Genomic DNA, 72,089 nt, shown 5'->3' on the forward strand with positions numbered 1-72,089 from the left:
CTGACCGTTGATGGTAAAGGGTTATTGTTTCTCGGTTGTTTGATGTTACTGCCTTTTGATGAATTTGATGTAATTTTGGGAATAAATTGGCTAACTAAGCATGATGCAATGGTAAATTGTAAACAGAAATAAATTGTGTTAAAATGTCAGAATGGTGAATTACTTCGTGTTGCATCTGATAAACTAGATGGATTATCTAATGTAAACTCAGCTATATTAGCACAGAAATATGTCAGAAAATGGTATGATGCTTATATTGCATATGTGTTAGACACTAAAGTATTCGAATCAAACATTAAGTTAGTGCCAGTTGTTTATGAGTTTTCTGATGTGTTTCTGGAAGAATTACCAGGATTACCTCCAGTCAGAGAGGTGGAATTTTCTATAGATCTTATTCCAGGAACAACTCCAATATTTATAACACCTTATCGAATGGCCCCAATGGAATTAAAAGAGTTGAAAGCACAATTGCAAGAATTGACAGATAGGGGTTTTGCTTGACCTAGTCATTCACCTTGGGGTGCAGCGGTTCTACTTGTAAAGAAGAAATATGGATCATTGAGGATGTGCATTGATTACAAGTAGCTCAACTAGGTTACAATCAAGAACAAGTATCCATTGCCTCGAATTGATGACCTATTTGATCAGTTGAAAGGTGCCACTATGTTCTCCAAAATAGATACCCATTCTAGATATTATCAGTTGCGAGTAAATGACTCAGATGTACCAAAAACAACTTTCAGTACCAGGTATGGACATTATGAGTTCCTTGTGATGTTGTTTGGTTTGACAAATGCACCTGCGGTATTTATGGATTTGATGAATAGAAATTTTAGACGATATTTAGACAGATTTGTGGTGGTGTTTATTGATGATATTCTAGTATACTTTCGAGATGAAAATGAACATGCTGATCATTTGAGAATTGTGTTGCAAACTCTGCGTGAGAAACAACTGTATGCCAAATTTAGTAAATGTGAATTTTGGCTTCGGGAAGTTGGCTTTCTTGGACATATAGTATCTGCAGAAGGCATTAGAGTTTACCCGAATAAAATATCAGCAATTGTTAATTGGAAGCCACCGAAACATGTGTCTGAAGTCAGAAGTTTTCTGGGATTAGCCGATTATTATTGAAGGTTTGTTAAAGGGTTTTCAATGATAGCTTCATCGATGACTCGATTGTTGCAAAAAGATTTGAAATTTGAGTGGTCTGATAAATGTTAGCATAGTTTTGATAGATTGAAAATTTTGTTGATTAAAGCACCAGTGTTAGTTCAACCTGAATTGGGTAAAGAATTTGAAATTTATAATGATACATCGTTGAATGGTTTAGGCTGTGTTTTGATGTAAGAAAGCAAAGTAATAGCTTATGCCTCTAAACAGCTAAACCATATGAAAGAAATTACCCAATACATGATTTAGAGTTAGAAGCTATTGTATTTGCATTGAAAATTTCGCGGCATTACTTGTTTGGTGAAAAATGTCATATATTTATGGATCACAGGAGTTTGAAGTATCTGATGACGTAGAAAGATTTGAATCTGAGGCAGTGCAGGTGGCTTGAACTGTTAAAAGATTATGATTTGGTTATTAATTATCATCTGGGAAAGGTCAATGTGGTTGTAGATGCTATGAGTAAAAAATCCTTGTTTACTTTGCGAGCAATGAATACCCAGTTATCTTTGTTTGATGATGGTTCATTTATACTTGAGTTAAAAACTAAACCAATATTCCCGCAACAGATTTGTGAAGCTCAGAAGAGTGATGATAAATTACAAGCTAAATAGGTACAATGTAAGTCAAATTGTGATTCATAATTTTAGATTGGGTCTGATGACTGCTTATTATTCAGAGGCAGAATATGTATACCAAAGAATTCATAACTTATACAAAGGATTTTGTATGAAGCTCACAATGGTACAATGTCTATTAATTCTAGTAGTAACAAGATGTATAATGATTTGAAAAAGGCGTATTGGTGGCCGAGAGTGAAACAAGATATTTCTAAATTTGTACCCAAATGTTTGATATGTCAGCAAGTAAAAGCTAAACATCAGGTGCCTTCGGGATTATTACAGCTAGTTACAATACCAGAATGGAAATGGGAAAGAGTTACCATGGATTTTGTATCTGGATTACCCTTATATCTAAAAAAGAAATATGCTATTTGGGTAATCGTTGACCATCTAACAAAGTTTGCACATTTTATTCTGGTACTTATGGATTTCTCCTTGGATAGATTGGCTGAATTATATGTTTCTGATATTGTTAGACTACAATGAGTGCCAATTTCCATTATTTCAGATAGAGATCACCGGTTTACATCTCAATTCTGGACCAAATTGCAAGAAGCTCTAGGTACGCAGTTACATTTCAGTACTGCATTTCATCCTTAGACTGATGGTCAATCTGAACGTGTAATATAGATTTTAGAGGATATGCTCCAGTGTTGTGTTTTGGAATTCGAAGGTAACTGGGAAAAATACCTACCTTTGGTTGAATTTGCATATAATAATAGTTATCAGTCGAGCATTAAAATGGTACCGTACGAGGCTCTATATGGTCGTAAATGTAGAACTCCATTGTATTGGATAGAACTTAGAAGAAAAAGATACACGGAGTTGACTTAGTCCGTGAAATAGAAGAAAAGGCAAAGGTGATTCAGGATAGTTTAAAAGCAGCCTCTGATCGTCAAAACTCTTATGCGGATCTTAAATGAAAAGATATAGAATTTCAGGTCGATAACAAGGTATTCTTAAAAGTATCACCTTGGAAAAAAGTCTCCAGTTTGGTGTAAAGGAAAACTGAGTCCATAGTTCATCGGAACATATGAGATTATTGAAAGAATCGGATATGTTACTTATCGGTTGGCATTACCACAGGACCTTGACAGAATTCATAATGTTTTTCATGTGTCCATGTTACGACGGTATCAATCAGATCGTTCACATATAATTTCTCCAACAGAAGTTGAAATTCAGCATGATATGACTTACAGTGAGGAACTAATCAAAATCCTGGCACGTGAAACAAAAGAGTTAAGAAATAAAAAGGTAGCTTTAGTAAAAGTTCTTTGGCAACGACATGAGATTGAAGAAGCTACCGGGAACTAGAGTATACCATGAGAAAGTAATATCCAAACCTTTTTACTGCTAAGATTTTCGATGACGAAAATTTTTAAGGGGGAGAGTTGTAATAGCCCATTTTCAATGAAATCAGAATAGTGGTTTCGAGACCAAAAATCCGAGTTAGAAAGAAAATTTATTTTAATATTCACATGATTTTCATTATGATAAGAAAGGCATATGAAAATTTTGATAAGAAAATTTTATCGATTTCATGTTTAATTATGGAAAGGACCAAATTGCATAAAATGCAAAAGATGAATTCTAGTAGCTATAAGTTTCAAATAGCTATGGATTTCAAAACTTGGGGTCCTTATATGGTAATTAGACCATTAAGGAATTTTATGATGAATCATCCATGGAAAATTAGAAAAAGAAAAGGACTAAATTAGAAAGTGGAAAATTAATGATTGATAAATAAATTAAATAGAAATATCATCATTTTATAGCATCTTCATCCCCAGATTTTATGGAAACCCTAGGAAAGATAAAGCAAGCTTTCTTGACTTAATTGGGTAAGCATTCTTGTCCCGTTTTTAGTAATTTTTAGTTTCTGAGATCAGAATAGTTTAATCTATCTATTTTTTGGATTAATTTGTAAAGATATCAAAGTATAGAAATTTTTCCATGGATGTAAATGCTGAAATTTTGAAATTTATGGTAGAAAATGAAAGGTTGTTGTTAGATAAACAACTTTTACAAAGAGAATTGTCATGAAATTATGATTTATGGACTAAACTGAAAAGTTGTAAAACCCATGGAAAAATTCTAATTTTTTTGAAATTCATGGGTTGTTATTGTGATATATAAATTTTGGTTAGGCTTGAAATAAGGATTAAATTGCATGAATTTCAATTACTGAGTCTAGGGATAAAATTTTCATTTATGAAAAATATAGGGGCAAAATGGTAATTTTTCCTAGGAAGTGAAATAAGTACAATTGAATATGAAATGGATTAAATTGATGTTAAATTCATTTATATATATATCTAGAAACAAAAATACGAAGTTAGATCGAGGAAAAGAAAAAGTGTCGGATTAGTAGATTTCTGTATACGAATAAGTGACGAGGTAAGTTCGTGTAACCTATTTAAGTATATTAATATGTTTGAATCAAATGTTGTATTTGTGTGAATTGCATAAGTGTTTAATGTGTGAAATTAATTACATGTTTTATATGGTTCGATAAATGGTAAGTCCTGTTTGAATAATGAAATGTGATGGACACAGTATTCTCCCGTATTGATTATAATCCTGCATATGTTGCTGACATTATAGTTCGGATGAGCATCCTATTAAAATTCTTCTCGAGCATTCCTATTATATATGAGCATCCTGATCGGTAGTGATCCTACATGTGTTGCACACTATCGCAGCTCTTTGTGAGCGTCCTGTGACATGATTCGATCAGTTGAGATCCAGCATTTATTGCGAACACAAACACATCTCTTTGTTAGCGTCCTGATATGGGCTGTTATGAGCTTCCTGACATTGCTTGCTTGAACATCCTGTTATATGGATATCTGGATCTCCCTGATAATAACTATTTCGAGTTACATGTTAAGCTCAATGAGCTTCCTGTTATAGACTCTTATGAATTTCCTAATTTAGACCAGATAAGCTTCCTATTACATGGCTCACATGAACATCCTGTTATGTGGCTCAAGAGAGTGCTTCCTAATTATGTGTGCTAATTGGGTACTCCTGGATATGAATTGACGCATTTCAGTTTTGTACACTAAAGTGTACTACATGAGTGTATCCAACGATATTTCAAATAAATTCAAAGGGTAAATTTCTGACATGGCTAAACTGAACTTGAAATGATTTGTCATGGAAATGTACATGTAATATGGAATAATGATATGGAAAGTATATGTATATGAAGGTCATTAAATGATAAGCTCATTCATGTTCTTTGTAAATTACTTGACTAACATGATTGGTGAAGTTATGTTTAGGGCTATTAGCCAACCTGCTTGGATGCATATTTGTATGTTTATTTTAAATGCAAATATATGGTAAGTTAAATTCCTTTTATACGAACTTACTAAGCATTCGAAATGCTTACTCTGTTTTATTTTCCTTTTTTTATAGTGCTCGAAAGCTCGTAAAGGTTGGAGATCGATTGGAGAATCATCACACTATCCTCCAGCTCATTTTGGTATAAATAGAAAACTTATTTTGGTATAATGGCATGTATAGTCTAATTTGGCCAATGATGGCATATAATAGTTGTTTGTAATCTAGCCATTGGAATGGCTAATGATATTATGTTTAGTGAATATATATATATGAGGTTATACTATGGTTAATACATGTATGCTTGGTATGATTTTATTGAATTATGGAAAGCATATATGTATTACAAAGGTAAGTTTGAATACATGTGATGATATATCTTATATAAGGTTAATATTGGTCTGGTTTTAATGTCTTGAATTAGTTGATAAATATATGTATGTATTGGTGTAGGTTGAAGGCAAATTTGGGCGAGAAATAAGGCTAGGAAATGGCCTTATTCTGTCTACACGGGCATATATCTCAATCGTGTGTGACACACAAACATGCACACGAGCGTGTGGTTTAGACGTGTGTCCCCTACATCTTAAAAATTGAGAAACAGAATGCTCATAATCGAGCACACAGGCGGAGACATGAGCATGTGCCTCAGCCATGTGAGACACACGGCCCAGCACATGGTCGTGTGTCCTAGCCGTGTAACCTTTGCATCTAATTTTTGAAAAAAATTAAATTATCCACACGGTCTAGCACAGGGCATGTGGCTGGCCGTGTGACCTAATTTAGAGAGTTACACAGGTAAGGACATGGGTTAAGACATGGCCGTGTACCTCACATCGAATGCCCACACAGTCTGGGCCACGGGTTCACATGACCTTACCACACAGGCATGTGTTCCCTACACCTAAAATTTTTTTCTATGATCTTAGTTTAGTCCCAAATCGATTCTAATATGTATTTTGGTCCTCGAGTACCCATATGAGGTACATTATAATTGGTTGCGATTGATTTTTTAGAAATAAATAGTAAATAACATCAATTAACTGTAATTGAACTGTAAACTCTGGTAATGCTCCATAACCCTGTTTTAGCGACGGATACAGGTTAAGTGTGTTACACCACAAGCTAGTGTCATGTCACCCATTTCTCAATGTCATGACATTGACCCTTTTTATCCTGTTTTGCCCAAATAAGCCCCGAATGGTCCTCATTTGTAACCAAATTTTAAAGGAAACTTAGAAGTGACTTGAATAGCTTCAAATGAGTCTATTTATGTTAAAGAAAGGTCATGTAATTGATGTTCGAGTTAAATAGTCTTACAGTCAAAATGTGACATCCCTTGCTCATGATCTATTAGTTCATTCCAGGTGAGCGGTGTTACAATTTTGAAAAAACTTAACCCCAATCAAGCCTATAGCAGCAAAGGCAACTTTCAATCCATATCTTGTGTTATATCAACCCCAGCAAAATAGGTAGAACACATGGAAACAAAAATCGAACATAGAACCAGTAACACACCACAAAAACAATCAACCACCATACATCGATGACAGTTTAAAAGGATACAATAATTAAAAAAACTAATAAAAATGGTTGAGTTCTGTCGATTCTAGTTTTTTCTGATTTTTTTTGCCTTCACATTTGCCTATCGAGAGATCTGGGAGATTTACCAGGAGGAATCAAAGTCGAGAAAGAACTAATGATTTCCAACATCAAGGTTGGGGTTGTATTAGGTAGCTGCACCCACTTAACAACATTTGAGTAGTTCGATTCCTCCATCAACTTATGGGACTGAAACCACAATCAAGCTTTAAAAATGCATAAAGCCTCATTGACAACGAGTAACTCTACAATCGCAAGCTTAGTTTCACCAATGTTCTTAGAAAAAAGAATAAGAATTTTGCTACTTAAGTCGCACAATAAACCTCCAATTCCACCAATCCTTAAAAGCTCATTTACACCAAATTAATCAATATCTTGGTGTAATTATTTTAAAAAATATAATTGTTAATTTAATTTTTTTAATTATAAATTTAAATTTAAATTTAAATTTTACGATTTTAATTATAAATTATGTTATACATTATTAATTATTTTATGTATTATGTTATTACTTGGTTATAATAATAATATGTTATACATAACTTGAAATTAATTATAACTTAACATATTAATAATTTTTTTAATCTAAAGCATGAAATTTAATGAATAAACATATTAAATATTATATCAAAAACCTTAAAGCATAATTCCACTTTGATATATAAAAAGTAGAAACAATAAGGTATAACATAGAAATTCCATTCTAATATATATATACACGATGCTATGTTCAAGGCTCGAAGACATCTCCGATGAAACAGTTGGTGGGCTTTGTCTTTCTAAAGGTCAAATGACTCTAGTGTCTCTATACGGTTGATCTAAGTGGATAATTTGTAACTCTAGGCCTATCTATTTGGTTTAAGTATGCTTTAAAGGTAAACTATGAAGTATTGATACCTCTATACGAGCTACTGATACTAGATTGCTATTCGGTATTGATACTCAATTGTTGGATATCACTACCAAGATCTCCTATTTTTCTATTTTCACTTTTGTGTTTGTATCTACCAATACTGTAACACCCCTCACCCGTATTTAATGCCAGAATAGGGTTATGGAGCATTACCAGAGTTACGAAACAATTAAACAACCATTTAGCATACAAACCAGCATTTCATACATTTATCACTCAAACTCAATTAATTTGTCCCTTATACGAGCCTACAAGGCCCTAAACATACTTTGGGAATGGTTCGGGACTAAACCGATGACTTATGAAACTTTTACTAAACTTAGAAATTTTTCTTTAAAACAAGGGACACACGCCTATGTAGCCAGGCCGTGTGTCTTACACGGCCACTAGACACGCCCGTGTCACAAGCTTTTTTTATATTCGAAATGGAAGCACATGGCCTTGTCCCAGCCAGTGTCCGAACCCATGTAACTCTTTGAAATGGGTCACATGGCCAACACACACGCCCATTTGCCCTAAAAATGGCCACACAAGCCCGTGTGCTATGTCGTGCCAAACCTATAGGATACTGACTTATGCTACACGGCCAAGTTACACGTCCGTGTGTGAGGCCGTGTGGAGCATATTGACTTGATTTCTAAAGCCACACCAGGGGACACACGGCCTTGTAACATGACCGTGTGTCACACACAGCTGAGGCACATGCCCGTCTCTCTACCCGTGTGGACAAAAATAGGCTATTTACCAAGCCATTTAGCCACCCCAATTTGAACACACCTTTGCCTACACATATGGCACCAGAAAAAAACATAATATGCAACCCAAAACAACCAAATCAAACATATTATATACCATTTCATCTAAGCATTTCTTAGCCTAAACCACAATCACAAACATCGTCAATTCATCAACCATTTCCATCAAACATTAATCACTTTCCAAAATGACATTAGCACACCTATAAACATACATCACCAACCAAACCAAATAACCAAAATAAGCCATCACACATGGCTATATATATACATGCCAAAACACAAACATTTACAATGCCAAATCTTATGGCCAATATCATAACCAAAACATAACCAAAATGACTCAAAGTCCCTATACATGCCATACAACGCAAAACATAATTTCAAAGGTACTAAAGTGTCAGCGGATAGTGTGATGAAGTCTCTGACAATCCTCATATCCGAGCCAGCTTTAAAATCACTATAAAACAGAGAAAACAAAAAAGTAAGCTATAAAGTTTAGTAAGCTCGTATGAGATAATGTTATGGCAATCACATGAACATAAATCCATAATTTGAATAAATCAATGGGTAACATTCATTAACTATCAAATCTTTCAAGTACTCATTCACAAAACTTTATACTTTCATCATCATTTCTTCTATTCAAAGCTAAAATGATTTATACACATACCTGTACCATCTTATACTAATTTCATATACATTCTCGTTTTTCATTTACCCATTGAACCATTCGGAATAGAAATCGGATACTCAAGGGTCTCACACGATAAGTACCTATACCATGGCCCGAAGCCAAATCAGCTTATTTCGCACCCGAAGTGCTATATCATGGCCCGAAGCCAACTCAAAGTATACCTAATGACATGTCACTAGCATCCTAAACTATTCTTAAGGTTCAACCGGGATTCGAACTGTTGAATCATCTTCGAATCATTTTCGAACTTGTCCATAATCACATAATCACAATTCAAGCTATATCAAAGCATATCAAATACATTTGAAACGAAATTAAAACATACGAACTTACCTTGGATGTTAAAATGGCAAATAGAGTCGATTAGTCGATAACTTTATCTTTTCCCCGATCTAAATTCGTATATCTCCTTTCTTGATCTAAATATATTTAAAATTAACTTATTTAATCATCTATTCATTCCATTTAGTCCAAAACACACTTTAAAAAACATTTACACTTTTGCCCCACATATTTCACATTTTTTACAATTTAGTCTTTATTTCATAAAATCACAAATTAATAAAATTCACAATAAACCCATGCTATCCAAATTACCATAATGCCCCTAGTAGCCCATATTTTTCATTTATTTCACATTTTAACCACTAATTTTACACATTTCTCAATTTGATCTCTATTTTTCATTTTCACTAAAAATAACTTAACAAAACTTGTTTAACTATCAACAACTATTCAAAATCTATCATCAAACTTCATAAATCATACATATTCATCAATGGCATCATTCAAAATCTTTAACATTTTTGCAAAATAGTCCCTGGGCTAGCTAGTACTAGATGCAACGATCATAAAAACATGGAAATCATTAAAAATCGAATCAAAATCACTTACCAATTTAATCATGCAATTGACGAACCCTAAATAGCATCTATGAATGTTTTTCTTCTTGTCAAAATCGACTAGAAGAGATCAATGAAGAAGAAATTGTTTTGTTTTATTTAAATTATCATTTTGATTATCAATTACCATATTAACCTTTAATATTAATCAATTAAAACACTTATTATAAGCCCATATTTGTCCACCCACCATTATAATGGTATAATTACAACATAAGGACCTTCACTTTAATAAACCATAGCTATTAGACGCCTTTAGCTATTAGAACTCAAGTTTTACGTTTTATGTGATTTAGTCCTTTTTATCAAATTAACTACTAAAACAATAAAAATTATTCACGAAACTTTCACACATACATACTATCATGCTGTAAGCACTTACAATAATATTAAAATAACTTTACAATCTCAGATTTGTGGTTCCGAAACACTTTTCTGATTTGACTAAAAATGGGCTGTTACAAATACATGAGCCAACAATATCATTACATGAGTCTCAAGTAGTGGTACTTAGGAGGCAAGTATCAATACCATACTTGTAAAGCCCCAAGTTTGACCGGGACGGTCTGACCCGAATTTTAAACATCACATTAGCCACCGAGATGACTCTCCTTTTAAAGCTTTACAAACCACACCAACCAACCATATACACCACACAATTGCAAAATATTTCATATAGGAAACTAGACCTAAGTGCATGATTTTCTAAATTAATCATTTTATTCACGCAATCAGAAGATATAAGGCATACCTTAATACTCGACAATCTCCCTTAGCTACAAAATTTTGTTAGTTTATTTAATTATCATCACATTAAGAAAGTAATTAAAACCACCTTAACTAGCAATCAAGCAAGCTAATATACCGTTCAAAAATCCCAAAAAAAAAACAGTCTATAATGTCCATTAACAACACGTTGAAAATTTTATTTAAAAGTTCAAGTCTAATTATAGTACTAAACCCTTGGAACGACCCATATTGTCTTCACTTGGGAGCTTAAAAGCTCAACACACATACTCAAAGAAAATTCCTTGCAATGGACCATCGCTTCCACCCTTCTCGTTAACCCGGGAACTATTTATCTACAAGGTAAAGTAAAGGGGTGAGCTTGGGAAAGCTCAATAAGTACACATGAATGCAAGACAAATATATACATATCTGACATGTTAAGATTTAAACATATTTGAACAATTCCCATATAACACAATTTTCATACTCAACATAGTGATATATTGGAAATTCATGAATATGAAACATAGTCAAATTATATATTCATTGTTTAAACGAATCTCCAAAACACACCACATGACTCATAAAGTCATACGCTATCTCTATGTAAGTGTAGCATATATGCTCACACTATCCAAACACACCATGCTATCTATAGTGAATGGAGCTATGCTTGACATTCCCTTATCTCTCCAATGTTATCTCCGGGCCACAAAGCCCAACACATAATAAAAATGGTGAGTGCTCACATTCTTATGGCATACCAATGATATCTAACGGTTTCAAGTGTTCACATTGCCAAAATATCTATTTAATCACATTTTATTTCACAATATAATTGGTTTGTATTACTATTGAGCTCGCACTTAGCATTTCACAATAATATAATTTTGCACTAATCAAAACTCACAATATCATAAATCTCATAATTCACTTACAGGTTCGTTCATGCATAGATATGCATTAATGATAAATTTTACATGTTATAAGAATCCACATTATATTATTTATTCTTATATTCGTTCGTGAATATTAAAAAATTATATACGAATATATATTATATGTACATATTTATTTAGTGACCTTTTATCACTTCAAATTTTAAACATATATTAAAAGTCCCATAAATTTATATTATATAAAACAATACTCATAGTTATATATATTGTATACAATAGAACCATGCATATATATTATATTATATATATAATACTAAAAACCATATATATATTATATAATAATAATAAAGCCCATGCATGTAAATATATTTTACATACAATAAAGCCCACGCACATAATATTAACCACCCATGCCTATATATATCACATACAACACAACCCCTATACGTATATATATCATATGAAACAAAACCCCTCAAAACTTATATATAATCATAAACGCATATATATATAAAAGACATTTAATTATTTCATATATACATACCTATTTAGAAACTCCCCTATCACCACAACTTTGCTTATATATACATATATTATTTAACAAAACCCTATAAACGCATAAATATATATATTATATAATAAAATTCACACATATTTATGTATAACACAAAATCCACGCGTATATTTATAATGTTTATAAGATGACCATGCATACATACCATAAGTGGGGTTCGCAAGCCTCACTTTGACTCTTTACATCTCACAATTCATACTAAAACACAACAAACATGAAGCAGGCCTAATTCGTCCGGCCCGCAATAAAACCAGAGAAATAAATTAAAAATAATAAATAATAAAATCAAATTAAACCAATGTCCATTTACAAAACTCTGGGCCCCTAAAAGAACCCAAAACCAAAATAAATAAAAATACAAAATACCAATACAATAAAATTCCATCGGTCTAAAATAGCCCATGACCCAATTAACCTAAATAATATCCGACCCAAACAACTGAGTCCAAATCCTAGCCCAAATAAACTAAACTCCCACTTGAAACCCGACCCAATTACAATACAGGCCCAAATGACCCAAATGTTGATTCAGAAATTGGAACCCTAGCAAGGGCCTTGCGCAGCTGACCACGAGTGGTTCCCACGCACGGCCTCTTCCTCCGTACTGGTTTGCATCCATAGAACCTGTAAAAGAACACATGAGAAGAAAGCAGGCTAACAGAATACAGCAAATGATAGTAGAAAAATGTAATTTTATTTTTTTATTTATTTACTCATGTAAATCCAGCTATAAAAAGTCGTCGGGTGTACACTGTAAAGACTTACGCACATTAAATACGCATACAAATCAGATAGAGAGGGATCAGCCAAAATTTTAAGGTGATTTCTGATTTAAATTTTTCTAGTTTTTTTCTTCTTTTCTTTCGATTTACTTTCTTGAATACTTCATTGTTGCATTTGTTTTTTTTTTTAAAGGGAACAAAGGAAAGGAAAACCTTACCATACGAATATGCCGTGGATCTTCTCTTTACTTCATTGAAATCGAACTCGAAGGAAGACCTCGAGGCTGACAGGTCGTTCTTCCAAGCCTGAGAGCACCTATCGCAACGGTGAATCGATGTTTGAAAGGGGGGATTAGGGTTCGGCTGAAAGGGATAAAGTGAATAGGGTAGGGCATTATTAGTTCGGCTGAATGAAGGCCTTAGTTAGCCTTTATAAAGAAGCAAAAACGACATCGTTTAAACCAACTTCAATGGTTTAAAAACGACGTCGTCTGGAAGCCATGCCCGATGACCCGCTCCAGTGCCCACAGGATCCGCGCGTTTGCTGCGGTAAAGGGAAATTTGTGCATTTAGTCCCTTCCTTTCGCGCTGGTGTTTGATTAAGCTTATTCCAGATCTCTTTGTTTTTAATTATCCCTAGAATTTGCGTAATATTTCAATTTAACCCGCGCCTCAACACAACGTTTTAGGATCTGGAATATTTCTAGATTTGGTCCCTGAGCATTTGCCTGTGTGGCGCGCTGGTCCTTTTTTTTTATTTTTTTAATGGCTTATTTTATTTATAAATTATCTCTTTTATTTTAGTTCAATTTTAATTTAGTTTTCTATTTGTATAACTTACTATTTTAAAATACATTTAATATTTGTATATGTATTGATCCATTTTAATATTTGTACAATATTTCTTTAAATATTCTATATATATTTGTACATGTATTATTTTGATTGAAGTTTTAATTTATAATGCTTATTATTTTAAAATTCATTTAATATTTTTATATATGTGTTGATCTATTTTAATTTTTTTCTGTGTTTTTTATTTGTAATTAGGTTGAAGTTCTTTTTTATATCATATAATTTTAACATTTTGCAGAGTATTTAATTCAAATCTTTTTATATACTTGTACCTATATTATTTTAATCGAGTCCTCTATTCATTATTATGAAAATCCATTTAGCTTTTTTTATATATATGTGTTAAATCATTTTGATAACTTTACTTTATTTTATATAATCATTATTTTGAAGTTTATTTTATATCGTATTATTTTAACCATTTATATAAAAAAAATTTAAATATTTTTGTGTATATTTGTACATATATTATTTTAATGGAGTTTTCTATTTAAAATACCTATTGTTTTAAAATTTACTTAATATTTTTATGTATATATGAAGCTATTTTAAAAACTTCATTTCTGTGTTTATAAAATTATTATTTCGGAATTTTTCTTTATATTATATTATTTTAAAATTTTATATAGTATCACATTTAAATGCTTTGATATATATTTGCACATATATAATTTATAGCAAAATTAATTTAATCTTATATGCATTATTATTTCCATGTTATTTTGACATATAATTGCTTCTAAATTCATTTATATATATATGTCTTTTAAATCTATTGTGTACATAATTTGCTTCCTAATATCATATTTTATTATGTATTTTTACTATCCTTTCATATTTTATGTATTATTTAAATTCTTTTTAATTGTGTGTATATTCTCAATTTTTTATAAATATATTTTTTTAACGTTTGGCATATTATTTGATTTAAATATCTTCTTTTTGCAACATATTTAAAAAAAAATTATATATATATATTCTTAGTTTTTTTTTAAAAATTCAAGTTTTAACATGTGATATGTTCTCATCAATGCATCATTTTTTTGAAATTGTTTTGTATCGTATTAGTTTTATGTTATTTGGAACCTCATGTGTTAATTGTTTTTATATTATTTCACGTATATTAGTTACACCACACTTGTTCGTTTTTTATGTATTATTAAATCAATTGTTGTTCACCCATGCTTGTGAATTTGGTTATTAGTTATATTTAATTGTTTGTTTTATTAGTAGGTTAAATAATGTTATGTTATCTTCATTCATAAGTATTGTATTTTATGTGTGCATACTATCCCATATTTATTATTTTTCTTTTGGTTTACAAATGTCGCTTTATAATTTCCAACACTTTAAAAACAACTATTCCATTGTATTTCAAATAAAATTAATATGTTTTGAGTTTGTAAATCTTTTTAAAATAAGGCAATGTTCAGTATTTAGAAATTCGAGAAATTGTGCCCTACCGTGCTGAGTTTCGATTTTTCGTTGGACTAAATATTTGGACACCCTTTTGTAATTTTCGACCTAAGAGCTTTTGGAAGTCAAAACTCAATCGTGTTCTCAAAAGTATAAAGGATCATGTCCTATCATGCTGGATGTGATGCTTTATACCTTTGAAAAGAGAAAGTTTTGACGACCAGCTTAAACCACTCAAACATTTTAAAAGGAACCATATTTCAATTTTTTTGAAAAAACCCTAGACATAAGGACAACAATTAATCAATCTGGTACCAGTTTTTGGGCGTAGTGAAGGTGCTAACCCTTCCTCATACGTAACTGGCTCCCGAACCCATTTTAAAATTTACGTGGACCAAAATTGATTTAAACAAAATAAAATATTTTATTAGGTGATCCAATCACACCTAAACAAAAAGATTGGTGGCGACTCCACATTAGGTTTTAAAAGTCGATCCCTATTTTTTTTCAAATAAAAAACTGGTTTCGACAGCTTGGCGACTCCACTGGGGATTGAACAAGAGAGTCAGGCCATAAAATTGATTATTTTTTGTCCTTTTGTTTAAATTTGAAATTTAATTTGAAAATCATGATTCTTTGTTGCATTTGTTTGCATGATTGTTGTGGTCCAAGTCTTGTAGAATAATATTGCATTGCATTGCATAACCGTTGTGGTTATACCTTTAAGTGGGAGTCAGAAGCTATGCCTTTGTGAGGTTTTCACCTCCGTATGGGCTAGCGAATTGCTTCCTGGATACATCCGTACCTATGATTTCGTGAGATTTTAATCTCTGCATGGTCATAGGGAAATGTATTCCCCTGAACTGAACTTGATCCATATGAGCCTATAATGGGTGAGGATTGAGGAATCTGCTGGTTCAGGTACCTTTACTTTAGAACCAAACCACATATAGTAAACCCTAAGAGCCTTCTTTAGGTGGAGCTAGGTTAAAATTTAGTAGTTGCCCATATATGTGCTTTGATTATCTTTGTTTTGCTTGTATTTTATTACTTATATTTGATACTGACTTGTGGTGTTTTGTTTTGATTGTGTTTTGCATAACATTACATATTAAAGGAGGTGTCGGTTCGTGTTCAATTACTAAGTTAGAAGATTTAACATGGAGAATGAATTTCTTGATAAAGTTGAGGATAACGCGGTCGTCCGTGCATGGTCAGAGAAGTTACAATCAGAGAAAGGGGATAGCCTGGCAGAATGATATACTTCAGAGTTGCAGAACTTTACTCGTATCAATGTGACACAAAATAAGTTGCAAGAGTTGAGAGATATATGGGCTCGTTGGGATGAGGGAACAAAATAGTTGTTCTATCAGAACTATGGTGATATACCTTACTTGCTCGACATTAAGGTAGATAAGCATCTGTTCCAAGTTATGGCTCAATTTGGGAATTCTTTCTACAATTGTTTCACTTTTGGAGAGGTAGATTTGGTGTCTACCATGGAGGAATATACTACTTTGTTGAGATGCCCGAAATTTCAAGTCAAAAAAGCTTATGCTAAGGTTTTTAATGGCCCAACTTTTGCAAAGAAATTGATGAATATTTCAAGGATGAACGAGCCTTGGGTCACTGCTCGAATTCAACAAAAAGAGGATAGTAAATGTATTCTTTGGAAGAATTTGAGAGATTTGGTTTTAACACATCCGGATGAAAGGAAAAGATTAGATATCTTCGCCTTAAGCATCTATGGATTGGTGATTTTTCCTAAGACTTTAAGGCATGTGGATGAGGCAGTCACTGACTTATTCGATCGTCTGGAGAAGGGAATCACACCTGTACCTGCAATACTGGCTGAGACATTCAGATCCTTGAGCATGTGTCAGAAGGCAGGCGAGGAGAGATTTATTGGATGTGCACAGCTATTGATGGTATGGTTTCATGGGCATTTTTGGAAAGTAAATAGGGTTTCTTACTAGGTCTTCTCTGAAAGCTATTCCCCATTAAAGGAGGAGGCAGTTATGCAAAGGAAAGATGATATTTTTGAGGAGAAATGGATGGAAATTCTTCAAAATCTCAAGGAGGAAGATATAGAGTGGAGAAATTTTTGGATGGTTCTTGATGAGATCCTGTATCGATGTGGGAACTTTGATTGGGTACCATTGTCAGGAATTTGGGGAGCCACTGGGTATGCTCCATTGCTTGCATTTAGGAAGTATAAATCGAGGCAGCTTGTTCCCATAATTTACGGGCTGGCTCAGTGTGAATTCCCATATAAAGGTGACCACTATAAGAAGAAAGTTCAGGAACTATCTGATGCTTGGAAGCAAACTTGCTGGATAAAGAGGTTGGCTGTCAGTTCCATGGTGAAAACTGAATACAATGGATGGTTTAGAAAAAGGGTCAATGATAATATTCCTAGACCAAGTGTAGAAGGTACCCGACCAATGGAGGAACAATTACAAGTCGCCCCGTTAGAGTTGGAAATTATAAAAAAGGACTTTGAGAAGAAGAGTTCTGAGCTTGGGAAAAGGATCGAGTAGTTGGAGGAAGAAAAAATACACCTGAAATTAGATGTAGAGGTTCAGAAGTTAGAGGCAGAAAAGTTACGAAAAAGGAAGAATGAGGCATTGGAGAAAAGTCTGTCAGAGAGTAAAAGTGAACAAGACAAATTAAAGGCTAGAGTAGCAGAACTTGAGAGATCTCTATGTCTATACCGGAATCGCAATTCTATGATGGAGTTGAGAGCAAGCTTAAGCAAGATCGAGGAGATGAAAGGGAAAATAGAAGAATTAGAGACGGCATTGCAGAGTTGTGAAATGAGGATCGAGTTCTTGGAAGCAAACGAAGAACAATGGAAGGGACAACTTCATCACTCTCAAAACCAAGTTAGAAGCAGGGATTACATTATGGGAGAAGCCATGACGCAAATTCGGGAGGTAGCTGATTACTTGCAGACTTTAGCAGTATAGGCAGACATATTAAGTGTGAAGTATGAATTGGAATCAAATAAGGGGTAGGAGCTAGCCTCGTTGCTTAGGAAAATTAAGGCTCTGAGCATTAGGGCGAAGTCTTATTTGTAACTTAGTTTTATGTAAAGAATTTTATTTTCTAGTAAAGTTTTATAAATGAAATTGAATCAGAATTGATGCCTCCATTGCATTCATGCATTTGTATTACATTACATCATATGCATTAAAGGCCATAAAAAGATTCTAATTAATTAAAAATTATTTTAGTAATCTGGAAACCAACAAAAACACACCAAATACACATCTTTACGGTAAAAGGAAAAAGACCAAGTCAATAGACAAAAGGCTTGAAAAGTTAGAACAAATGCAAAGAGATATGCAAGAATAAATGCAGTCACAGATGCAAGAGCAGTTAGCTAAGATTTAGCAAGAGATGAAGGAACAAAAGATGGAGTCCTAAAGAGATATGATGAACTAATTGTCCCAATTGCTAGTGGGAAGGATGGATAGGGGAAAAAGTCTTACGGATAATGTTGGGGAAAATAATGAAGACCCTCAGCTTCCTCTTGGCTTCACTCCTACACATGTGCAGACACAACCTGAGATTAATTTGTAGAAACCATCTGTTACGATTAGGCCTCAGCAGTTTCAGGCTGGAGTTTCAGTACCAATGAATTTTCAAGCTGGCTCAGGTTTTAATCCTGGTAATAACTCGAATAATCCAATAGTGCCTGATTTGGATGAAGTTACGAAAGAGGAAAGGGCAAGGATAAAATCACAGAAACAGTTAGAGGTGCGGTGTAAATGGCTGGAGGAAAAGGTCAGAGCAATGGAAAGTGTTGATAGACATCCCGGAATTGATGCAAAAGATCTGAGTTTGGTCCCAGACTTAGTACTTCCATACAAGTTCAAGATGTCAGAATTTGAGAAATACAATGGAACGAGTTGTCCTAAAGCTCATATCACTATGTTTTGCAGAAGAATGACTGTGTATGTTAATAACAATCAACTGTTGATTCATTGCTTCCAAGATAGTTTGGTGGGGGTAGCAGCTAAATGGTACAATCAGTTGAATCGAAACAGAATTAGTTCATGGAGAGATCTGGCACAAGCATTCATGAAGCAGTATAGCCATGTGACAGATATGACTCTTGACAGAATTACTCTTTAGAAAATGGAAAAGAAACCAAACAAAAGTTTTAAGTAGTATGCATAGAGATGAAGGGAAGTGGCCATTTAGGTTCAGCCACCACTCTTGGAGAAGAAAACTACAATGCTCTTTATTAATACCTTAAAAGCTCCGTTCATAACTCATTTAGAAAGTGCCACAAGGAGTTTTACAGAGGTGGCCATAACAGGAGAAATGATTGAGAATGCCATAAGAAATGGAAGGATAGAGGCAGGAGAAAGTGCTAAAAGGTCTGCTCTACGAAAAAAGGAAAATGAGGTGAACAATGGAAACATGGGGTATTCAAAGCCTGTTATTGTAAGTCAGCTAAAGGCGATGACTGCTGGTCAGGGCTCATCAAGGTAGGAATTTGGAGCAAAGAAAAATAATGAGAAGCTTCAATTTACTCTAAAGCCATGTGGTGGCACCTTTTTATCTAAAGCCATTACAGCCTTCGTTCCCTAAATGGTACAATGCCAATAGTCAATGTGAGTATCATGCAGGGATCGTAGGGCATTCGATAGAAAATTGCACTACTTTCAAGAAGTTGGTTGAGAGGTTTATTCAGATGGGCATTGTGAAATTCGATAATGCGCCCAGTACAGAAAATCTGCTACCTAATCATACTGATAGTGGGATAAATGCAATAGATGGAGGTATAGGAAAAAGAATCAAGGCGGATGTTACAGAAGTAAAAACTCCTTTGAAATGGGTCTGAAAGGAGATGGCAAGAAGGGGGTTAGTTATGTCGAATTCAGAAAGAAGTGATAATGAGATAAAGAATTATTGTGAGTTCCATCATGAAGAGGAACACAAAATTCAAGAATGTGAAGAGTTCAGAGCTATTATTTATGGCCTGATGGACAACAAGGAAATAAAATTTTATGAAGGGGTTAAGGAGGAGGAGTATATGTGCGCGTCAGAATCCACGTCGAGTGTCCCGAAAGTCAGTTATCCTTTGGTTATTATTTCACGTCCTACGAATGAAACAGGAGTTCAGATAACACCAAAGATTATAATTCAGAAGCCAGCGGTTTTCTCTTACAAGGATAGTAAAAGGGTCTTCTGGAAATATATTGTACTGTGACAATCCAGAGAAAAGAGAGTTCAGTCAGCCCATTAAAAGAGGATTAAAATATAGGTTCTCACACACGCAGTGAAAGACGATATGATTTGACAAATGCCCGAACAGAACCTGCAAAAGGAAGAGATGTGATGGTCGAACAAAAGAAGGGAAAAGCGATCGAACATGGGGTACCTGTTAATGAACCAGTGAAAGAAGAAGAAGCTAGAGAGTTCCTAAAATTTTTGAAACATAGTGAGTACAGTGTGGTGGAATAGTTGCATAAACAACCAGCCCGCATATCTATATTAGCTTTGCTCCTAAGCTCAGTGGTACACCAAAATGCATTAATGAAAGTGCTGAACGAGACGTACGTGACCAATGATATTTCTGTCAATAAGTTGGATCGGTTGGTTAATAACATAAGTGCAGATAGTTTCATCTTTTTCAATGATGATGAGATACCACTAGGAGGTATGGGATCTACCAAAGCTTTGCTTATAACCACCAGATGTAAAGGATACACATTGTTAGGGGTTCTGGTTGAAATGGGTTGGCATTGGATGTGTTGCCCTTGTCCACATTAAACAGGTTACTTGTGGATAGCTCACATATGAAGGGATGTTAGAATATTGTGCGAGCATTTGATGGCACAGAAATGAGAGTTATGAGGAGAATAGAAATACCTTTGTTGATTGGCCCAACTACATATGAGGTAGATTTCTTAGTGATGGATATTAAGCCCTCTTACAACTGCCTGTTAGGGAGACCTTGGATACATTCGGCAGGGGCAGTGCCTTCATCATTAGATCAGAAGTTAAAGCTAGTATCAGAAGGACGGTTGGTGACGATAAATGCTGAAGAGGACATTATTGTAGCTGTAAGCAGTGATGCACCATATTTAGAGACATATGATGAAGATATTTAGTGTTCTTTTCGATCTTTGGAGTTTGTGAATGCAACATTCGTTGCTAAGGGAAGTAGAATTCTGGAATCGAAAATGTCTAAAACTATGATGATGGGTCTACAGCTGATGGTAGGACATGGAGCTTCACCAGAAAAGGGACTTGAGAGATGTCTCCAGGGAAGATTTGAAGTTCTGATGCTAAAAGAAAAGCATGATCGTTTTGATTTGGGGTTCAGGCCAAATGCAAGACAAAGGAAAAGGGAATTGGAAAAAAGGCGAGAAAGAAGAAGAGCACATGTGAATGGTGGAGAAATTCAGTGGGAGCCCATGATAATCCCTCACATCTCTAGGAATTTTGTATCAGGAGGGATTATTTATCCTAAATGAGGGATGCCGGAGAAAGAAAACATGGAAGGAGTATTGGGAAATGTGCACATCAATGCCATATTTGAAGAGACAATTGAATATGGGATTTCGTCAGATATTCGTCCATATGAGCCTGGGAGTGTTCTAGACAATTGGACTGTAGAAGACATTCCTGTAGTTTTTAAAGCTCACTCAGAGTAATGTTTAAAACAAACTTGTTGTTTTAAGCCTAGAGGCAACAAGGATTTCTTTGTGAAATAGGCTCATGTTCAAACATCATTATTTCAATGAAATACATTTTTGCTATCATTTTGAGTAAACATTTTTTATTCTTTCCACAAGTAATTGTGTTATTCTTTCCATTTAAATAATTATCCTGATTCTTTTTTGGACTTTCTTCAATCATTCTTTTATTTCATTCATAAACATACCATACAGACAATAATTATCAAATTCATTCATTCATTGTATATTTTTTGTACCTATAATAGGTCCCTGGATATTAATATCACGAGTGACGTTGTTACTGACTCAGAATCACTATTTGAGCAAGACATGTGTTTAGAGGGATCTTAGGACTTTGAAGATGACAGAGACTGTGATTTATCTCCAGACTTGTTAAGGATAGAAGAATAGGAGGAAAAGTAAATTTCACCTCATAAAGAAGTAGTGGACATGGTGACTCTAGAAGAGGGGAAAGTTGTAAAAATTGGAACATGTATAACTGAAGAAACAAAGCGAGACCTTGTTGGGTTGCTTCAGGAATTCAAAGGTGTTTTTGCATGGTCATACCGAGATATGCCTGGCTTAAGCACTGATATTGTGGTACATCGCCTTCCCATAAGAGAAGATTGCAAGCCAGTACAGCAGAAACTCCGAAGAATGAGGCCAGATATTGTTTTAAAAATAAATGAGGAAGTTAAGAAGTAATTTCATGCAGGATTCCTTCAGGTGATCAAGTATTTAGAATGGGTAGCCAACGTTGTGTCTGTTCCCAAAAAGGACGGCAAGGTGGGAATGTGTGTGGATTATAGAGATCTACATAAGGCAAAACCAAAGGAAAATTTTCCCTTGCCTCACATTGATACGCTGGACAATACAGCTGGTTACTCGTTGTTGTCCTTCATGGATGGTTTCTAGGGGTATAATCAGATCAAGATGCATCCTGAGGACATGGGAAAGACTACCTTCATAACCTTGTAGGGCACATTTTGTTACAAGGTGATGCCATTTGGATTAAATAATGTTGGAGCAACATATCAAAGGGCCATGGTGACCTTATTTCATGATATGATGCACAATGAGATTAAAGTCTATGTTGATGATATGATAGCCAAATCCCGAACCAAAAAGGAACACATCCAAGTGTTGAGAAAGTTGTTCATGAGATTGAGAAAATTTCAGTTAAAGCTTAATCCAACCAAGTGTACCTTTGGGGCTAGATCCGGAAAGCTATTGGGCTTTATAGTCAGTGAGAGTGGAATTGAGATTGATTCAAACAAAGTCTGAGTTATACAAGAGTTGTCTCCACCACGTACTTAAAAAGGGGTTCAAGGTTTCCTGGGAAGACTAAAATACATTACTCGGTTTATTTCTCAATTAACGGAGAAATGTGACCCTATATTTCGTCTTCTTAAAAAGCATAACCCAGGAGAATGGGATGATGAATCCAGAGAGCTTTTGATAAAGCTAAAAAATATTTGTCGAGTCCTCCAGTGTTATCATCTCCAAGCTCAGACAGGCCGTTAATACTGTATTTAACCGTGTTTGGTAATTCTATGGGATGTGTGCTTGGTCAACATGATGAATCAAGAGGAAAAGAAAGGGCGATATATTACCTCAGTAAAAAATTCACTGAGTATGAATTGAGATATTTGCCAATTTAAAAATTGTGTTGTGCTTTGGTTTGGACAGCTCGGAGGTTGAGGTAATATATGTTGTACCATACGACTTGGTTAATTTCAAAGTTGGATCCTCTAAAGTATATGATGGAGTCAAATGCCTTGAATGGAAGAATGGTTAGGTGGCAAATTCTGCTTTCTGAATTTGACATAATCTACGTGAGTCAAAAAGCCGTAAAAGGGAGTGTAATAGCAGATTTTCTAGCCAGTCGAGCTTTAAAAGATTATGAGCCCTTTAATTTTGATTTTCCTAATGAAGAGATAGTGTATGTGACAGCTACTGAAGAGGACACTGCAAAAGATTAATCTTGGAAATTGAATTTTGATGAAGCCTCGAGCGCTATAGGTAATGAGATTGGAGCGGTCTTGGTGTCTCCGGATGGAGATCGTTATCCATTCACATGTAAATTGGATTTTGATTGCATGAATAGTATGGCAGAGTATGAAGCATGTATCATGGGGCTCCAAGCAGCTATAGAGCGCAAGATTAAGTCACTGGAAGTATATGGAGATTCTGCGCTGGTAATTTACCAACTTCAAGGTGAATGGGAGATAAGAGATTCCAAATTAATCAATTACAGAAGGTTGGTGTTGGGGTTAGTCGAAGAATTTGATGATATTACCTTCAATTATCTCTCGCGCGATGAAAACCAGATGGCAGATGCTTTGGTTACTTTCACTTCCATGATCAAAATAAGCAGACAAGAAGATGTGAAGCCCATTCAGATGAGTATTTGTAAGGCCCCGTCTTATTGTTATAATATAGAGGAAGAAGTGAGAGATGATCATCCTTGGTATCAGGATATATTGCGATATGTGAGAAATCGTGAATATTCAGATCAAGCCACGGAGAATGAAAAAAGGGCGTTGAGAAGACTTGCCTGTGATTATGTTTTAGATGGGGAGATCCTATACAAAAGAAGAAAGGATCAGGTACTTTTGAGATGTGTGGATACTGTGGAGTCCAAGAAAATCTTGGAAGAAGTTCACGAAGGGGTTTGTGGAATGCACGCCAATGGGTTCACAATGGCTAGACAAATTATAAGGTTCAGATATTATTGATCAACCATGGAAGGAGACTACATCAATTATGCCAAGTGATGTCACAAATGTCAAATTTATGGTGATAAGATTCATGTACCTCCCTCACCTTTGCATGTTACGACTTCCCTATGGCCGTTTTCTATGTGGGGCATGGATGTCATAGGTCTAATCTCACTGAAGGCTTCAAATGGGCATCGTTTCATCTTTGTGGTTATTGACTATTTTACCAAGTGGGTGGAGGCTACTTCATATGCTCATGTAACTAAATCGGCAGTCAGCAGATTTTTAAAGAAGGAAATCATATGTCGATATGGGATGCCTCAAAAGATCATATCTAATAATGCATTAAATTTGAACAATAACACAATAGCAGAGGTCTACAGTCAGTTTAAAATTAGACACCATAATTCATCACCATATCGCCCAAAAATGAATGGGGCAGTGGAAGCAACCAATAAAAATATCAAGAAGATTGTGGGAAAAATGACCAAAACTTATAGAGATTGGCATGAGAAGTTGTCATTCGCTCTCTACGCTTATTGAACATCTGTTAGAACTTCTACTGGGGCAACGCCTTTCTCATTGGTTTATGGAATAGAAGCAGTTCTACCCATTGAGGTGGAGATACCTTCTCTCCGGGTTTTGTCAGAATTGAAGTTAGATGAAGCAGAATGGATACAGTCTCGATATGATCAGTTGAATTTAATTGAGGAAAAGAGGCTAAGGGCTATCTAGCATGGTCAGATGTATCAAAAAAGAATGATGTGGGCTTAAGACAAAAAGGTTCACCCAAGAGAATTTCATGAGGGAGATTTGGTTTTGAAAAAGATTCTTCCTATACAAAAAGATTTCAGAGGAAAATGGATACCAAATTGGGAGGGGCCTTATGTGGTAAAGAAAGCTTTCTCCAGAGGAGCATTAATCCTAGATGAAATGGATGGAAAAGACTTGTCTAATCTAGTAAACTCGGATTTAGTCAAAAAGTACTACACCTAGTGAGGGAAAGAAGCCAAAGTGAAAACCCGCAAAGGGCACTTTGTGACTTTCTTAAAAAAAAGGGGGGGGCCAAAGTGAAAACCCGCAAAGGGCGCTTTGAGACTCAATAGAAATGAAAAAGAAAAAGGAGAGGCCAAGGTGAAAACCCGCAAAGGGCGCCTTGAGACCAAAGGGGATTTAAGTTGAAAACCCAAAAAGGGCGGCTCAAATGACGATCTAAAGTGGGAAGGCGATGATCTTGCTATACTTGAATTAACCAGGAAGGGGGTATGTTGCATCTTGGGGCATTGACAAAGTACTTCTGATCTCCTAAACACATGTCAAGCTTGAATTTGTCTTCAAAAAGTTCATACGGAGAAGCTCAGTTTCCGATATCAAGAGTACCTAGTCTTCATTTTATTTATAGTAAATTGGCTATTTTTGAATTAGTCTTTCTTTTTCAGGATGTACATTCTCGAATCAATGGCCATTTTTTTCCTTTGATGATTTATTCACTTTGAGCTTAAATTCAATGTCATTCTTATCCATTTTTACGATTTGATTTCAAGCATGTTACATTGAAATAATGATGAATGACCTAGTAATGTTTCACAATAGAAGTTTTGCATATTACTCTAGGAGTTTCTAGATAATGCAAGAATCTGAAATGGACAATTGTTTAGAATGCACCAAAGTTCAAGGATATAATTGAATAAATCGCCTCTTTGGGTTTCTATCCAAATGATTGAACAAAAAGGACAAGATATGGCATTGATGATACAATTTGGAAAAATTATCAATATAAAAAGGAATTGTTCTTAAGAAAAGGGAAATGATATTTTGTATCCTTGTAAATATCAAACACGCACATCTGGCTATGACACCGGAGGAGTGAGGTAGCAGATCGAACATATGAAAATTCAATTATGAGTTGTAATGTTTTGTCTCAAAAAGAAAAGTAGAAGGGACATTGGAATTATAGCGAGGCAAGCTTGTTGAGCAGAATATGGTTGTTTCTTTGGGATACTCTATCAAAATGCTGATTGAGAGAGATGAATGTGTAATACGGTAGGGACAACATACTGATGAACAACGAGTGATGATACCTTAAAATTTAAATGGAATCATTCTCATTTCTGCATATATCATTCATACCATATTTAGTTAGGAGCATTGGATTCATTTCAATCATAACATCTTAATTATTTGGCATAAACATGCGCATATAAAATGGAGTCTACAAGACATGTTCCTTAGATGACAGTGTAGCGACATTGGTGAAGATGGAAGATCTTATCTCCTTGAAGTTGCAGTGGAGTAGATCGAAGATGGCTAATCTTATCTCCATCTATCAGCAATGAAGCAGATTTGAGCCACCAGCCTTATCTCTCTAAGGTTGCAAGAGAGCGGGTTGAAGAATGAGTCTTATCTTTCTAAGACAGCAAGAAAGTAGACTGAAGATTGAAGATCTTATCTCCCTAAGCAGTAGTGGAGCAGATCGAAAGAGGCGATCTTATCTCCATGTATCGGTAATGAAGCAGATTTATGCCTCGAGCCTTATCTCCCTGAAGTTGTAGAGGAGCGAGTTCGAGATATGAGTCTTATCTTCCTGAGGTAGCAAGGAAGCAGACTGAAGATTGAAGATCTTATCTCCCTAAGTAGTAGTGGAGCAGATCGAAGGATGGCGAATCTTATCTCCATGTATCGGCACTAGAGCAGATTTTAGCCACTAACCTAACCTCCCTAAAGGTGCAGTGGAGCAGGCTTTATATACAAGTCTTATCCTCCTGAGGTAGCAAGGAAACAGACTGAGGATTGAAGATCTTATCCCCCTAAGCAGTAGTGGAGTAGATCAAATATGGTGAATCTTATCTCCATGTATCGGCAATGGAGCAGATTTTCGCCACTAGCCTTATCTCTCTAAGGTAGCAAGAGAACATGTTGAGGATATTGGTCTTATCTTCCTGATGTAGCAAGGAAGCAGACTAAAGATTGAGGATCTTGTTTCCCTTAAGCAGCTGTGGAGCAGGTCAAAGACAACAAATCTTATCTCTATGTATCGACAATGGAATAGATTTAAGTTACCAGCCTTGTATACCTGAAGTTGTAGTGGAAAAGGTTGAAATTACCAAAAAGTTCCAACGGTGAATTGGAACGAGGCAACGTGAAGAAAAGAAGGGCCAAAAAGTCAAAGATGCAGTAAGACCCGGGCAAAATTGGTCCTTTTAAGGTCTTTGCTTCATCCTTGTTACACGACAATGAGCAAAGAGGGGCAGCTGTAGCAGGCCCAATTTGCCCGGCCCGCAATAAAACCAGAGAAATAAATTAAAAATAATAAAATAATAAAATCAAAATAAACCAATGTCCATTTATAAAACTCTGGACCCCTAAAAGAACCAAAAACCAAAATAAAACAAATAAATAAAAAAACCAATACAATAAAAGTCCATCGGCCTAAAATAGCCCATGACTCAATTGACCCAAATAATATCCGACCCAAACAATTGAGTCTAAATCCTAGCCCAAATAAACTAACTCCCAGTTGAAACCCGACCCAATTACAATACAGGCCCAAATGACCCAAATGTTGATTCAGAAATTGGAACCCCAGCAAGGGCCTTGCGCAGCTGCCCACGAGTGGTTCCCATGCACGGCCTCTACGGCCTCTTCCTCCGTACAGCTTTGCATCCATAGAACCTGCAAAAGAAGACACGAAAAGAAAGCAGGCTAACAGAATACAGCAAATGACAGTAGAAAAATGTAATTTTATTTTTTTATTTATTTACTCACGTAAATTCGACTATAAAAAGCCGTCGGGTGTACATTGTAAAGACTTACGCACACTAAATACGCATACAAATCGAATAGAGAGGGATCAGTCAAAATTTTTAGGTGATTTCTGATTTAAATTTTTCTAGTTTTGTTCTTCTTTTCTTTTGATTTACTTTCTTGAATACTTCATTGGTGCATTTGTTTTTTTCTTCAAAAAAAAAGGAAACAAAGGAAAAGAAAACCTTACCATACGAATATGCCGTGGATCTTCTCTTTGCTTCGTTGAAATCGAAGTCGAAGGAAGACCTCAAGGCTAAAAGGTCATTCTTCCAAGCCTGAGAGCACCTATCATAGCAGTGAATCGATGTTTGAAAGAGGGGATTAGGTTCGGCTGAAGGTGATAAAGTGAAAAGGCTAGGGCATTGTTAGTTCGGCTGAATGAAGGCCTTAGTTAGCCTTTATAAAGAAGCAAAAACGGCGCCGTTTAAACCAACTTCAATGGTTTAAAAATGACATCGTCTGGAAGCCATGCCCGATGACCCGTTCCAGTGCCCTCAGGATCGGCGCGTTTGCTGCGGTAAAGGGCAATTTGTGCATTTAGTCCCTTCCTTTTGCGCTGCTGTTTGATTAAGCTTATTCCAGATCTCTTTGTTTTTAATTATCCCTAGAATTTGCTTAATATTTCAATTTAACCCGTGCCTCAACGCAGCATTTTAGGACCTAGAATATTTCCAGATTTGGTCCCTGAGCATTTGCCTGTGAGGCGCGCTGGTCCTTTTTTTATTTTTTTTAATGGCTTATTTTATTTATAAATTATCCCTTTTATTTTAGTTCAATTTTAATTTAGTTTTCTATTTGTATAACTTACTATTTTAAAATACATTTAATATTTGTATATGTGTTGATCCATTTTAATATTTGTACAATATTTCTTTAAATATTCTATATATATTTGTACATGTATTATTTTGATTGAGGTTTTAGTTTATAATGCTTATTATTTTAAAATTCATTTAATATTTTTATATATGTGTTGATCTATTTTAATATTTTTTTTCTGTGTTTTTATTTGTAATTAGGTTGAAGTTCTTTTTTATATCATATAATTTTAACATTTTGCATAGTATTTAATTCAAATCTTTTTATATACTTGTACCTATATTATTTTAATCGAGTCTTCTATTCATTATGATTTTGAAAATCCATTTATTATATATATATATATGTGTGTTAAATCATTTTGATAACTTTACTTTATTTTATATAATCATTATTTTGAAGTTTATTTTATATCATATTATTTTAACCATTTATATAAAATTTTATTTAAATATTTTTGTGTATATTTGTATATATATTATTTTAATGGAGTTTTCTATTTAAAATACCTATTGTTTTAAAATTTACTTCATATTTTTATATATATATGAATCTATTTTAAAAACTTCATTTATGTGTTTATAAAATTATTATTTCGGAATTTTTCTTTATATTATTTTATTTTAAAATTTTATATAGTATCACATTTAAATGCTTTGATATATATTTGCACATATATAATTTATAGCAAAATTAATTTACTCTTATATGCATTATTATTTCCATGTTATTTTTACATATAATTGCTTCTAAATTCATTTATATATATGTATATGTCTTTTAAATCTATTGTGTACATAATTTGTTTCCTAAGATCATATTTTATTATGTATTTTTACTATCCTCTCATATTTTATGTATTATTTAAATTCTCATTAATTGTGTGTATATTGTCAATTTTTTATAAATATATTTTTTAACGTTTGGCATATTATTTGATTTAAATATCTTCTTTTTGCAACATCTATTTTTAAAAAAAATTATATATATATTCTTAGTTTTTTTAAAAAAAATTCAAGTTTTAACATGTGTTATGTTCTCATCAATGCATCATTTTTTTTGAAATTGTTTTGTATCGTATTAGTTTTATGTTATTTGGAACCTCATGTGTTTAATGTTTTTTATTATTTCATGTATATTAGTTACACCACACTTGTTCGTTTTTTATGTATTATTAAATCAATTATTGGTCACCCATGCTTGTGAATTTGGTTATTAGTTATATTTAATTGTTTGTTTTATTAGTAGGTTAAATAAGGTTATATTATCTTCATTCATAAGTATTGTATTTTATGTGTGCATACTATCCCATATTTATTATTTTTCTTTTGGTTTACAAATGTCGCTGTATAATTTCCAACACTTTAAAATCAACTATTCCATTGTATTTCAAATAAAATTAATATGTTTTGAGTTTACAAATCTTTTTAAAAATCCTAAAATAAGGCAATGTTCAGTATTTAGAAATTCGAGAAATCGTGCCCTACCGTGCTGGGTTTCGATTTTTCGTTGGACTAAATATTTGAACACCCTTTTGTAATTTTTGACCTAAGAGCTTTTGGAAGTCAAAACTCAATCGTGTTCTCAAAAGTATACAGGATCATGTCTTATCGTGCTGGATGTGATGCTTTATACCTTTGAAACGAGAAAGTTTTGACGACCCGATTAAACCACTCAAATGTTTTAAAAGGAACCATATTTCAAATTTTTTGAAAAACCCTAGACATAAGGACAGTAATTAATCAATCTGGTACCAGTTTTTGGGCGTAGTGATTGTAACACCCCAAACCCGGCCCAGACGTTATGACTGGGTCCGACATGCCACATCGAAGCGTTCAAAATATTTTATATTGTTGATCCAGAAAAACTTACTTAGTGTTTTAAAAGATAATTTCATTATAGGTTAAAGTGAATGGAAGATGTGCACCAGGTAAGAAACCGGAAAAGAGGTGGTGAGTCCATCGGACTGCTTAAGTACCAAGCTCCCTTCGGATCCAATCCTAGACATGCATATCGCCATTGCCACACCTTAACGTCATGGATATTTCTAGGAAACCGATTTGATTAAGTTATTTTTAGGAAAAGTGATTAATTTTGGAAAATACTTTCATTGCAGAAGCTTTGCTTGTTGTCGTGTTATTTTGAAATCAATTGTTGTTTTTGAAAACCGCCCTAAAGCTATCCAATTTCAACAGTTAAAATAAGTAATACCTATCTTAGTAATACATATTAAAACCATCAAAAATAATTAAGCAGCCTTATTACATTTAAAAACCCAAAACTTCAAACGTAAATAAAAGGATGTCCAGTTCACCAGAAGAAAATCAAACTTTCATAACGGGTGGCCACTCTGAATTCCCTCACAGCTCCAAGCCCACTATGGTTGGGGATTTCCTCCATGGATGAAAATAAAAGGGGTGAGTTTGGGGAAACTTAGTGTGTAAGGAAAACCCATTCAAAGCCCAAGTCAGCTCAAGCCTATTGGGCCTAAGCCCATTCAGGTAACAGTGGTACTGGACCAGAGCCCTTTTCAGATTACAATAAACTGGGCCTTAGCCCCTTATTCAGATAACAGTATGGCCCACAGGCCCATTTCAAAATACATGCAACATCAATAACATATGCAAGCCCATTTGGGGAGACTACTCAACCCACCAACCACTACACTCCACCCGTACTAGCCATACACTCCATGTGGGGATAGCTCAACCCACCCAGCCCAACACTCCACAGTTGCAGCATTGCTGCTCAGTTAACAGTAAATTGAGGCAAAGCCTCTAGTACGTGGACAAGCCACTTTCAGTACTTCCTCCGTCAATATCCCAATCCCATGCATCAGATAATAACAACATGGCATACAGTACATAACAACAGTCCAACATGCATTTAAGTCAATTTAACCCTAGGGGTATTTCGGTAATTTATCTCCTAGGGGTAAAACTCTAAATTTTCCACTTTTAAAGGTATTTTAGTAATTTATCTATTTTAGAGTTTTTCATGCATATTCCTACCTTTCACGTACTACAGAATCACGTACCGAGCGTTCTTACCGAATTGGGCCCGTTGGCCCATCATTCCAAGTTTGGCGCATTAAGCCCAAAAATATCGAGGGCACAGAAATCATGCACTTTGCAGTCCAAACATTGCAGCTTACCAAAAACATTAATCGATTTACCTCACGAGCACTCGCACACTCGCAAATCTACAAAATACCGGTTTTTGGCATTTCGGATTTTCGACTTTTGCCGATCTAGACTAAGAAAGAGGGTGTTAGTTACACACCTGTTTGCGACGATATGCTGACGAGATCCACACACGAACCGCCTACAATTGGATTACTAACACGTTAATCTAACTATTCAAATACAAACTACGTATTAACCCCTTACAATATTCGGCCAACCACACCTACAGATCATAGTAAACTTATAAGAAATCAATAAGCAACTCATTAACAAATTTTTGTCAATGTTTACCACATAATCATAATTTCACTGCAAGCTGTCTTCCTGAGCAACAGTCACTAAATCATTTATAACTGGAGCTACGGAACTCCAAATCAAGTGCCGTTAATTTTCCCTGAAAATAGACTCATATATCTTATATCCATAAAATTTTCAGAATTTTTGGTTTTGCCAATCAATACCAGATTTTTCTCAAAGTTTCGCATGTTTCACTATTTGACTAATCTGACCACTCTTCATTACAAATCAAATTTCTCATTGTAAAGAATTCAAAATATGTTCTCGTTTATTCCATTTGAAACTAGACTAATTAAGCTTTAATTACATAATTTATGCAGCTTCTAACTCATCTCCCACAATTTATGGTGATTTTCTAAAGTCACGTTACTGCTGCTGTCCCAAGCAGATTTATTACCAAATCACTCTTTCACACATAACTTGCATGCATATTTGTTTGGCTCAACTTCACATATCTTCCATTTTTCATCAAAATAACATGAAACAAAAACCATTTCCTTCATTTTAATTCATTACCAAATGCTCATAACACAACCAAAAACCAAAATATGCTGCAAGAGTTAAGGTAGAATCAAGAAGAACTCATGAACATCAAGATAGAAGCAAACTACCATGAACTTACCTTCAATTTTCTTCCCCAAGTGACCGAACATTCAAGAGCTTTCTCCTCTCCTTTCTCTTCTCTAACTTTAGGCTATGATGAACAAAGATGGACAAAACTTTGTTCTTTTCACCCCTTTTTCTTTTAATAAATTTCATATTTCATCCATTTAATTCTTTAATACAAAAGACATAAAATTCCAATCATGGAACATTTACCTAACCCATTATCATGGAATATTTACCTAACCCATTATCATGGAACATTTACCTAACCCATTATCAATTTGTATCAATTTGTACCATAAATTATGGATATCAAGTGCACATTTTGTCTACAACAACATGATGGCTGGCCACTTCATGTAAAATAGGAGGTTTGTCATGCAAATCCTCCTATTTTGCACTCCTATTTATTTGGCCACTTCAATTTAGGCTATAGCATTTTCAAACATTTTCACATAGGTCCTATTTCAAAATTTCACTCACAAATGACAAAATTAAAGCATGAAATTTTGCCAACATTCACAGAATTCCCGAAAATTGGGGCGTTACAGTGATGGTGCTAACCCTCCCTCATACGTAATCGGCTCCCGAACCCATTTTTAAATTTACGTGGACCAAAATTGATTTAAATGAAACAAAATGTTTTGTTAGGTGATCCAATCACACCTAAACAAAAAGATTGGTGGCGACTCCACATTTGGTTTTAAAAGTCGATCCCCATTTTTTTTCAAATAAAAAACTGGTTTCGACAATACAAATGCACTCTCTTGTAGTTCAGTACGACTCGTCGAACTAGACAACTTTTCGCTTGCCTTTATCCCTGTTTGTTGAGGCTCCACCAACGTTTTTAGCTTCAGACTAAAATGTACATATTACTAAGTATTCAAAACCAATCTAGCTTACTCTCTTTGTACTCATAAAACAGCTCTCCACTCACACATACTTATTCGACTTATTTCGTACAATCTATTTCACTCAATTTCTTCTTTTTAAGTTAATTAAATCCTTAATTTCTACCTCCTAACCCCCTAACTTGTGCCTAATTGTAGATCTAGATCTCTAACTTTTCTCAATTTCTTTAATTAATATTTTTTTGGTAAACATTGTTCGTTTTTCATCTCAAAAGAGAACCATTTAATTCAAGAAATTACTTAAATATTTTGAGAAATTGAATTTGTAAACCTCTTAATCTTGTCAAAATATACTACAAATCATTTTAAAAACATCTCTTAGCTCTTTATTATGAGATTCAACATTTTTATGCAAAACATAGCTTTAAAACCATGGATCTTTAATTTTCTTGCTTAGATCTATGAAAATTCAAATTAGAAACACCTAATAAAAATTTAATACATAAGGAAATAATATATTTACCTTTAACTCAAAAACCTCCACGAATTTGTACCAATTGAGCAAAAACAAGCTAAATTTAAGTGAGAAATTGGAGAAAAAAAGAGTGATTTTTTTACAAAATTGAAGGAATAAGGAGTGTTTGGATGCAAAGAAAATATAATAGATGCAAAAAATTTGAGAGAAAATGTTGAATCTTAGATCTAAAAAAAATTTTAAAATGAAAAATAAAAGATAGAGAAAAATGGGACAGCAGTGGCTTTTTATAGCCAACTAGCCGTTTTTAAAAAGAATGGGCTATTTCCTCCACTAGTCCCCACCTATTCTCCCTTGTTATAATAGCTCCCCTTTTAACCACTAGTTTTTAATTTACACATTCAACCTCTACTTAAACCACTATTCCAAAATTAGCCTCTATTATTATTTCTAGTAATGCCCCGATTATTAATACCATAATTATTTAATTTAATTATTAAATTTACTATTGTTAACTAATTATTTATTTTGTCCTATTTTAATTCCTATGACAAAAAATCTATTTTTCTCTTAAACCCATAATTTAATGTCCAATTCTACTAAGTCGATTTTCAAGATGTGACAACTCCCCTCTCTAAAAAGAATTTCGTCCTCACAATTAACCTAATTGAATAGATAAGGATACTGACGTCTCATTGCATCCTCAGTTTCCCTAGTAGCCTCTTTAGTCTTGTGATTACACCAGAAAACCTTTACTAAAGGTATGTGTAACACGCCTAACCCATATCCGTTGCCAGACCAGGGTTAATAGGCATTATTGGAAAAATCAGAACATTTCACGACCATATAAAACATAAGTCATATTCGTATATATATATTATTACTAATTAAATATTTAACATAAATCATACTGCATATACAAATCATATCACAAAGTTCAACTGAACCCATAACAAACATATATCATAATTACAAGTCAATAAACAAGTCCCAAAGTCATATCATAATTGCTTTAATAATACATCATTCAAATCATGATCTCATCATGTTAATAATATTTGAACACCTAATAAAAATAATTATTTTTACTTCATAAATCATTCATGCACATTTTATACCAAATGAATCATAACTCAAAGCTTTTGATCATATTATAATCGGCACAAACGGCTTCATAAGATGGTCAAGTTTGATTTTTTAAAACATCTTAGCTATATGCACATTTAACCACGGTATCAATAACCAAATCCAAACTTGATTGTCGAACCTAACATGTCTAACTTAATAACTTAGACATTACAAATTATATGCGCATATATAATATTACATTTATTTTAAAACTAAAGTCATACATATTACTCCATACTTTTATTCATGCTCACCTGTAACCGAACCATTCAATTTACATGGCTTAATTTTCATAGCAAAATTTACCATGTCATTTCAAAACATTTTGTGCACGTATAACAATTTGAATTTCACCTAAACCACATGCGACTTATTATGCCTAGAATACATACACAAAATCAAATCTCCTTTCATCTATTAGGCAATCAAATATAACCACAAAAATGATACAAGTTCTTACTCTTCAAATTAAGCTAAAATTTCCACTTTCAACTCAATACAAAAATGACCAATGCATACGACAACATCACATAAATATATATATACATACCAAATATCAATATTACATACTCATCAACATGAACCTAAAGACATAGCTTAATTCTCATGTGCAAATTATCCACTATTTCCAAATCAATTCATCAATGAAATTTTACCATTTCAAACCAACTCAAAAAATAATAATAACCATATTTAATAGTCAAATACCCATAGCATAACATAGTCCACACATAGTGAATACCACCAAATTCAACATTTACATATAATTAAACAATTAGCTATATGATTTAATCACCTTTGCCGAAACATAAACCAGCCACTCCAAGCATATTAACCATGAAACTTACCTCCAAAATAAGTTTAAGTCACAAATGAAGACACATAGACATTAACATTATGATCAAGCCATTTTTGCATGGCTAAATATATATACATACTCCAAGATTAAATATGTCATCTTGTCTATACATGCCATAGGTTCAAAGTTCAAACTTATAAAATACCAAAATAGTGCTAATCGATAGTGTGACGGATTTCTCTGACAATCCCCTTGCTCGTAACTAGCTTTCAAAAATCTATAAAAACAATGAGCAAACACTCACACGGTAAGCTTAAATAGCTTAGCAAGTCATAAGCAAATAATTTATTTTAGTGACATACATAATTCAATTAAACTAGATTGAACCAAAAAAATTTTAACCAAATGTACATGTTTTATGCTTACAAACTCAATCATTATCTCATAAACATTGACATTATATTATTAATAGCCGAATGTACATATACTCATAAACACAAATAATTCTCACTTTTACAATGCATATTTCATATATAAATCACAAGTACACACTTACCTTATTTTCCCAATCATTTAACTTAACACATACCTAACCTCTTAGCTCGATTACACATTCTATCCTTACTCAATATTGCCCGTGGAACCATTTGGAATTAATAAGGATACTCAGATAGTCAAAAAGCTCGTACAATGCCAATGTCCCAGACATGGTCTTACATGATATCAAATATGATGCCGATGTCCCAGACATGGTCTTACACGTAAATCACAAATTTATGGCAACGTCCCAGATGTTGTCTTACACAAAAACACATATCAGAATCCTATGTCATGACATATGTATCCTAACTATTCCTGAGGTTCGTACGAGACTTTCAGACATCATAACTCGATCTATTTAGGCTCGTAAATACTTCTCCCACACTTATACAAATTCAGCTTGAACATATATATACAAGTAATAATTCAATTCGGCACAAATAAAATATATACAATCGAATTTAACGTCATTTATTTACTTATGAACTTATCTCGGACAACTACGAAAGAACCGAGACAATTATTCGACAACTTTAGATTTCCCCCGATCCAGTTCTGATTTCCTCTTTTCTTGATCAAAATTAATACAAATTTAACTTGTTTATTAACATATTCATTCAATTTATTCCAAAAACACATAAACAGGCAATTTAGACTTTTTGCCCCTGACATTTCACATTTTTCACAATTTATTCCCTATTTCACAAAACACAAAATTATTCAAAATTTCACTACACCCATGCTTGGCCAAATTTCACTGAAGTCCCTAGCAGCCCATTTCTTTGATTTATTTCACATTTTGACCACTCAGTTTACAAAATTCACAATTTAATCCCAAATAGGCATTTTTACTAAAAATCACTTAATTAAACATAAAAATCTATTAACACATATTTATTTTTCATCATCAAACACAAAAATCATCAAGCTTTCAACAATGGCAAGACACAAAATCATCATCAAATTCAAAAATTCAAGCATGGGCTAGCTAGTATTTAAAGCAACGATCTCAAAAACGTAAAAATTATAAAAACAATCGAGCAAAGAACATACCCAAATCAAGTTTCAAGAGTGCCGAATATTCAAAGCTCAAGAACCCTATTCTCTTTTCTAATTTTTGGTGAGAAAATGATGAATAATGGCTTTCATTTCTTTTGTTTTAATTTTATTAACTTATATTTCTAATTTACAAAATTAACCTTGGTTAAAACATTATAAAATCACATATATTAAGTCCATTACCGTCCACTAACCTTAATAGTGGCCTAATTTCATTTTAAGGACTTTACAATTAATAAACCATAGCAAATAAGTACTTTAACAAATAGAAAGCCACTTTTACATTTTACGCGATTAAGTCCTTTTATTAAATCGAGCACACAAACGATAAAATTTTCACACGAAACTTTCACACATATCAATTCACATACTATAGACACCAAAAATAATATTAAAATATTTTTTTGACTCAGATTTGTGGTCCCAAAACTACTATTCCAAATAGGGTCTAAACCGGGTTGTTACAACTTTTCCCCCCTTAGGGATTTTTGTCCCCGAAAATCTTACTGGCGAATATGTTTGGGTAAAGTTCTCTCGTAGCATCCTTGGGCTCCCACGCAGCTTCTTCAACCCCGTGTTGATGCCATAAGACTTTCACTAAAGAGATTTTCTTATTTCTTAATTCTTTAACCTCGCGATCTAAAATCAAAATATGTTCTTCCTCGTAAGTCGTATCAGATCGAATCTCAATCTTAGACGGGGAAATCACATGCGATGGGTCGAATCGATATCAACGAAGCATCGATACGTGAAACACATTATGGATCTTTTCTAACTCAAGGGGCAACAACAGTCTGTAAGCAACCAGCCCGATACGCTCAATAATCTCATATGGCCCAATAAACTTGGACTTAATTTGCCTTTACAACCGAATCAGAGTATTTTCTTCCACAGTGAGACTTTCAAAAACATTTTATCCTCGATCTGAAACTCAATATCTTTTCATTTCAAGTTTGCATACAATTTCTGATGATTTGACGCTGCTTTTAGACTATCATGAATCACTTTCACTTTCTATTCAGTCTCTTTGATCAAATCAACCCTGTGTATCTTATTCTCACTGAGCTCGGTCCAATAAAAAGGTGTTCGGCATTTGTGACCATACAAAGCTTCATAAGGTGTCATTTTTATACCCGATTGAAAGCTATTATTATATGCAAATTCAATCAATGGCAAGTACCGTTCCCACGTACCTTTGAACTCAAGAATGCAACATCTCAACATATCCTCGAGTATTTGAATAATCCACTCGGATCTACCATCTGTCTGTGGATGGAAGGCAGTACTGAAGTGTAGCTTCGTACCTAATTCACTTTACAGTTTCTTCCAAAACCGCGATGTAAACCTCAGATCTCTATCAGAAACAATAGAAATAGGTACTCTGTGCAATCCTACAACCTCGAAAATATACAACTCATCAAGCTTATCAAGTGAATAATCCGTGCATATTGGAATAAAATGAGCCAATTTAGTCAGTCTATCAACCACTGCCCAGACAGCATCTTTCTTATTCGGTGACAGAGGCAAACCCAAAACAAAATCCATTGTGATTCTATCCCATTTCCACTCGGGAATCATAATTGACTGAAGTAATCTAGACAGAACCAGATGCTCAGCTTTAACTTGCTGACAAATTAAGCATTTCAAAACAAATTCTGAGATACCTCATTTTATACCATGCCACCAATAAAGCTGTTTCAGAACATTATACATTTTAGTACTACCCAGATGAATAACCAACTACTATGAGCTTCATTTAAAATCATCTGAATCAACTCTGAATTTCTCGGAACACATATTCAGCCTTTGAATCTCAAACAACCCTCAGCATCAACCTGAAATTCTGAATCAGTATTCAAATCACATTGAGCCCGTTTTGCTAACAATTCATTATCGACTTTCTGAGCTTCCCAAATTTGCTACATAAATAATGGTCTCGCTTTCAACCCAGCTACAATCGAACCGTCATCGGATAGAGTCATATGCGCATTCATCATACGCAGAGCAAATAGAGATTTTCGACTTAGAGCATTAGCAACAACATTTGTCTTTCTCGGATGGTAGTCAATTACAAACTCGTAATCTTTTAACAACTCTAACCATCTTCGCTGTCGTATATTCAGATCTTTCTGAGTCATCAAGTATTTTAAGCTTTTGTGATCAAAATAAACGTGACATTTCTCACCGACAGATAGTGGTGCCAAATCTTCAACGCAAACACAATAGCTGCCAATTCCAGATCGTGTGTCTGATAGTTCTTTTCGTGTGGCTTTAACTGTCTCGAGGCATAAGCTATTACGTTGCCTTCCTGCATCAAAACACAGCCCAGACCATTTAAAGATGCATCACTATAAATGAAAAATTATTTACCCGACTCTGGTTGAACTACCACCAGAGCTTCGATTAACAAAACTGTCAACTAGTCAAAACTTTTTTGGCACTTTTCTGACCATTTGAACTTAACATTTTTCTGAAGTAGTCTTGTCATTGGGTTGCAATCATAGAGAAACCTTTTACAAATCATCTGTAATAACCAGCGAGTCCTAGAAAACTTCAAACTTTAGATGCATTTCTCAGAGGCTTCCAATCTAGAATTGCCTAAATCTTACTCGGATCCACTCGAATACCCGATGCTGACACAACATGTCCCAAAAAACTAATTTCTCGTAACCAAAACTCTCATTTATTAAATTTTGTATACAACTGCTTATCACGCAAAGTCTATAACACTATTTTCAAATGCTCGGCATGCTCGGATTCATCACCGGAATAAATTAGGATGTCATCAATAAACACAAAAATAAGTCGATCCAAATACGGTCTAAAGATCCGATTCATTAAATCTATAAAAGCAACAGGTGCATTAGTAAGATCGAAAAGCATAACCAGAAACTCATAGTGTCTGTACCTTGTTCCAAAAGCAGTTTTCGACACATCAGAATCTTTAACTCGCAGTTGATAGTAACCTGATCTCAAATCTATCTTTAAAAACACTATAGCCCCTTTCAACTGATCGAATAAGTCATCAATTCGTGGCAAAGGATATTTATTCTTTATAGTCACCTTATTGAGCTGTCGGTAGTCGATACAAGTTCTCATAGTTCCGTCTTTCTTTTTCACAAACAAAACCAATGCACCCCAAGGAGAAAAACCTGGTCGCATAAAGCCTCTATCAATCAATTCTTGAAATTAAGATTTCAACTCTTTTAATCTGGTCGATGCCATTCTGTACGGAGCTATCAAAATCAGAGTTGTCCCTGGCACTAACTCAATGCCAAACTCTACCTCTCGGATCGGTGGCAAACCCGGTAATTCTTCAGGAAATAGATCTGGATACTCACACACAACTGGTACTGATTCAATCTTCTTTTTGGTCACTTGAGAATCAAGCACATAGGCAAAGTAAGCTTCACAACCTTTTCTCACATATTTCTGAGCTAACATCGAAGATATCAATACCGGTAAACTATTCAGATCATTAGACCCAATCTGAATAATCACATCATTCTGGCATCGCAAATCAATAGTCTTTCGTTTGTAGTTCACAATAGCATCATGCAACATTAGTCAATCCATACCCTGAATTATATCAAATTCATCGAATGGAAACAACATCAAATTGACTGGAAAACATAAATCTCGAATCATCAATGAACAATTCTTACATACTTTGTCAACCAAGACACACCGGCCTAAGAGGCTCGATACTCTAATCACAAACTCAGTAGACTCTACAGGCAGAGCCTTACTGGATACTGAAGTCTCACATACATAAGAATGAGTTGATCCAGGATTAATCAATGTAACAACACTAGTATCTTAGAGATTGAAAGTACCGGTAATCACATCTGGAGATGAAGCTTCTTCGCGAGTGCAAATAGCATAAGCTCTGGTAGGTGTGCGAGCATCAGATGTAACAGTTGTGTTTTTAATTCCCCTCTGGTTGCCACTCACATTACCCGTATTTCTGGGTGGTTTACCTCGAGCTGCCGTGTTACTCAGCCTCGTATTCTACTCATGTCTTGCTCAACCAACTCAGGGCATTCACAAATGAAGTGGTCTATCGATCCACATTTAAAACAAGCCCGATCATTCAATCTACAACTATCGAGATGTTTTTTACCACAATGTTTGCACTCAGGTTGGTTCAGTCGAATGTTACCAACACTAGCTACTGAGGTAGCTCTCGAACTCACGGGTGGTTTGTCTCGATCACATCTAAAATAGCCCATAGTAGCCTTTGAACAGCTAAAGTCATCTAAAAATTTCTTTGATGCCGACTGAAATGACTTACTCAATGGTCTTTTTTGTGAATCTCTAGCTTCAAAGTCAGCCTTTCTTTTCTCTTTCTTGAGTTTTTCAGCTTTGAATGCTCGCTCAACTAGTACCCCGAACTCTTTTATTTCAATAATCCTGACTAACAGCTTAATATCTTCATTCAACCCGCCTTCAAATCTTTTACGCATTATTGCTTCAGTCGAGACACATTCTTGGGCATATCTGCTGAGTCTCACAAATTCTCGTTCATATTCTGTTACAGTCATACGACCCTATTTCAACTCGAGGGATTCTTTGCATTTTTATCAATGAATCTCTGACTGATGTATTTCTTATGGAATTCAGTCTAAAAGAACTCTCTGGTAACCCTTTCTTTTGGAAACACCGAAACCAGTGTACTCTATCAGTGATATGTAAAATCTCGAAGAAGGGATACAACACATTTAATATACTCGTCAGGGGTACAGGATAGCTCATCAAACACACGAATAGTATTATCCAGCCAGAATTCAGCTCGCTCAGCATCATCATCAACAGTGGCTCTGAATTTTTGACCCCCATGTTTTCTGATTTTATCAACAAGGGGCTTATGTAATCTCATCGGATCAATTACTTGAGGTATTACAAGTATCGGAGGTGGATTAGGCAAGGGTGGGGGTTGTTGAGCAGCCGAATTTGTACGGATATATTGTGCAAAACAATCATTCATCATTTGGAAGAAGGCTTGTTTAACCTCTCCCTCTTGGCTACTCGTAATAGGTCTAGAATCAGATTGCCCTACCCCTTGTGCGGGAGCGGGTGCATTACTTTCCACGTCATCTGGTACGACTCGATCAGGATCAATTTACTATACAAAAACACATTTTAATTGTCAAGAATCATCACACTATCATAGTATATCAATATGGCATGTATAGCTAGACTCACACGCGCTATGTTAGTCCTAGAACCGACTAAACGTAGCTCTGATACCAATCAAATGTAAAACCCCTAACCCATATCCGTCGCCAGACTAGGGTTAAAAGGCATGACCGGACAAATTAGAACATTTCACGACCATATAGAACATAAGTCATATTCGTATATAGATATTAATACTAATTAAATAGTTAACATAAATCATACTGCATATTCAAATCATATCACAAAGTTCAATGAACCCATAACAAACATATATCATAATTACAAGTCAAAAACATGTCCCAAAGTCATATCATAATTGCTTTAATAATACATCATTCAAATCATGAGCTTATCATGTTAATAATATTCGAATGCCTAATAAAAACAATTATTTTACTTCATAAATCATTCATGCACATTTTATACCAAATGAATCATAACTTAAAGCGTTTGATCATATTATAATCGACACATACAACTTCATAAGATGGTCAAGTTTGATTTTTTTAAACATATTAGCCATATGCACATTTCACCATGGTATCAATAACCAAATCCAAACTCGATTGCCAAACCTAACATGTCTAACTTTATAACTTACACATTATAAATTATATGATCATACATTAATACATCTAAGCATATAATATTACCTTTATTTAAAACTAAAATCATACATATTACTCCAAACTTTTATTCATGCTCACTTGTAACCGAACCATTCAATTTACATGCTTAATTTCCATAGCAAAATTTACCATATCATTTCAAAACATTTTGAGTACGTATAATAATTTGAATTTCACCTAAACCACGTGCTACTTATTATGCCTAGAATACATACACAAGATTAGATCTCATTTCATTTATTCGGCAATCAAATATAACCACAAAAAAGATACAAGTTCTTACTCTTCAAATTAAGCTAAAATTTCCATTTTCAACTCAATACAAAAATGACCAATGCATACGGCAACATCACACATATATATATACATACCAAATATCAATATTACATACTCATCAACATGAACCTAAAGACAGAGCTGAATACTCATGTGCAAATTATCCATTATTTCCAAATCAATTCATCAATGAAATTTTACCATTTCAAACCAACTCAAAAAAAAAAACCATATTTAATAGTCAAATACCCATAGCATAACATAGTCCACACATAGTGAATACCACCAAATTCAACATTTACATATAACTAAGCAATTAGCTATATGATTTAATCACCTTTGCCGAAACATAAACCAGCCACTCCAAGCATATTAACCATGAAACTTACCTCCAAAATAAGTTTAAGTCACAAATGAAGACCCATAGACATTAACATTATGATCAAGCCATTTTTGCATGGCTAAATATATATACATACTCCAAGATTAAATATGTCATCTTGTCTATACATGCCATAGGTTCAAAGTTCAAACTTATAAAATACCAAAATAGTGCTAATCGATAGTGTGACGGATTTCTCTGACAATCTTCTTGCTCGTAACTAGCTTTCAAAAATCTATAAAAACAATGAGCAAACACTCACACGGTAAGCTTAAATAGCTTAGCAAGTCATAAGCAAATAATTTATTTTAGTGACATACATAATTCAATTAAACTAGATTGAACCAAAAAAATTTTAACCAAATGTACATGTTTTATGCTTACAAACTCAATCATTATCTCATAAACATTGACATTATATTATTAATAGCCGAATGTACATATACTCATAAACACAAATAATTCTCACTTTTACAATGCATATTTCATATATAAATCACAAGTACACACTTACCTTATTTTCCCAATCATTTAACTTAACACATACCTAACCTCTTAGCTCGATTACACATTCTATCCTTACTCAATATTGCCCGTGGAACCATTTGGAATTAATAAGGATACTCAGATAGTCAAAAAGCTCGTACAATGCCAATGTCCCAGACATGGTCTTACATGATATCAAATATGATGCCGATGTCCCAGACATGGTCTTACACGTAAATCACAAATTTATGGCAACGTCCCAGATGTTGTCTTACACAAAAACACATATCAGAATCCTATGTCATGACATATGTATCCTAACTATTCCTGAGGTTCGTACGAGACTTTCAGACATCATAACTCGATCTATTTAGGCTCGTAAATACTTCTCCCACACTTATACAAATTCAGCTTGAACATATATATACAAGTAATAATTCAATTCGGCACAAATAAAATATATACAATCGAATTTAACGTCATTTATTTACTTATGAACTTATCTCGGACAACTACGAAAGAACCGAGACAATTATTCGACAACTTTAGATTTCCCCCGATCCAGTTCTGATTTCCTCTTTTCTTGATCAAAATTAATACAAATTTAACTTGTTTATTAACATATTCATTCAATTTATTCCAAAAACACATAAACAGGCAATTTAGACTTTTTGCCCCTGACATTTCACATTTTTCACAATTTATTCCCTATTTCACAAAACACAAAATATTCAAAATTTCACCACACCCATGCTTGGCCGAATTTCACTAAGGTCCCTAGCAGCCCATTTCTTTCATTTATTTCACATTTTGACCACTCAATTTACAAAATTCACAATTTAATCCCAAATAGGCATTTTTACTAAAAATCACTTAATTAAACATGAAAATCTATTAACACATATCTATTTTTCATCATCAAACAAAAAAATAATCAAGCTTTCAACAATGGAAAAACACAAAATCATCATCAGATTCAAAAATTCAAGCATGGGCTAGCTAGTATTCAAAGCAACGATCTAAAAAATGTAAAAATTATAATAAAAAAAATCGAGCAAAGAACATACCCAAATCAAGTTTCAAGTGTGCCGAATATTCAAAGCTCAAGAACCCTATTCTCTTTTCTAATTTTCAGTGAGAAGATGATGAATAATGGCTTTCATTTCTTTTGTTTTGATTTTATTAACTTATATTTATAATTTACAAAATTAACCTTGGTTAAAATATTATAAAATCACATATATTAAGTCCATTACCGTCCACTAAACTTAATAGTGACCAAATTTCATTTTAAGGACTTTACAATTAATAAACCATAACAAACAATTACTTTAACAAATAGAAAGTCATTTTTACATTTTACGCGATTAAGTCCTTTTATTAAATCGAGCACACAAACGATAAAATTTTCACACGAAACTTTCACACAAATCAATTCACATGCTATAGACGTCAAAAATAATATTAAAATATTTTTTTACTTTAATTTGTGGTCTCAATGTAACGCCCTCACGCCCGAGACCATCGCCGGAGTCGAGTATGAGGTGTTACTAAGCTTAATTTAACATTTTTAGAACTTTGGATTATTTGTTTATACATTCACAGCTTTTAAGCTACTTGTGTCACAGTCGCAAGAAAAATCATATCTCGAGTTACGAAACTCGAAATCAAGATCCGTAAATTTTCCCTGAATCTAGACTCATATACCTATCTACTAATTTTTTTATAAAATTTTTGGTTGGGCCAATTAGTACAGTTTATTAGTTAAAGTTACCCCTGTTTCAGGACTTGACTGGTCTGACCTCTGTTTACTACGAACCACTTTTCTCTCTGAAAAAAAATTCATATGACTATGAGGTTTGTTTCTCATAAAACTAGACTCAATAAGGATTCTGAGGATCTAAAATAAACCACCTAACTATATATTTACAATTTATGGTGAATTTCTAAAGTAGGAACAGGGGATTCAGAAACTGCTATGACCCTGTTTCAGTAAAATTCAAATATATTCTAACATATAATTCCTTTACCTGTTTCATTTGTTTCATGTGAAACTAGACATAATAAGCTTAAATTTGATATGTAGTCCATCACCAAATTCAATTGCTATGATTTTTAGTAAATTTTCAAACTCGCGTCAGTGTTGCTGCAGTATTCTGTTTATGGCAAATTTCATCCCTCTTATGAGTTTTTATGCACTAAGTGTCTTAATAATTTTCCTTAACATCAAACATAATCTAAACTTACCATTTTCATAATTTATCATTATCAAATATTTTCTCAACCATTCTGTCACCATATCATAAAATCATTTACACAAAATAAGTATATTGCTATACATGCCATACTTAAATTTACAAGCCATTTACCAAAAATCTTCCGGATAGTGTGACTGAGCCTTCGACCTATCCCGACTCCTGAACTGGCTTGTCCAAAACTACAATGAGTAAGAAGGAGGGAGTAAGCATAAATTCTTAGTAAGTTCATATGTAAATAATAAATAACATAACAAACAATCAAACTAATCAACATTAGCATATATCATCAACACACTTATCACATTTTTAATCATTTTTCATCATCTTATTACCTTATCGTGGTTGTAATCAACACTCAACCCGAGGGTTAAATACATACCTGTCCAAAATATCCATTTCTCATCACTTACCAATACGTCTCTTTTCATTTCGAGTATTCCTCCATTTGAGTAAAACTTTACCCGTTGAACACATCGGAATATAATTTGGATACATGGATAATTTGCATATAAGTGCCACATATTCAATCAAGCAATCATGTAACCCGCCGATAAGCGAACTCAGACTCAACTCAACGAGCTCGGGCATTCGCATCCATAAGTGAACTCGGACTCAACTCAACGAGTTCGGATGCCTAGTTACATCTCACGAACTCGGACTCAACTCAACGAGTTCGGACATTCGCATCCATAAGTGAACTCGGACTCAACTCAACGAGTTCGGATGCTCAACCATCCTAGTGACATGTCACTTGTATCCTAACCTATTCCTAAGGTTCAAACGGGATTTTTCTCGAACACTTATCTTTGCCGTCTTCCGTAGAATGCCGAAATCAATACTCGGTAACAATTATATTTAACAAGTAGCTCACATAATTTACATATTATTTGAAATTAACCACAAAGCATACATTTCATAATGAAATTCAGCATAACACATAATTAATATCAATAACTTAAAAATAACAATTATGCTACATTATTTACACATGAACTTACCTTGGTACCAAAATACAAAGATTTTGCAATTTAGTCCACAATCTTTTCTTTTCCTCGATTGAGGTCGATTCCACGTCTTTCTTGATCTAAAATAACACATTTAGCTCATTTAATACTCACATTATCAAATTAATCCTTAACTCAAATTTTGGCAAAATTACAATTTTGCCCCTAAACTTTTGCATATTTACATTTTTGCCCCTAGGCTCGGGATTAAACTTTATTCCTTATTCTTATGTTTTACAACATGCTGATCACTTTTCTCTTCTATGGCAACATCAAATTCTCACTCTAACATGTACTTGTGACTATTAGGTATTTTTACCGATTAAACCATTTTACTCGTTTTTGCTTGAAATCGAGTAGTACAAGTTGTCTAACATAATTTAAAACCCCATATTCTATCATAAAACATCAAAATACACAAATTTCACCTATGGGTATTTTTCCAAATATAAACCCTAGGTTGAATTATTGCTAACATAAGCTTAATCGAGCTACCGGGATTCCAAAAACGTAAAGAACATTAAAAACGAGGCTTGGAATCACTTACTATGGAGCTTGGAAGCTTGAAACAAACCCTAGCTATGGAGAACCCTTGAAATTTCGGCCTAATGAAGAAGATGGACAAAAATTGGCTTTTAAATTTGTTTTTAATTCATTTTAATAACTAAATGACCAAAATACCCTTACTACTAAACTTTTCAAAAATTCCTTCCATGTCCTAATTTTGTCCATGAACTTAAAATTGGTCAAATTGCTATTTAAGACCTCCTCATTAATATTCCAAAACAATTTCATACTAAAAATTCTAGAATGCAAGTTTTGCAACTTATTCGATTTAGTCCCTACTTTCAATTTAAGCACTTTAGGCATAGAATTTCATCACGAAATTTTCACACAATCATGCAATCATATCATAATCATCAAAATAATTATAAAATAATTATTTCTATCTCGGATTTGTGGTCACGAAACCACTATTCTGATTAGGCCCTAATTCGGGATATTACACTCAAAACCACTGTTCCGAATAGGGTCTAAACCGGGCTGTTACAGTATGCTCTTATTACGCAACACCTTAACCTCACGAGCTAGGATCTCGATCAGTTCCTCCTCAAAAGTAAGATCAGGCTGAACCTCAGTCTCTTCTATTGGAACAATATGCGACGAGTCAGATCGGTACTTCCGCTACATTTCCTTGAGTATCTGAATTACTCATTTCAACTAGCCATCTGTCTAAAGATGATAAGTCGTACTAAAGTTAAACTTCAAACCCAACGCTCCCTAAAGACTCCTCCAAAATCTCAAGGTAAAACGTGAATCTCTATCAGAAATAATCAAAATCGATACACCATGAAGTTGAACTATCTCCACCACGTACAACTTAGCTAATCTCTCCATTGAGTAATTAGTACGCACTGCTAGAAAATGCGCACTCTTCGAGAACCGATCAACAATCACCCGAATCGAATCCCAAACTCACCAGCCAGATCACTCTCAATATACGAGTGGATGGAACCCGAATATACTAACAAAAATGAAGAAAAAGACTGCATTATGAATGTACATGCCATCACATCCGTCGTCTCATGGTCATACAGCTCCCATACTACGTAAACGCGAAAAAGTCCACTAGACTCAATCGGTGCAACTACTGTATGAGCAACTGTCCTCTAACCCATCGGTCTCTCATTACCACCACGACTTTGGTCTCGGCCTCTAATAGGTACTGTAGTTTGAGACAACTCAGCTCTCTTCGGGTAGTTTCGTACCCAGTGCTCCATTGACCCACAACACAGGCACATGATCGCATGATTCGTAACAAGTAATAAATATTTATAATGAAGATCAAACCTAGACTAACTATTATCACGACGAAAAGGCAAGCGCACCAATTGAACAATAGTATAGTAATGACAAGATCGGGATATCGTACCCAAGGGAACCAAAAGTACCAGTAATAACTATCTTTTTATTACCTAGCCTAGGAATAAAAGGATTTGTTTATTAAACTAATTATCTAAACTAATTAACTAATTTAATTAAAGCAAAGAGAAAATTTGGAAAAAGACTTGAAGAGAAGCAATTGATAAAGATGACACCCAAGGAGGAATCTACCTAGATTTCACTTGTTATCTGACTCTGAACCGGACGATTTATTCACTTGACTTGATCCGTGAGACTCCTAACCTATGTTATTATCCCTTTCGAGACTAATAACGTCTAACCCTCAGTTGAATTAATCGAAATTTCTTTCTTAATTAAAACCCCTAGGGAAACAGTAAATCATTCTATGGACTCTCATATTAGGTTTCACCCTAATCTAGCAAAATCTCGTAACCCTATTTCTAGGCATTTGATCAACTTTGCTTAATTATGCCAAATCTACTCTTAAGCAGGGTCTATTCCTCCTCTGCATAAGCACATCAAATCATGAATTAATACTCGGAATATTAACTCAAGCATTAAGAACACATAATTAAGAGCAAATCAAGTATTTATCATACAGTTCAGATAATAATAATAAGATCCATCATAGGTTTTATCCCCCTTAGGTATCTAAGGGGTTTAGTTCATAATAAAATAAGAGTACATCTCAAAAGTATAAAAATAACAAAACATGAAGAAAACTCTAAAACCCATGAAGGAATTCTAAGAGAGATCTTCAGTCTTGGAGTAGCTTCGGCTTTTGGGATGGATCGTCTGGCTTCCTTCAAGTAATTCTTGGCGTGTGGTTCTGTATTCCAGAAAAGTTCTGGAAGAGGCCCCCTCTCTGGGTCATACTTAGGGTATTTATATAGGCTTTGGATTGGCTTTCTTCCTCCCTAAGTACCCTTTTTTATGTAAAATACAACTCTTTGAAAAAGGGACATGCCCTGTACCACGGTCGTGTGACGTAATTGTCAGGCCGTGTTCGATCCGTTAAATTACCACGATCGTGTGGGCTCAATGGCTAGGCCATGTGAATCGTGTAAACCTTGGTCAACAGCCTCGAAGGCCACGAGCGTGTGAGATGCCCGTGTGGCAAGGCTTAGGCCGTGTGATCTTCTCAATTTGGTCCGTTTTGTCCTTTTTTAGCTTGTTTTTGGCTCCTTTGACTCTTGGTGCTCTCCTGAGTACAAAACATGAAAGAATCGGATTAAGAACACCAAAATCCACAAATCTAGTAGTAAACATCCATAAATATGCTAAGTATTTGGGGTAAAACTATGTATAATTTTACGTTTATCAAATACCCCCACAGCAAAACTCTCATTTACTGCTAGAATTCATTCTTTTCAATCACATGATCAGTATTGATAATGTTACAAACTATTCCACGGAAAATTACACAGTGAGAATTTAACTATAGGGCATTAAAAGCCTCAAACAATCTAAATCGGATATTTTGATAATAAAAATCATAGGTAATCTCCTTACTCTAAGTAATCAACTTTAGTCTAAATATACGAGACATGACATCGTCACTAAAGATTCACTCAAATCACTCAAAGTGTTTAAGGTTCAAGATTAAGCACTCGATTGTCTAACATGAAAAGTTATTACCATTGGCTTGAATGAAAATCAAATCTCCACCACTTGTAAATGATATGATACACTAATCAAAAGGTCTTTGCATGGTTGTAATGGGGTTTAGGTTACACGTATGGATACAAGCTGAACAACAGGGGTTAGAATCGAGATAATTTCAATATGTTACCCCACTATCAAAAACTTAATTATTGAACCACAAACAAATATCTAGAACTATTTTACATGAGTTCATGACAACTTTAGCTTGCTGAGAATTACATTTTTTTTAAGAACAAATCAAGTCAATACAATACAGAAATCATACTTCATGATTCAGTAACAAAAAATGGGAACATAGTGAGGTAATAATATTAAATTTAATCTCGATAAAAAGATAAATTAAGTAAGAGGGTTTCAACAATAATGGGTTAATGGGTTAATGATAAGGGTTAATAAAAAAAAGGTTAGTAGGCTCAAAGGGGGTTCGCTAAGGGTTTAATTATGTGGGAAGGCTTTTTATGGAGTAAATGGGTTAAATCCTAAGTGCCTTTATCATCTCAGTATATCAAATCATACGTGTGATCTCGACATGTATAATCGAAGCAAGTTCTAGAATAACAGTTCAATGTTGACACACTCAAACCAGAAAAGAAGTGAGCAAGAAAGAAAGCTATATGCTCAAAAGGCTAAAAAATCTCACCAAAAATTTGGGTTTTTGATGTCATTTCTGTATACTTAGGATTTCAAGATAATACCTCAATTTAGGAGAAATAGTCTAAAAATTTTATTTCTCAAAATATCAACTTATCATGCTCGATTCTTTAAGGTCCTATAATCAAATAATCATGCCTAATTCCCTTGGTCTAATTCACGACATATCAGCAATAATTATAGATCAATCAGAATTCATTCTATCAATATTATGAGAAAATCACTTAAGCACAAGACCAAATTCAGGGATTTGAGAAAAATGAAAAAAGTTAGGTTTCATGTTCACCCATCCACACTTAAGATGTACATTGCCCTCAATGTACAGAGATAGATTATTCAAAATAAAGAAAATCATAAGAGGAAAGGAGGTGAAACTCCCTGTTATATGGATGTGGAGCTTGATTCTGAGGATGGAGTGTTCGGGGAAAGTGGTAGCTGCCATTGTTCTTGGCTAGATGAAGAAATTGGGTCGTTGAACATGGCATTCGTGAAGTATTGTTTCCCTTTTGTTTCCTCATTCCGTAAAATATTCCTAGTAGTTTTGCTTGGAAGTCTATAGAATCATGAAGAGCTTATTAAGAGTTGGTGTGGAAGAGAGCGTAGTGGAATTACTTGTTAGAAATACCAGAAAATGGAAAAAAAGTAAAATTTACTAATATAGATATGTCTTTCAAAATAAAATAATAAAATTGAAATGAAAATAAAAATCAAAAGAAAAATAAAAATAAATAAAATAAAATGAAATAAAAATAAGAATAAATAAAAAAGGAGGATTCAATGATCCTCATCGGTGGGGCCCTCAGGTGGTGGTGCTAGAGTGGCGATGTGAAAGTGCTGGCACAGCTGCTGCATCATGGCCTGTATATCGTCCAACTGTCGGTCCCGTCGTTGATCTCGCTCGTGAATCATCTCGAACTGCATAGTGCAATACTGCTTGAAGTGGGAGAGTCGGTCGAAAAGATGTGCCAATGAAGCAGCCGCATGAACTGGTCGTTCCCTAGGTGGTGCGGTGAAAGGCTCCTCATGCTGTAGGGGAACATCATCAGGGATGTCCTCAAGATCCTCCTCGTCAATGGCATGCGAGAGACGGTACTGAGGAGGATCGCTCCCACGTTGGTGCTCGATCATCCTCATGTGTAACATAGTCGTGATGTCCTGTGGGGACATCTGACCTATCAAGGTAAGCGCTGATGACTGGGCCGCGGTGTTGAGGAGGCCGAAGTGTCTGGCAAGGCGCGTCACGTAGGGGCCGATGGAGATCACTCCCTTCCTATGCCACTTGGTCTGATGGCGAATGGCGAAAGCAATAAAGTAGGCTAAGTTAGTCACGTGTGCATTCGTCATGCACCATAAATAGTAGGCATCGTGGGTGTTGACGACGCTGGTGCTCTCTCTCCTTTCAGTCAAGGTGTGTGCCAATATGGCATGAAGATATCGTAGGGAAGGGGGGAGAGCTGAGGCCTTCGCATGGCTAGGGTCGTAGGTGGAAGAGAGTGGTGCCAAAGCCTTCCAACACAAGGAGGGGGAGATGTGGATATTGCGTGGTAGTGCATTCATGTCCTCTTCCTCCATAACCTCATCGGTGTAAAGTCCCAGAGCAACTCCAAACTCTGGGACACTCATCGCACGAACTAGACCGCTTAATCGGAAGTGAATGGTGCCTGGGTCGTCATTGTTCGTCATCACCACCTGTAAATGAAAAGTAGAGCATAATTCTAAAGTTAGCTCTAAATAATTGGGCTCGGTAATAGCGAAGAACGGTTTCCATGGGTCTGTGGACAGGAGGGCACAGATGGCATTAGTGAGCTGGACTTGCTCTACGGCAGCCCAGTCGATGCAGCGACCTGTAGTGATGGGTCGTGCGCTTAGTATCTGAAATAGCTCCTCCTGCGAAGCTTGCGAAAATTTAAGGAACGGGTGCCAAACTTCGGCTGTAGCATGTACCGAGAAAGAACCCCTTCCCCTAAGTCTTTTTGAGGAATGGACCGCCGCCTTCTTGCCTCTTGATGACGACATAATGTACCTGAAAATACATAAGCATTGATAGAATCCAAGATGCATTAGTAGTTATGCAATAGGCCTAAAATTAGTATATGCTATTTAGTAGTTTAAACAAGTCAAATATAGAAAATTCTAAAGCAAATTCCTAACTTGTCTAAAACATATTTTTAATAGTAACAATATCTATGCAAAGCATGTAGAATACTAATGTAACAACACAAATTGGAAAAATAAGGTTGAGAAAGTGAACCAAAGGCTGTTGTAAGGCGGTGCACGAGTGTATGGTGGCGAGCACGAGCGTGTGACGCAGAGAGGAAGCTGTGTGGCAAGAAAATAGAGGGTATAGGGAGGGGAAAATGGGGATTAATGCAAGGGGAGTGGATTTGAGGGTGGTTTGGAGGTTGGGGAAGTGAGAATCTGGGGAATAGTGGCTGGAATAGGGATTAGGGGTTGGGGGAGGGTAGATTTCGGCTAGGGTTTTGAAAGGAGGAAGAAGATGAACAGTGGTTTGTTTATATAGGGAAGGGTCACATGGCCTAGGGCCACGCCCATGTATTTTGAAAGTGAGCCCGTGTTTTTTGAATTTTCGAGTTAGGTCGTGCCCGGCTACTATCACACGTCCATATGTCTTGGGCGTGTGTCAAACACGGCCATGTTGCACGGCTGTGCCTAGCTTTGTTTGCTTCTCCCATGCCCGTGTTTTATGGTAACACGCCCGTGTCTTGTTGTACACGGCTGAATGGCACGAGTGTGTCGCACGCCCGTGTCGAAGAAACAGAATTGAGCCTTGTCCTTGGCACACTCGTGGTTTTCTATCCCCACACCCATGTTTTTCCTATCAAGTTCACCCACGGCCATGTCGCACGGCCGTGGGGATTTATCGCACCCCATGTTTTGGGGAAATCATGTCCTACTTCAACACGGCCGTATCGCACGGTCGTGTCTCTTCCTCTGTTTGGCCACGGCTTTAGGCACACCCGTGTGCCTGGTCGTGTGTGCTAAAAAACTTTGCAATTCAAAGACTAAGTTAATTGATTCGAAGTGTGAGAAGTTAAAAATAAAGAAATCAAAATATGTTAGTGCTCGGGTTGCCTCCCGAGAAGCGCATATTTATAATCTATGCTTGATTTACCTCTCCGTTGATTTATCATGGTGGATTGAGGAGTTCATACTCCTCGTTCCTGCTGTCAATCTTAAAATAAGGTTTTAATCGAGTGTTGTTTACCCTAAAAGTGCCTAACTTGGGATGACTCACCTCAACCGTACCAAATGGAAAAATACTGAGTACCGTAAGAGGGATTTCTTCATTTGGTGTGGTAGTGACAATGTGGGGATCTGTAGCATCCAGTAAGACTTTATCGCCAACCTGAAGTTGATTAAAAGAGGTATCGGGCTTGTTTTGGCATAGTTTCGGTTTATCACGTGTTCTCGATTTGTGTGCTCATCATTCATCTAGCTCCTCTATTTGAAGCCTTCGTTCCTCATAGGTGTCTTTGTTCTCTATATGATAATAGTGCACTGTCTCCATTGTCTTGGTTCGAGGGGGTTCCTGCAAGGATGATTGAGTATTAGTTTTATCATCGACAGGTTTTATAGCATTATCTTAAGTTTTAGAGGTTTTGACTGAGTCGCGTGCTTGGAGTGTTACTGCGTCGTCACCTACACGAAGTGTTAGCTCTCCTATGCCTACATTAATAATGATTCTGGCAGTTGCTAAAAAGGGTCATCCTAAAATTAAAGGTACCTCGTTATCCTCATCCATATCTAAGACGAAAGTCTACTGGGTAAATAAACTTATCAATTTTAACGAGAACACCTTCAATAATACCCTTAGGAAATCTAACTGTTTTGTCAGCCAATTGTATGCTCATCCTAGTTTGTTTGGGTTTACCGAGACTGAGTCGTTTAAACATTTTATAGGGTATAACATTTATACTTACCCCTAGATCAGCTAAAGCATTATTCACAGATAAACTACCAATTAAGCAAGGAATTGTAAAACTCCCTGGATCTTTCAATTTGTTAGGTAGCTTATTCTTTAGAATAGCTTAGCAGACTGCATTGAGTTCCACATGTGATGTAGCGTCTAATTTCCTTTTATTGCTCAGAAGTTCCTTTAAGAATTTTGCGGAGTTGGGCATCTGCGAAAGAATTTCAATAAAGGGTAAGTTAATATGTAATTTCTTTAAGATTTTGACAAACTTACCGAATTGTTCTTCTGTTCTGTCTTTCGTCATCGCTTTTGGATATGGCACACAAGGTTCATGATTCGTACTCATCTGTTTGGGATCATTATTGTTTACCTCTTCTCGTCCTTTGTTCATCGCGTTGTTTTGCTGTATTTCTGGCTCGAGTGCAATGAGTCCGTCCTTATTTTGAGTGCTAATTGCATTAAGGTGTTCCCTCGGATTAGGTTCAGTATTACTTGGTAAGCAACCTTGTGGTCGTTCAGAGATTAGTTTGGACAGCTGGCCTATCTGAGTTTCGAGTCCTTGGATCGATGCTTGTTGATTCTTAAGTGCTGTCTCGGTATTTTGGAAATGGGTTTCTGACACCGAGATGAATTTATAAAGCATCTCTTCAAGGTTTGGTTTCTTCTCTTGTTGATAAGGTGGTTGTTGAAAACCCTGAGGATTTTGTGGCTTTTGATTCCCTTGACCACCCCAGGAGAAATTTGGGTGGTTCCTCCAACCTGCATTATAGGTATTACTGTATGGGTTGTTTTGAGATCTAAAGTTATTGTTACCCATATAGTTGACTTGTTCTTCTTCAGTTGTAAGATTGAAGGATTGGTATTCTGTATGCACACCTCCTCCGCTTGAGTCACACCTCATTAATGGATGTACCTACGTAGAACCAAGAAAACTATCAATCTATCTTTTTATTGAGAAGTTCTACCTGATTAGAGAGCATGGTGACTTAATCGATGTTATAAACGCCGGCTGTTTTCGTTGGCTTTGTTCTCATAACTTGCCACTGACAGTTATTCAGTGACACCTTCTCTATGAATTCATAGGCATCTTCCGATGTTTTATTGTTGATGGTTCCGCCAACAGATGCATCAATGATTTGTCTTGTCAAGGGATTCACACCATTGTAAAACATTTGAACTTGCAGCCAAAGCGGTAACCCATGGTGAGGGCACCTTCTCAGTAAGTCCTTGTATCTCTCCCATGCATCGTAAAGTGTTTCTAAATCCATCTGCACAAAAGAAGAGATATCATTATGTAATTTAGCCGTTTTAGCTGGCGGACAATATTTTAGTCAAAATTTCTCGGTCATTTATTCCCAAGTAGTGATAGACCCTCGTGGTAACGAGTTCAACCACTGCTTGGCTTTGTTTCTCAGTGAAAAGGGAAATAACCGAAGATGAATGGCATCATCAGAAACACCATTGATTTTGAATGTATCGTAAAATTCAAGAAAATTCACCAAGTGCGTGTTGGGATCCTCATCCTACAAACCATCAAACTGAACAAATTGCTATATCATCTGAATTGTGTTAGGTTTTAGTTCGAAATTATTCGCAGCAATAGCAGGTTTAACTATTCTAGACTCAGTTCCTGTTAAAGAAGGTTTAGCATAGTCATACATAGTACGTGGAGCAAGATTTTGATTAGCTGCAATTGCGGGAGGCAACTGATCGTGTGGGTTTTCGGCCATCTCTTCGGTTGGGGTTTGAGTATTGTCTTCTCGCTCGTTCTCCATGTATCGTAAACTACACCTTATTTCTCTTTGATTTTTGCGAATTGTACAATCGATTTCTTCGTCAAAAAGTAATGGTCCTGATGGGTTTCTTCTAGTCATAATCTATAAAAACCTGCCAAGAGAGAGAAAAAGTAAATTAATAAATAATAAAATAAAATAAAATTGTAAGAAAAATAAATGGCTAAAGTAATAAAAATTTAGTGTTCCTAATATTTTAGTTCCCCGGCAACGGCGCCAAAAACTTGATCGCTTGATTCGTAACAAGTAATAAATATTTATAATGAAGATCAAACCTAGACTAACTATTATCACGACGAAAAGGCAAGCGCACCAATTGAACAATAGTATAGTAACGACAAGATCGGGATATCGTACCCAAGGGAACCAAAAGTACCAGTAATAACTATCTTTTTATTACCTAGCCTAGGAATAAAAGGATTTGTTTATTAAACTAATTATCTAAACTAATTAACTAATTTAATTAAAGCAAAGAGAAAATTTGGAAAAAGACTTGAAGAGAAGCAATTGATAAAGATGACACCCAAGGAGGAATCCACCTAGGTTTCACTTGTTATCTGACTCTGAACCGGACGATTTATTCACTTGACTTGATCCGTGAGACTCCTAACCTATGTTATTATCCCTTTCGAGACTAATGACGTCTAACCCTCAGTTGAATTAATCGAAATTTCTTTCTTAATTAAAACCCCTAGGGAAACAGTAAATCATTCTATGGACTCCCATATTAGGTTTCACCCTCATCTAGCAAAATCTCGTAACCCTATTTCTAGGCGTTTGATCAACTTTGCTTAATTATGCCAAATCTACTCTTAGGCAGGGTCTATTCCTCCTCTGCATAAGCACATCAAATCATGAATTAATACCCAGAATATTAACTCAAGTATTTATCATATAGTTCAGATAATAATAACAAGATCCATCATAGGTTTTATCCCCCTTAGGTATCTAAGGGGTTTAGTTCATAATAAAATAAGAGTACAACTCAAAAGTATAAAAATAACAAAACATGAAGAAAACTCTAAAACCCCTGAAGGAATTCTGAGAGAGATCTTCAGTCATGGAATAGCTCCGGCTTTTGGGTTGGATCGTCTGGCTTCCTTCAAGTAATTCTTGGCGTGTGGTTCTGTATTCCAGAAAAGTTCTGGAAGAGGCCCCCTCTCTGGGTCATACTTAGGGAGTTTATATAGGCTTTGGATTGGCTTTCTTCCTCCCTAAGTACCCTTTTCCGTGTAAAATACAACTCTTTGAAAAAGGGACACGCCCGTGTGCCACGGTCGTGTGGCGTGATTGTCAGGCCGTGTTCGATCCATTAAATTACCACTGCCGTGTGGGCTCAATGGCCAGGCTGTGTGAATCGTGTAAACCTTGGTCGACACCCTCGAAGGCCACAAGAGTGTGAGATGCCCGTGTGGCAAGGCTTAGGCCGTGTGATCTTTTCGATTTAGTCCGTTTTGTCCCTTTTTAGCTTGTTTTTGGATCCTTTGACTCTTGGTGCTCTCCTGAGTACAAAACATGAAATAATCGGATTAAGAGCACCAAAATCCACAAATATAGTAGTAAACATCAATAAATATGCTAAGTATTTGAGGTAAAACTATGTATAATTTGGCATTTATCAGCACACCTCTGACACTCTCCAGCACACTCCTGGGTGCCCACGTCCACAATGCTCACAAGTCGTTACCTCAGCTGATCCATCCTTAGAAACTAATGCGAAGCTCTGTAGTCTAGTTTGGCTTAGTTGAAAGTATTGTCGAGCACCCCTATCAGACTTTTGGAAATCATGACCTCTCTTACTTGGCCTTTCTAACAATCCCGGCCAATCGAAGCCCTTCTTCCCGAACTCAGATACAACTAGTCTCAATGGCTCGATCAGTGTCTCCTTTACAGCCTTAGCCTTTTTTACCAAATCAGCCTTACCCCAAATGTCCCGATTTAAACCAAGCTAGAACCTCTTACCCCTCTCCTTTTCAAAGAACACCATCTCTAGAGCATACTGGCTGAGCCGTACAAACTCAAACTCGGACTCGTACTCAACAACAAACATACTTTCCTGAACTAGATCCAAAAACTCCCTCTTTCTAGCATCCACATACTACTCTCCCAAGTACTTCTTTCAGAAGGACTTCAAAAAGAAATCCCAAGTCAGGTGATCAGAAGTGGTCCCTCTCTTTACCACATTCTACCAGTGATGAGCTTCACCATTTAGTAAGGATACAGTGCAACCTAAATTCTCATCATCCGAGCATCCCCTCTACTAAAAGATTCTTTCAACACTTTACAAACAATATTCAGCAATGGTCGAATCAGCTTCTTTAGCTCCTTAGAATTCTTTACCACCCAAAGTTTGAAGTCGTTCGAGTGGCAACCCTCTGGCAGTTGAGACAGGGTTCCTACTGGATATACTTTGAAATGCTCCAATCATCGCTTGAACCAAGGGCTCGAAACCAATTCTAGGTGCAACTTGCCATAGAGGTGGTTCCACTGGTGCATTAACAGCTGGATACCCGCATCTAGGAGGCATTTTTATATACTATTTTCATAAATTTAAATAAAACAAGAAAGTGAGAAGTGGTAAGTGGTAAGTGATCCAAGGCAATCTTTTTTTCAATAAAACATTTCCAAATAAGGCAATGTGTTCCCGTTCCTATCCAATTTACAACTAACATTCATATGAGGTTATGTTTGTCAAAAAGGTTTAAACATTTCCATTTTTTAAAATTTTAAAAATCAATTTGTTTATATTTTTCAAAAATGCTAATTTGTAGAAAATTATGGCTCTGCCTAGGGTTTTATTTCAACCTAGCTTTGACACCACTACATGTGATGCCCTAAACTCGACCAGGATAGTCCAATCCAAATTCGAAACATCACATTAGCCACCGAGGTGACTCTTCATTTAAAACTTTATGGACCACACCAACCAACCATACACGCCACACAATTGCATAATATTTATATAGGAAATTAGACCTAAGTGCATGTTTTTCTAAATTAATCATTTCATTCACATAATCAGAAGGTATAAAGCATACTTAATACTTAGCGATCTCTCTTACCTGCAAATTTTTGTTAGTTCATTTCATTATCATCACATTAAGAAAGTAATTAAAACATCTAAACCAGCAATCAAGCAAGCAATTATAACGTTAAAAAATCCAAAAAAAAAAGTCCATAATGTTCGTTTACAACCCGTCGAAAATTTTATTTAAAAGTTTAAGTCTAATTATAGTACTAAACCCTTGGAACGACCCACATTGTCTTCACTTGGGAGCTTAAAGCTCAACACACATACTCAAAGAAAATTCCTTGCGATGGATCACCGTTTGCCACCCTTCTCGCTAACCTGGGAACTATTTATCTGCAAGGTAAAGTAAGGGGGTGAGCTTGGGAAAGCTCAGTGAATACACAGAATGCATCACAAATATATACATATCTGACATGTTAAGATTTAAACATATTTGAACAATTCACATATAACACAATTTTTATACTCAACACAGTGATATATTGGAAATTCATGAATATGAAACATAGTCAAATTATATATTCATTCGATAAACGAATCTCCAAAACAAACCACATGACTCATAAAGTCATATGCTATCTCTATGTAAGTGTAGCATATATGCTCACACTCTCCAAACACACTATGCTATCTACAGTGAATGAAGCTATGCTCGACATTCCCTTATCTCTCCAATGTTATCTCCGGGCCACAAAGCCCAACACATAATAAAAATGGTGAGTACTCACAATCCTATGGCATGCCAATGCTATCCGATGATTTCAAGTGTTCCCATTGCCAAAATATCTATTTAATCACATTTTATTTCACAATATAATTGGCTCACATTACTGTTAAGCTCGCACTTAGCATTTCACAATAATGTAATTTTGCATTAATCAAAACTTGCAATATCATATATCTCATAATTCATTAACGGATTTGTGCATGCATAAATATGCATTAACGATAAAATTTATATGTTATAAGAGTCCACATTATATTATTTATTCTTATATTCGTTCGTGAATATTATAAAATCATATATGAATATGTATTATATATACATATTTATTTAGTGACCTTTTATCACCTCAAATTTTAAACATACACTAAAAGTCCCATAAATGTATATATTATATAAAACCATACCCCTAATTATATATACTGTATACAATAGAACCATGCACATGCATATGTATATTATATTATATATAACACCAAAAACCACGTATATATGTTATATTTATAATAATAAAGCCCATGCATATAATATATTATACATTTTACATACCAAAAAGTCCACGCACATAATATATTATATGTATAACCACCCATGCCTATAGTTATTATATATAATATATATTTATGAAACAATACCCCTTAAAACTTATATAATCATAAATGCCAAGACATTTAATTATTTCATATATACAAACCTATTTAAAAACTCCCGTCATGTCAATTTTGCATATATATACATATATTATTTAACAAAACCCTGCAAACGCATAGATATTATATAATAAAATTCACACATATTTATGTATAACACAAAATCCAAGCTTATATTGATAATGTATATAACAAGACCATGCATACATACCATAAGTGGGGGTTCGCAAGCCTCACTTTGGCTCTTTAAATCTCACAATTTATACTAAAATATGACATAAAAATGCACTCACCTAGAGCTCATCACGACTCGTCGAATTAGACAACTTTTCAGTTGCCTTTATCCCGGTTTGTTGAGGCTCCACCAACATTTTCAGCTTCAGACAAAAATATACATATTACTAAGCATTCAAAAGCAATCTAGCTTACTCTCTTTATGCTCATACAACTTCTTTCCACTTGCACATACTTATTCAACTTATTTCGTACAATTAATTTCACTTAATTTCTTCTTTTTAACTTAATTAAATCATTAACTTCTACCTTCTAACCTCCTAACTTGTGCCTAATTATAGATCTAGATCTCTAACTTTGCTCAATTTCTTTAATTAATATTTTTTTCGGAAAAACATTGTTCATTTTTCATTCTCAAAAGAAAACCATTTAATTCATGCAATTACTTGAAGATTTTGATAAATTGAATTTGTAAATCTCTTAATCTCGTTAAAATATACTACAAATCATTTTAAAAACATCTCTTAGCTCTTTATTACGAGACTTACCATTTTTATGCAAAACATAGCTTTAAAAGCATGGATCTTTAGTTTTCTTGCTTCGATCTATGAAAATTCAAATTAAAAACTCCTAATAAAAATTTAATAAATAAGAAAATAATAGATTTACATTTAACTCGAAAACCTCCATGAATTTGTACCAAATGAGCAAAAACGAGCTAAGTTTAGGTGAGAAATTGGAGAAGAAAGAATGATTTTCTTACAAAATTAAAGGAATAGGGAGTGTTTGGATGCCAAGAAAATATAATAGATGTAGAAAATTTGAGAGAAAATGTTCAATCCTAGATCTAAAAAAATTTAAAAGTGAAAAAAAAAGATAGAGAAAAATGAGACAGCTGTGGCTTTTTATAGCCAACTAACCATTTTTTTTTTAAAAAAGGGCTATTTGCTCTATAAGTCCTCCCCTATTCTCCCTTGTTATAATAGCTTCCCTTTTAACTACTAGTTTTTAATTTACACATTTAACCTCTACTTTAATCACTATTCTCAAATCAATCTCTATTATTATTATTATTATTATTATTATTATTATTATTATTATTATTATTATTATTATGTCTCAATTATTAATACCATAATTATTTAATTTATTTATTATTCATTTTACTATTATTAACTATTTATTTATTTTATCCTATTTTAATTCCTATGACACAAAATCTAATTTTTCTCTCAAACCCATTATCTAATGTCCGATTCTACTAACCCGAATTTCTAGATGTGACAATACTACTCTTTAAATGATTGTTAGATACAGTTTCATGCAATACTGATACCTTTGTTTCAAGAATAGATACTTGGGGGTTGTGTGGTCTAAGTAAAGTCATCCTAAGATTTCTTTGCTTGTAGAAAAGTTATAAAGTTGATGAGGTAACAATCTTTTCTAGTTTAAGAATAATTCTAAAGCCTAGATGACCTTCTAAAGCTATTTAAATCTACGCTTAACATAAAACTTTCTATCTAATATTATCCATTCATTCTAACCAAACATACATTCCTGCTACACTAAAAACTAGTTGTAACACCCCTCCACTACAGCAAAACTGACTTTTAGCGGCCTTTTTAAGGCCAATAGCGGCACTTTTCAGCGCCGCTAAAACTATTTGCGGCGTTTTTACAAGCGTCGCAAAAAAGCCACTATAGATAACGCCGCTAAATTTTACGGCGTTTATGTGAAAACAACGCCACTATAGAACATGACTTTTAGCGGCGCTTTCCCCACAAACACCGCTAAAGAACATGACCTTTAGTGGCATTTTCCCCACAGGCGCTGCTAAAGAACATGACCTTTAACGGTGCTTTCTCCACAAGCACCGCTAAAGAACCTAACTTTTAGGGCACTTTTCCCAAAAACGCCACTAAAGGTCATGAAAAATTAAAAAAAAATATTATAAAAATGCCACAGATCTATTCCCATCCCTTTACCTGCTTAAGCAAATCCTTTAGAAATGTTGTTATAACTACATATATCACTCCATTCTTTGGTTAGAGAATGCAGCAGAAGTGGGATTCCACCAATTTAGAAATGTATAATTTAATTTGAAGACGTATTCAAATGGAAATTCATGAACAATAAGATCAATGTTTTTCACTATATCTCATGCAGCAAGTCAAATTGCCTTTGATTACATAAGATTCCTTTGAAATTTAAAAAAAATCAAACTAGTTCATATCAACTTGCTCAAGTTGTATGTATGAATTGCAAGATCAACACCTTATTTGAACTTACAATCCTAGGAAAGCATAAAATGCAGTTCCATGAGCATGCATTTAAAGTGACAGAAAAAATTTACTGATTACAATGATAGTCTAAGCTCCAAATATAGCTCTTGTGTGTCGCTTGATTCTGAATTCTGGCTGCTCGATCCCAATGAGTTGTTGCGATGTTTCTTGCTCCTTGAATGTGAATCCTGTAAGAATGTAAGGAACTAAAACAAGTTAAATTTTAAAACACAATCATCACATGGCACATAAACTAAATTTCAGCAACTAAACAATTCAATTTTCAGTACTTAAAAACTTCAATTTACAACATTTAAACACTTCAATTTGCAGCACTTTAACACTTTAATTTGCAACATGTAAAAATAAAATAAAATAAAATAAAGAGCACACAAATTTTACGTGGAAACCCTTTCAGGAAAAAATCACGGGCAGAGGAGAAGAAAATTCACTATGTCGAAAAATTTGAATCAATACAAGAGGAATAGACTATGTCTATTTATAGGCTTGTAAAGCCATATTCTAGTAGGATTGAAACACCTTATCCTAATAAATATAAAATAGATGGAGTTTAATAAGGTTTAAAAAACCTTATTCTAAAATAAAATAAAAGAAGTCTAGTTCTATATGGATTTTACTTTTATTTTATTTTTCATCGTATTTTATTTAAATAAGAATTCGGGTCACTTAATTCTAACAATCTCCACCTTGACACAAATTCTCAATGAACAAGTTCTTCATCACAAACAAGTTCTCCACCTCTTCCACAAAACCCCTTAAGGGTTTAACTTCAACAATAAACACCAACCAAGTCTAAGCAATGGTCAAACTTGGTTATAGGAAGTGACTTAGTCATCATATCTGTAGGATTTTCATGAGTACTAATTTTGCTCACAACAATATCACCACGAGCAATAATATCACGAACAAAATGATACCGAACATCAATATGTTTTGTTCTCTCGTGAAACATTTGATCTTTTGTAAGGAAGATGGCACTCTAACTGTCACAAAATACTGTACTGATTTGAAGGTCTTCATTGAGTTCACTAAATAGTCCCTTCAACCAAATAGCTTCTTTACAAGCCTCAGTAATCGCCATGTACTCAGCTTCAGTGGTAGATAAAGCGAATGTAGTTTGCAAAGTGGCTTTCCAACTAATTGCACAACCTCCGATTGTAAAGACGTAACCTATGAGAGATATTCTTCTATCAAGGTCTCCAGCAAAATCAGCATCAACATACCCTATGACTCCATCTTTAGTTCTTCCAAACTGTAAGCAAACATTAGTAGTGCCTCGTAAGTATCTTAAAATCCACTGAATTGCTTTCCAATGTTCTTTACCGGGATTTGCCATGTATCTGCTAACTACACTGACTACATATGATAAATCTGGACGTGAGCAAACCTTAGCATACATGAGAGATTCCACTGCACTAGAGTATGGAACATGTAACATGTACTCAATATCATCATCTGATTGTGGAGACAAAGCCGATGAAATTCTGAAATGGGCTGCTAAAGGAGTACTAATAGGCTTAGCACTCTGCATATTGAACCTACAAAGAACTTTCTCAATGTACCCCTTCTGACTTATGTACAATTTACTTGCTTTTCTATCTCTGAGAATCTCCATACCAAGTATCTTCTTTGGTGGTCCTAAATCTTTCATCTCAAATTCTTCACTTAGTTGGGCTTTGACCTTTCTTATCTCTCCTTTATCTTTTGCTGCTATCAACATGTCATCAACATAAAGAAGTAGATACACAAAAGAACCATCACTGTTTTTCTTAAAGTAAACACAACTGTCTAAACTACTTCTTTTGAAATCATGAGAAGTCATAAAGGAATCAAACCTCTTGTACCACTGTCTTGGTGACTGTTTCAAACCGTAAAGCGACTTTTTCAGCAAGCAAACATAGTCCACTTTTTCTGAGACTATAAAACCCTCTGGTTGTTGCATGTAAATATCCTCCTCAAGTTCTCCATGCATAAATGTAGTTTTTACATCTAACTGCTCAAGCTCCAAATCATGCATGGCTACAATACCAAGCAAAGCTCGAATCGAACTATGCTTAACAACTGGAGAGAACACATCTGTGAAGTCCACTCCTGAAATTTAACTATAACCCTTTGCAACAAGCCTTGCTTTATATCTGGGTTCTTCAACTCCTAGAGTCCCTTCTTTCTTTTTAAACACCCATTTACAATGAACAGCCTTTTTACCCTTAGGAAGTTTCACAAGGTCCCATGTTTTGTTTTTGTGGAGTGATTCCATCTCTTCTTGCGTAGCAAACATCCACTTTTCTGAGTCTTCACAGCTAACCACCTCAGAATAATTAGATGGCTCTTGATTTGCATCTATATCTTCAGCCACATTTAAAGCATAAGCAACTAAATCAGCTTCGGCATACTTCTTTGGAGGTTTAATTTCTCTTCTAGTTCTGTTTTTGGCGATAGAGTATTGTGGTGAAGAAGCAACAATATTCTCAATTTTTGTTATGGCTTGAGGAGTTGACTCTGTATTAATCTGATACTCCACCTGCTTTTGGTTTTCTTTATTGGAAGAGTCTTTAAGAGATAAGTTAGGTAGCATAGCAGTTTCATCAAAAACAACATCTCTGCAAATCACAACTTTTCTATTTTTAGGACACCATAACTTATACCCTTTTACACCGGCTTTATAACCAAGAAAAACGCATTTAATGGATCTCGGTTCCAATTTTCCATTATCAACATGAGAATACGCAGGACACCCAAAAATCTTTAAATCAGAATAATTAACAGGATTACCAGACCATACCTCTTGTGGAGTCTTTTTCTCAATGGCAACGGATGGAGATCGGTTGATCAAAAAACATGCAGTAAAGGCTGCTTCTGCTCAAAATGACTTCGGTAAGTTGGCATTTGACAACATACATCGAACCTTCTCTATGATCGTTCTGTTCATTCGTTCTGCAATGCCGTTTTGCTGTGGAGTATGACGAACTGTCAAGTGTCTCATGATCCTTTCTGACTTGCACAATCTATTAAACTCATCAGAGTAGAACTCTAAGCCATTATCTATACGAAGGTATTTTATTTGTTTTCCCGTCTATTTTCAATCATAATTTTCCAAGACTTAAATGCGGAAAACACATCACTTTTCTGCTTCAGGAAGAACGCCCAAACTTTTCTGAAAAAATCATCAATAAAGGTTAACATATAATTAGTTCCACCTCTCGAAGGCACTCTGGATGGCCCCCGCAGATCAGAATGAATATACTCCAACGTTCCCTTTGTGTTATGGATTCCTCTAGTGAATCGAACTCTCTTTTGCTTCCCAAAAACACAGTGCTCACAGAAATTCAGTTTGCAAATTCCTTGCCCATCAAGAAGTCCTCCTTTGCTCAATTCTGCCATGCCATTCTCACTCATATACCCTAGGCGCATATACCAAAGTTTAGTAATATCATCATCTGACAAGGAAGATAAAGTGACAGCTGCATCACCAGTAACAGTAGAACCCTGCAAAACATATAACTTGGCAATTTTTCTCTGCCCTTTCATCACAACAAGGGACCCTTTGGAAATCTTTAAAACCCCACTTTCAGCTGTGTATCTGTACCCTTTTGAATCAAGAGTACTCAATGAAATTAAATTTCTTTTCAATTCTGGAACTTGTCGTACGTCACTAAGTGTTCTAACAACTCCATCAAACATCTTAACTTTAATTGTTCCAACACCTGCGATTTTACACGAAGCATTATTTCTCATCAAAACAACACCTTCAGACACTGTTTCGTAAGTTGTAAACCAATCACGATTGGGACTCATGTGGAAGGTGCAGCCTGAATCAAGTATCCACTCCTCACTTACTTTAGAATCATTGACAGAAGCGACTAGAAGTTCACCATCGCTGTAGTCTTCTACAACATCAACTTCACCGGAATTTTCTGGTTGTTTTCCCTTTTGATTCGCAGCCTCCCTTTTAATCTTATTTTGTAGCTTATAGCACTTAGATTTAATGTGCCCTTTCTTCTTGCAGAAGTTACAAGTTTTACCTCTATTTGAAGACTTCGATCTACCCTTAGATTTACCACGAGGATTCTGTTCCTGTGTCTTACCATGATCATCATCAACATTCCGATCTTGTCTCCCATGAACAATGAGACCCTCTCCCTGAGAGTCGGGTTTAACCACAAGATGTTTCATCTTATTATATGAGGTTAAAGAATCATAAACCTCATCAACTGTGAGAGACTCGCGGCTATATAAAATCGTGTCTCTAAAGGTTGAATAAGACGGGGGCAACGAACAAAGTAGAATCAACCCTAGATCTTCCTTATCATACTTAACCTCCATGGCCTCCAAGTTTGAGAGAATTTCTTAAAACACTGTTAAGTGTTCGTGTACAGACGCACATTCCTCCAAACAATGAGCATAAAGACGCTGCTTCATATGCAACTTGCTTGTTAGAGTTTTCGACATACATATTTGTTCTAGCCTCTTCCATAATGCAGCGGCAGTCTTCTCTTTCATCACATCCTGCAAAATTTCGTTTGACAAATGCAGATGTAATTGTGTTAATGCCTTTCGATCCTTACGCTTCTTCTCTTCATCGGTTAATGTCGAAGGCATCTTATCTATCCCTAGCAGGGCATCCTCCAGATCCATCTGCGCAAGAACTGCTTGCATCTTAATCTGCCACAATGCAAATCTGGTGTTGCGGTCCAATAACGAAATTTCATAGTTCAAAGACGCCATTACTGTGATTAAGATGAACAACCCGAAAGCTCGGATACCAATTTGTAAAAATAAAATAAAATAAAAAACACACAAATTTTACGTGGAAACCCTTTCGGGAAAAAACCACGGGCAGAGAAGAAGAAAATTCACTATGTTGAAAAATTTGAATCAATACAAGAGGAATAGACTATGTCTATTTATAGGCTTGTAAAGTCATATTCTAGTAGGATTGAAACACCTTATCCTAATAAATATAAAATAGATGGAGTTTAATAAGGTTTAAAAAATCTTATTCTAAAATAAAATAAAAGAAGTCTAGTTCTATATGGATTTTACTTTTATTTTATTTTTCATCGTATTTTATTTAAATAAGAATTCGGGTCACTTAATTCTAACACAGCACTTTAACACTTCAATTTACAACACTTTAACATCTCAATTAACAACATTTATACTCCTTAATTACAGCGATAAAACATCTTAATTTCCAGCAACTAAACATTTCAATTTGCAGTACTTAAACACTTCAATTTACAACATTTAAACACTTCAATTTACAACATTCAAACACTTCAATTTGCAGCATTGTAACACTTCAATTTATAGCATTTAAATACTTCAATTTGTAGCACTTTAACATCTCAATTAACAACATTTATACAGCTCAATTACAGCGATAAAACATCTCAATTTCCAGCAACTAAACACTTCAATTTACAATATTTAAGCACTTCAATTTACAGCATTTAAGCAATTCAATTTATAGCATTTAACACTTCAATTTGCAGCACTTTAACACTTCAATTTACAGCATTTAAACACTGCAATTTGCTGCACTTTAACATCTCAATTAACAACATTTATACACCTCAATTACAGCGATAAAACATCTCAATTTCCAGCAACTAAACACTTCTATTTGCAGTACTTAAAAACTTCAATTTACAACATTTAAGCACTTCAATTTACAGCATTTAAACACTTCAATTTTCATCGCTTTAACATCTCAATTAACAATATTTATACACCTCAATTACATCAATAAAACATCTCAATTTCCAGCAACTAAACACTTCAATTTGCAGTATTTAAACACTTCAATTTATAGCATTTAAACACTTCAATTTACAGCATTTAAACAGCAGCAACCATCAATTAAATAAGAGGAATTTTAAACATTTAATAGTCATTTCCATCATAATCGACAGCAAATTATCCACCATTTAATTAGCTCAATTTTAGCATTAATTCGGTAATGAGCAACAATATACAGCAGCATTCAATCCACCATAAAAAGATATTCCAAACATCCATTTACTCACTTCCGGACCTCATTAACAGCAACAATTTAACAGATTTCTTTCATACAGTTCTTCTAACCTGAAACAGCATTGGTCATTGGGAGAAAAATGCGGATCTACTTGGACGTGTCAGTTAGGGCCATAACAATTGCAATTGCTTCCGGTAGCATAATCTTAACTCTAAATTAAAGAAAGTATTAAAAGAGGGTACTGTTTTTCAAAATTATCTGAATTTGCTCAAGAGTTATAAGCTTTCGAGCTTTTTCTATCACAAATAGAAGTTCTAGCTAAATAGTTGAATGTACCTATTTAAGAAACGTAAACAGTCAATCCTGTGAATCTAAACATTGAAATTATTAACAAATTTGTTGCTGAGTAATGCAATTTTAATTCAGACAATTATACATCTTGATGCATACTCTAAACATATATATTGATGAATGAAAATTATCTATGACAATATCAGCCATGCAAGTCAACAAGAAAGGTAACAAATAAGTAGTTCCAAAGAAAAAAAAAAGGATTATCGTAGTAAACTTCATGAATGTAAAACTCATCCATGCTACATATTAGATGAAAGGGCCTAACACAATGGTATTTTTAAGGATGAATAGGCATTAATGCTATTTTAGGGAAGATATATACTTAATTCCGGCTTATACTTAAAATGTTAATCATGCTCTCATTTTGTCTTGAAGCTGTCCATAATAGGAGTTGGTTTCATGCTTATTTTAATCAGTATTTCATTCAATTGAGAGTTAAATCTATTATGGATTTATT

At 34.7% G+C, this 72,089-nt stretch overlaps 1 protein-coding gene, 3 long non-coding RNA genes and 1 other non-coding gene across 5 annotated transcripts; 3 read left to right on the forward strand and 2 right to left on the reverse strand.

The window, feature by feature from the left end:
* Nucleotides 1-12,481: 12,481 nt before the first annotated feature.
* Nucleotides 12,482-13,784, reverse strand: LOC107924708 (uncharacterized). The gene is made up of 2 exons (XR_001691837.2): nucleotides 13,159-13,784; nucleotides 12,482-12,842 (listed from the first exon to the last, which is right to left on the reverse strand). It is a non-coding gene; the product is annotated as an uncharacterized lncRNA (long non-coding RNA).
* LOC107924759 (uncharacterized) lies at nucleotides 12,841-13,743 on the forward strand. The gene is made up of 2 exons (XR_001691851.2): nucleotides 12,841-13,037; nucleotides 13,134-13,743. It is a non-coding gene; the product is annotated as an uncharacterized lncRNA (long non-coding RNA).
* Nucleotides 13,785-24,041: 10,257 nt separating the features above from the next.
* Nucleotides 24,042-27,706, forward strand: LOC107948041 (uncharacterized). Its single transcript, XM_041075933.1, has 2 exons — nucleotides 24,042-24,476; nucleotides 27,578-27,706. The coding sequence occupies exons 1-2, from the start codon at nucleotides 24,042-24,044 to the stop codon at nucleotides 27,704-27,706; spliced, it is 564 nt and encodes a 187-aa protein (XP_040931867.1).
* Nucleotides 27,707-57,760: 30,054 nt separating this feature from the next.
* Nucleotides 57,761-57,866, forward strand: LOC121205665 (small nucleolar RNA R71). The gene has a single exon (XR_005900741.1). It is a non-coding gene; the product is annotated as a small nucleolar RNA R71 (small nucleolar RNA).
* Nucleotides 57,867-61,519: 3,653 nt separating this feature from the next.
* LOC121204529 (uncharacterized) lies at nucleotides 61,520-63,856 on the reverse strand. The gene is made up of 3 exons (XR_005899574.1): nucleotides 63,762-63,856; nucleotides 63,058-63,141; nucleotides 61,520-61,723 (listed from the first exon to the last, which is right to left on the reverse strand). It is a non-coding gene; the product is annotated as an uncharacterized lncRNA (long non-coding RNA).
* Between the last annotated feature and the right edge of the window lie 8,233 nt (nucleotides 63,857-72,089).

This window comes from Gossypium hirsutum, chromosome A08, assembly GCF_007990345.1.
Source record: "Gossypium hirsutum isolate 1008001.06 chromosome A08, Gossypium_hirsutum_v2.1, whole genome shotgun sequence".
NCBI classification, from domain to species: Eukaryota; Viridiplantae; Streptophyta; class Magnoliopsida; order Malvales; family Malvaceae; genus Gossypium; species Gossypium hirsutum.

Bases quoted from the DNA above. Each gene is read 5' to 3' on its own strand.
- LOC107948041 (XM_041075933.1), top strand. From the start codon at position 24,042: ATGGGGCTCCAAGCAGCTATAGAGCGCAAGATTAAGTCACTGGAAGTA. The intron at 24,477-27,577 runs GTTTTAGATGGG...TTCCTGATGTAG, and splicing joins GAAGACTTGCCTGTGATTAT to CAAGGAAGCAGACTAAAGAT.